Genomic DNA, 72,089 nt, shown 5'->3' with positions numbered 1-72,089 from the left:
GCAGCAAAGACAATCCTAAGCAAAAAGAACAAAGCTGGAGGCATTATGCTACCTGTCTTCAAACTATACTGCAAGGCTATAGTAACCAAAACAACGTGGTACTGGTTCCAAAACAGACATAGACCAACGGAACAGAACAGAGACCTCAGAAATAACATCACACATCTACAACCATCTGATCTTTGACAAACCTGACAAAAACAAGCAATGGGGAAAGGAATCCTTATTTAATAAGTGGTGCTGGGAAAACTGGCTAGCCATATGCAGAAAATTGAAACTGGATCCCTTCCTTACACCTTATACAATAATTAACTCAAGATGGGTTAAAAACTTAAACGTAAAACCCAAAACCATAAAAACCCTAGAAGAAAACCTAGGAAATACCATTCAGGACATAGGCATGGGCAAAGACTTTATGACTAAAACACCAAAGCAACTGCATCAAAAACCAAAATTGACAAATGTGATCTCATTAAACTAAAGAGCTTCTGCACAGCAAAATAAACTACCATCAGAGTGAACAGGCAACTTACAGAATGGGAGAATATTTTTGCAATCTACTCATCTGACAAAGGTCTAATATACAGAATCAACAAGGAACTTAAATAAATTTACAAGAAAAAATAAACCCAATCAAAAGTAGGCAACGGATATGAACAGACACTTCTCAAAAGAAGACATGTATGCGGCCAAAAAACATACAAAGAAAAAGCCCATCATCCCTGATTATTAGAGAAATGCAAATCAAAACTACAAGGAGATACCATCTCAGGCCAGTCAGAATGGCGATGATTAAAAAGTCAAGAAACAACAGATGCTTGCAAGGCTGTGGAGAAATAGAAACACTTTTACACTATTGGTGGGAATGTAAATTAGTTCAACCATTGTAAAAGACAGTGTGGCAATTCCTCGAGGACCTAGAACCAGAAATACCATTTAACCCAGCAATCCCATTACTGGGTATATACTCAAAGGATTATAATTCATTCTACTATAAAGACATATGCACACGTATGTTTATTGTAGTACTATTTACAATAGCAAAGACATGGAACCAACCCAAATGCCCACCAATGATATACTGGATAAAGACAATGTGGCACATATACACCATGGAATGCTATGCAGCTATAAAAAGGAATGAAATCATATCCTTTACAAGAAACTGGAAGCCATGGATGAAACTGGAAGCCATCATTCTCAGCAAACTAACACAGAACAGAAATCCAAACACTGCTTGTTCTCACTCATAAGTGGGAGCTGAACCATGAGAACGCGTGGACACAGGGAGGGTAACAACCCATGCCGGGGCCTTTCGGGGGTTGCGGGGCAAGGGCATGGAGAGCATTAAGAGAAATACCTAATGCACCTGGGGCTTAAAACCTAGATGATGGGTTGATAGGTGCAGCAAACCACCATCACACATGTATACCTATATAACAAACCTGCACGTTCTGCACGTGTATCCCAGAACTTAAAGTGAAATAAAAATAAATAAAATAAAATAAATAAAGCTCACAGAGTTGTTCTTTCTGTACTATTTTATATTCTCAAGTGGCTGAGGCATGCGAAAAGCCTCTAATCACAATCTTGAAAATAAAAACGTATGATTTCTTAAAGGTATAGTAAATATATTCAGCTGATAATACCAAATATTTACATTAATCCAAGTTTAAGTCAGTCCTCATTCCTACATTTGATATCACCTCTAGTAAAGAGAAAACAAAATTTCTAAAATTTTTCTGAGGTTTAGAATCCAACTAATATTCCTTTCCTTCTCTGACTGAAATGACCAATGAATAAATGACAAGGACCATTTGAAAGATATGCTTCTAAGTCTGATCAAAAAGAGAAAAAAGAAAGTCCCTGGGCATGGGCTACAGATTTGCATGGGACCTCATGAACCAAATCCAGCTTCTAGATTCCCTTTCTTCCCTGAGCTCAAGGGTGAAGATACAGAATTCTGAATTTCAGGGAAGCTATGCAGGGAGAAGAGTACCTGAGATCCTTTCAAGTCAATAGCAACAGAGGTCTTTGTTTGTTTGTTTGTTTTTCATATATAGCATTCCTCTTTTTTTCTAGCAAATATCTTGTTGGATTTATAAGTAATTGGGATTATTTTTGTTGATATTGGAATACTGGAAAAGAGTTCACACAGTCGGGTGCTGAATGGGAGAGCAAGTCTAATATGAATATTGGTACAAGATTCCTAAAATCTCATCAGGAATTAGAAGAGGGCATCTTGTTTTGTTTTTGATTTTTTAAAATAGACTCTTCTAGAAGTTGTAATTAAATACAATTAAATAATTAATGAAATAAAACATATGGATCATCAATTTTAGATTGTGAAAAGTTGTCTCCATGTAGCACATGGAAAAGTTTATCCCACTTCACAACTTTTGCTCAATGTTGTAGAGACTGATAGGTGGAAGAACACAGCACACGGTAATAGGAGTAGTAGGGATCAATATAATAGACATAGTAGCAACACTGCCTGATATCAATTAATTATATGCCTACTGTATGTATGTACATATATAAAAATACACATACACACATAAATATGTGAAAGTATCTTAAATTTTTTTCGCTAAGCAGGTATAGTTGCCACATAGAGATAAGGAAACAATTAGAGAAGATAACAAATTTTGCCAGTCTAATAACTATCAAACAGCTAAACAAATAAATATCTAAACAGCTAAATATCAAATGCATAAGGATCTAAACCCACATTTTCCTGCTCGAAAGTCACTACAAATTACACCATTCAACATTTTGCCTATTTTATTTCTTATAAAATTTCACAAAATTCTCTTTTCTACATATTATATTTTTCTAATTCTAGCTTTTCCTGAATTATTAATTCCCCTGGACTTTCCTGGAATGATTTCAAACCTTTTCACTTCCTGGCTTTATTTTAGCAGTCTTTGGGCCCTGATGGCCAGGCTGATCCTCATGAAAGTGGAAAGCTGCCATTTCTCATTAGCCCCTGCTGTTTGTTATCACAAACCATCTCCAAGGTTAAGTAGTGTAATAGTGATCCCTGAGGTCTGCCTTTGCATTTTGCCTTTGATGGAACATTTGTGAGCATGAGCCCAAGCTAGGCTTTTACTATTATCTTACTACCACAAGAAGAGTATAAGTTAATACAATCAATGATCTACTATATTTCAGGGATACATTCCACGATAATCACAATCAGAAGTCATTAGTGCTTCTAATTGGAAAATAAAGGATACTCCTGTGCCTTTACAAAGAAAATCACATTTGTTATAAATGTATTTACAGCCTTGATATAATGAGCATGTTACATTTAAGCAGTTAAGCAGCCTGTTTAACCAGGTATGACAAAATGTAGTAACCTCAGGGGATCAAAGTGATTGTCTCACAAGAAAGACAGGAAAAAGCAATAAAGCTGGGATCACCACTTGAAATGTACACAGGGGCCAAGTGGTTATCATAAAGCACAGTCTTTGCCAGGCACGGGTGCTCATTCCAGTAATCCTAGCACTTTGGTTGAACAAGGTGAGAAGATTGCTTAAGGCCGGGAGTTGAGACCAGTGTGGGCAACATAGCAAGACCCTGTCTCTACCCAAAAATAAAATTTTAAAAAATCAGCCTGGTACGGTGATGCATGCCTGCAGTCTCAGTTACTTGGGAGACTGAGGCAGGAGGATCACTTGAGCTCAGGAGTTTAAGGCTGCAGTGACCTATGATCGTGTCACTGCACTGCAGCCTGGGTGACATGGTTCTGTCTCTAAAAAAGAAAAGACGAAAGAAAAACAAACAAAAAAAACCGCTGAGTAAGATATCTTTAATAGGGAGGGGCAGTAGTCTGTATCTTCAATAGGGAGTAGTGTACTGTGGTGAACCGAAGTGCCCAAACCAGCTGTAATGTAGTCACAGCTTATAATCCAATGTGTCTAGTATTGTTAGAACCCTAAATTTTGTGGGGAGAAATAGCAATACAGATTTTAACGTTAAATCCCCCAGATGTTGAATGTTGGAAGTAGACTCAATCTATTTCAGAAAAATAGGCCAAATCTAACATTTGTGATTTTAATACCAGAGGAGTGTGTTGTAGTCATTAAAAGTGTAGAATTACTGGTTCCCTTCCAAAAACCCACACATATCTATAGAAGCATTAGCCAAGGCTAGTTGTATATCATGTTTATGTTTGAAATAAATCATAATGTATAGGTATTTCCCTCATTATAAGAATTTGTGTAACATGAGTTATAAACAAATATTTATTGTATGCATGGTAAAAATAATGAAATATATTTTAGTAATAGAAGAAATATTATACATTTTCTTAAGAGAATTTAAGTATCCAATAGTTAGAATCCAAGCATTTATATTAAAAACAGCCACACCAACATGACCTGCAGAAAACTCAGGACAAAGAAAAAGATAAAAACGCCAATATAAGACTCTCAGCCCTCTATAGCACATGTGAAACATATCATATATGAAACATTTTAAATAATGAACTGATGTATTTAAAGTAATGTTTTTATGGACATGATAAATAATCTGAAATGGTATATGCCACTTGTTTCAATGTAGTATTTGGTGTGTGCATTTTTAAGTTTTTCATTATCTGTATTTTCTATTTTTTAGTCTCATTGTAAAGATCTTAAAATCTTATGTTGCTTTTTCTATTTTTATTCTGATTGTATATATTTTGAGAGATAAAATAAATGACTAAAATTATACCATGTCCTTCCAAGTTCTGAAAATAAATACTTACCAGAAGACAAAAAACAAAGCATTTGGAAGTTTCAGAGGAATTTTTATTTTAAATAGAATGACTCGTGCAAACTGTAAGTTATGTCATATCACTAAAGACATCTCATCAACAGTAAGGCAGAATTTTACATTCGGCATGAAAGGAAACTGAATTAAAGTCAGGTACTGTATAAGCAAGACAATGTATCAGTGCTCTCACTCACCTTGCCCGAGATCACAGTGAAAATGGTAAAAGGAACTGGATAGGAAATGTCTGAAAAGCCAGATCCCCAGCCAGAGTGTGGCTATGGGGAATTTCACAATTAAAGGCTGGCAGGAAGATATCATTGGAATGGTTATGAAACATTAGGACATCTTCCTGTTTCCTCCAGGAGCAAGAGAAGCCTGGATTCTGCTATTAGCCATTATTTTGAGATTTCTGTTATGATTTTTAGGCTTGAAGGCATGGAAAAGTGGAAATGCGTTCTACATTAGTAGTAGAATTCTAATGAGCTCAGTAATTATGGGAATCATCTGGAAAGAACAGCTGTCTCACCTTTGTCTGGATTCTAAACATGCCTTATAATGAGAGGAGACCCTGAGCATAGTTTGTGCAAAATTTGGGGCCTTTATATCAGATAGATTTCAAAGCACAGAGCTAGGAATAAAGATTTTGGATGGTACATATCAAGACTCAACACTTCGGCCATTCAAGTGGACTATATGTTGAGTGTATTATGAATCTTCTGGAAAGGGCTTGAAGTAACTAGCAAGTTTTCTATAAAATCCATGGAAAGATTTATTTGTTTGCTTGCAAAAGTGATTAATTGAAGAGACCTGGACATAGAGTGTCAGAGATCAGGTGAAGAAAGTGAGCTTATTGTTAACCATCCTTAAATCAATTGTTTCTAAATCTCTGCAGGTGAGATTTGTGTAAATTTTCATAAGAAACATTATTACATTTTATATTTATCTTTTTAAAGATTTACATTGAAAATACTGTAAAATAAGATAAACAAAAAAAATGAACAAGAATTAAAAGCTAAAAGTAATAACAGTACCAAAAAAAGAAAAAAAAGTATAAAAGAAAAATAATTAACAAGGACTTCTAATGGAAATAATGAAAATAAAATACTAACACCACTGAAGAACTAGAATTAAAAATTAAAGAAAATGGACTAAAAGATCACAAAAACATTAAAAAGATTAAAAATATTTTAAAATAATGAATAACAATAAAAGTATAATCATGTGATTATATTTATTTTATGTGCTTAAGTTGATTGTTAAAAAGTTTCATGTAAGTCAACTCTAATTAATACCACTTATAAATTTTTATATACAAGAACAATGACATTGACCCTTCAGACACTGTCTTCATGCCTTACTTTTTCATGATGGTCTTGATTTGTCTCATAGATTCATAATCTCTTCTTTGCACACCTCCTCATTTCAATTGCACACTTTCAAATGTTTAAACAATTTTACTTTTATTAACATTTCATACTCTTTGGAAGTTATCCTTGAACTTCTTCCACCCTAACTCTTAGATGGCTCTAAAAAGCAGATTTCCTAACTCCTTCCCCTGTGTGTGTATATGTATGTGTATGTGTAACATTATCTTCAGTTTTATGCAAATGCACACTGACCTGTCACGTAAATACATAAGCAAGCATTGTTTCTACTTGCTGTCTTATTGCTAAACCCTTTCAAACTATTTGGTGGAAAGAAACAACTCTTTCTTTTCTGGGGAAGAAAAGTGTAGCATCAGAGAGTATCATTCTTATGTTCAGCTTCATAGTAAGAAATATTTGGAATGGGATTCTTTGTAGTAATTTTTTACTGAATATTGGATTTTTAAACAGATATTCTTATATTAATTATAACAGTTACATAAGAAATTTGATACGACACTTTTCACTAGAGGTTGATTGGTTTTGGACACTATATGAATAAGTTTTATCTATTAAACCACAATAGACATGATAAAAAATGATCATTTAGCAACAGTTCTGCAGATCTGTTCATGCCCAAAGAAGCCACAAGAAAGATTAATGAAAGAAGAATATCCAGCAGTGTTAACATTTCTGAGCTTCTGGAAGAAAACAGTGGATCAAGGGAAACATCTTCACATTAGAGGAGCAATAATATCTCATAAGGAGTCCATTGTTGAATTAAAAATTAAAAAAAAAAGTTTTTTAATGCCACCAAATCTGTGGATTAGTCTTCTCTGTTTACCATAGAGAAACTATATTGGCTTTCACATAGACAACTAGATGTTCTTGAGCTATTTATTTTTACTAAATAATTTCAGTTGATTGAATTAAAGCATTTTGTATTTTTTCAATGTGTTTATTAAATCACTATAAAGACACAAAAGATGACAATTCATCCTTATCCACCTGTCCTCTTTGATATTAGGATTGTTACATATTATTTTGTTTTAATATTTTTGTTACGTGACAGAAAAAAGCAAGATATGGGGACAAAAATCACTTCTTTTTACATTCATTAGGAACTTTTCCTCTTTATTCTTTTCTCCTAGTCTCTTTTGCTTCCCTCCTGAGGCACAAATCTCTTTGCTCGTCTGTTCTTTAATTCATTATCTATTGAATAACACCATGGGAAACAACACATTGGTCCCCACGGTGCTTTCAATAAATAATGAAGCAACCAGATGACTATGTCTCACCAACATGGGAGAGGAGTGAGGAGCTGAGAATTCATGAAAGGCATGGGATTATTTTTCGAAAGGAATTGTTTTTTTCACTTGTACAGTATAGAAGCCTTGGGTCCCATTTCCCTTCATGGGGTTCCATAAGCTTTTAGCTCTAAAGTTTTATTGAGAAACACAACTGGGGACTTCTCAGGAATCCACACTGATCTTGTCAGCTGCCTGGGTTGTGAAATTGGTGAGAGAGAAATGACAGGAGTGTTGTCAGCAGCCACAGTGTCAGCAGAAAACAAAGTGCACAGACACATGTGAATCAAAGGAGCCATGTCTGTGACCATTAGAAACTTAGATTGACTTGCTAATGTCTTACTCATGGCACTAAAACAAGAAACAGGTATTTGTAATGGTGATCGAGGTCCATTTATAACTGGTTCGGCAAGGGAGAGACTGATTGGTTGGTGAGCATTTTGACACTGGTTTATATTCTCTAATCACGTCATTCAGCTGATTAAAAAACAAGGTCATAATTTGTTCAGGTTTAATCAGAATATATTCATATAAAATACATATTCACTACATTTTACATCTCTAAGATTTCAGCAGACACTAAATAAGAATGAAGTAAATAAATTGATAAAAAATTAGATTAAAGGAAGAACTTCTGGTTTTGCAAATTCTTGTCACTATGCACAAAATCTGCTCACCATTTCATGTTGTGTTTCTCATGTTTTATTCATCAAGAGATAAAAGGAAAAACAGTGGGAAATTTTGAAAATAAGAATCTTAAGGCTAAAGAGGTTGCTAATATGTACCTTTGTTTTGAAATAGGACTGCACTCAGAACTTATGGAGGGAAAAGGTAGCTGCAGACTACTCTTCTGAAAAATAAGAAGCAATTGAAGGCACACATGTAATTTCCTTTTGCTACTTATCTTGGCATCTGACAGCTCTTAAAATCATAATTGGCTTCGTAAGAGTAACAAATATAAGATGGTAAGTTAAAAAGGCACTACTTTTCTTGTCTTGGTTTTGGTTGAATCAAAATAGCAGCCTATATATAGGTTCCCATATGAGATAATATTATGTAAACCCAAATAGAACCCTCTGGGAGCTACATTACCACCACCATCACCTTCTTTTCTTTACCCCACTAACTGGCACTTTTAATTTTCCTAGAAAGAGGTCTCAGTAAGGACAAAATTCATAAACCAGTAAGCTTTAGGTGTTAGAACCCCTTCTGGAAAAGCAATGTCCAGAAATGTTGCCCTGAAAACTCTGTGCATGTTTCTGACTAAACCACGAAGTACTCTTGTTAGAAAGATTTGATTAATCTTGGTTTCAGTATTCCTTTTCCTGAGTTGATGTGGATGGGGAGATTATGGGAAGAAGGTAGACAAAAGAGCAGTTATTCTGTTAAATTTCATCTAAAAGTCATCTTCTGAGATCACACAATGGTAAAAACGTTGGCTTTTGACAAAGTTGACTTGAGTTTGAAATCAGCTTTGCTATGAGCATTAGACAAATTACTTACATTTACTGAATTTAAATTTCCATAGTCATAAAATGGAGCTAAACCCATCCGTCTCGCATGATTCCTGTTAATATTAGGAATAATTCACATCAAGCACCTAACGCAGCTCTTGGCATCTATTAAATAGTAAATGTTCAATAAATTATAGCTAACATTGTTACTCTTTTCATCATCCCTTTAAAACATTATAAATTCACCTAATTTCCTATACCAATCTTAACTACATTTATGCCTTTCTGTTTAAATGTAAACTTTTTTTATTTTATACACATATATGTATATGTACTTTAGAAATAACTGAAAGTCTTTTTTTGTTCTTAAAATACCTGTCTCCATTACTGATATCTTGTTAAACAGCAACTTACAAGAACAGAAATAAGTTACTTCTGTTTCTTCCCCAAGCATTTATTACAGTTGTCCTATTCAACATGTAGCCATAAAAGTGATTTATGTGAGATGAAAGCTAAAAGCGATAGCTTAATTTCTCAAAATTAAACAATTCCTCAAATCTATGCAAGTTGAAATGCCCAAATGTGATGGGAGATGTAAAATGCTAACTGCAAGTAATGTTAAAGAGGCTATTCTTTTAATAAATTCAAGACTGATGCTATTCGCATTGTTAACAAAAGACTTTTCAGAACAGATGCTTCTGCACTTTACTCGTGTACAGAATCTAGATAAGGTGTGGAAGTGACGAGCCCAATTTATAGCCCTCACAGCATTCCTTCAAACAGCAGTCACCAGTGTATGAAAAGAGACCCTATAAAAAATAACAAATGCTGCAGCCATACTAATCTGTATATTCTTGCCTAAAAATAGCATTTTAAAATGCACCTCCTCTGGTTCTTGTTTGTTCATTTCGTGTATGTAACTTCAAGATTTTACATAACAGCACCATAACAACACTGCACTAGAGACAGTTTTATTCATTTCAGTAGCTTACACTGACACTCCTTTTAGAAAAACAGCCATCTTGATGGCTAACATAAAAAAAACATATTAAATATGAACATATGAGCAGCTCAGAGGAACCTCTTTGTCATATTTGTCAGGAACTGAGAATTTCATTCGGAGTTCTTGGAGCTCAGGGCAGATGGAAATGTGCAGTTCCTTAGTTTGAGAAGTCATTAATATTCAAACCTGTAATGGGCATTAAGAAAAACTGCAATCTGGGATTTGGACCACTGTACCAGAATTAGTTTAGATTCTTTGAATATTACGTTATGCAAATGTAACATATTGTTTCTTTTTAGAATTTTGAAGAAATCCATAGGAAAGAAATATCAGAAAAATAAGTTCAGATTATATACATATTAAACTAATATTTTCCTTTTACAATTTTTTTTCAATAATTAATGAGTGTATATTTCAGAGCTACTAATAGCCTGAGAGACAGGAACTGAAGAATGTCGGCAGCTCCACTGTGTTTGAGACAATCTGTCCTACTCTGCTGTATGGGAATGTTGGGGCTCAGCAAACAACACCCCAAAATGAAGGCCTCAGCAGCATCCTCAAAAACAAAAGTTGTTTTTTCTTTTTTTTTTCTCTGACCTTCTGCCCTCTTGTCTTTCTGAGTCATTCTCCCCCGAGGATAGCCATTAAACCTAGAACCCGTCTTCGCCAAGACAGGCCATAGAAATCAGAACCCCTTTTCCCAAAAGCCGGCCATAAAACCTAAAAATGTTCTATGTAAAAACTGGCCATAAAGAAATCTTACTTAACTTGTTTGTCTGTGGGTCATAAGACCCCCATTCCAGAGAGGGTCCTATCCGCAGCCAGAAAGAAAGAATGCACATTCAGAGAGGCCAAGAAGAGTCCAGGCAGGCATTGCTGGGTTTTTCCACTCGGCCTATTAGCAGGAGATCATACCCTTCTTGTGTAATCACATTTCTACGTAACTGTCCATATTTTGTTGAACCTAAGCACAAAAATGGGCAAATTTCCCCTGTATCTTTGGGTCTTCATTCTGAATCCTCCTGTGTATACACGTTAAATAAATTTGTGTGTCTTTTCTTCTAGCAATCAATCTGCCTTATGTCAGTGATTTTTCAGCAAACATTTAGGGGGCCAAGTTTCTTAGCTCCTACAGAGACTTACTTGGTAATGAGAATGTTCTCCTTTCTTGAGTTATTTTGCAGACAACTGTATGAAGCTTGGCCTAATGCCAAAGTCAACCATGCTGGGAAATGAAATAATCTATGAAAATACACAAATAGATGCACACACATCATCTTGTAGTAGTTTACAAAAACTGTCTTTGTGTGTTTTTTCTTATTTCCTATTATCTACCTTAGTAAATTCACATTTAAGTGGAATCTAGGATTTTTCCATTCTACTGTAGGAAATGCATAAGAGCAAAAGTATGAGAACTCTCCAGTGTACATATATAAGAAAAAACACTGAAGTTTACATGAAATTATCAAACTGATCATCAAGCTAACAGTAAAATTCTTTGTTTTAAAAAGCAGAGTTATTCTTTTTTTTTTTTTAGAGTTTCACTCTTGTCGCCCAGGCTGGAGTGCAGTGGCGTGATCTTGGCTCATTGCAACCTCTGCTTCTGGGGTTCAAGCGATTCTTCTACCTCAACCTCCTGAGCAGCTGGGATTACAGGTACCTGCCACCATGCCCAGCTAATTTTTGTATGTTTAGTAGAGACAGGGTTTCACCATGTTGGCCAGGCTGGTCTCGGACTCCTGACCTCACGGAGTCCACCTACCTCAGCCTCCCAAAGTGCTGGGATTACAGGCATGAGCTACTGTGCCCAGCCTAAAAAGTAGAATTTTTTAAATGGCTAAAATAATTGCAATAAAAATAGAAATGAAATTTGTATAGGTCAAGTGCTATAAAAAATTTCAAAATACAGACATCAGTTTTCATACTCACCATTACAAATTTAACCATTATTTGAAAAAATAATTACGTGAAAGCCACAGACTTAGTTTTCCAGCCTGTTGACAAAATAATATGAGTCCTATACGCTCTCTGAAAGAAAGAAACAACACTTGCCCACAGGAAGACATGAGTTGTAGGGGCCAAAATTACAGTTGACTATTTCATACAGAAAAGAGACATCATTTTTAAATGTTTTTATATTCAAGTTATAAAACAATTAAGATCTAGTGGTGAATTTCTGCTCATGTTTAGATTAACTGAAAATGCATTCCAAGTTTACATAACCATAACATAAAATGCTATACATTATTTGAGAGACAATTTGGTGGGGCTGGGAGAGAGAGGGAAAGAAGAAAGCAAAGAAAGAAAAAAAATGAAAGTTATCTATTAAGTACATGTGAATGACAAAGAAAAGCATTTTAGTTTTGGCTTCTAGAACAATTAAAGGAGGTGTTACACCTTAATTGTCGAACAGTTTGTTACTTTAGCCCTTTTCTATATATTAAAGAAAAATAGGAATAAGAAAATAAAACATTTTATTATAAATGGGAGCTAACATTAAGTACAGGTGGACATAAAGAAGGAAGTAACAGACACCGTGGTCTAGTTGAGGATGGAGAGAGAGAGGAGGGTGAGGATCAAAAACTGCCTATCGGGTACTATGCTTATTACCTGTGTAACTGAATAATCTGTACACCAATCCTCAGGGACATGCAATTTACCTATATAACAAACCTGCACATGTACCCCTGAGCCTAAAATAATTTTTTAAGTTTAAAAATAAATCAATACATAAATAGAGATACCTGGTATTTGAAAATATTTGGATCCTATTCTTCAATCAAACCTGATTGTCAATAGTTAATATTAAAAACAAGTACTCCTTTCCTATTTCCTCATAATCGTCTATTGTTTCCATGGAATAAAACTACAGATGCACAAAAACCAGGTGTACTGTCTTTGTAAATAGCCCATATATTATACAAGATTGAAATTGATTCTGACAGGTTATTTATTGTTGGCTTTACTCCAAGATTGGAAAATATTATAACATTGTGAGACGCATATATTGAGAAACGAACAGTAAGGCAAAGAATAAATAAGAAAAAATAATCAGGAATGGATTACATTTTTTAATGTAAAGGAACATGTTTTGCTAAGTATGTACAACGCCCAATAGTGGAATTTTGTTGAAATTAATTCTTTGAGCTATTTTCCGAAAATTTAAAGTTTTGTTATAACATAATTTTTTATGTTGTATTCATCTTGTCATCATTTGGATGCCGTCAAATAACTATTAACATCTTTTTTTCAGTAAATAGAATGATTTCCTGTGAATTTAAAGAAATAATTTTATTTGTTTTTCTTTAACTAAAATTTTAAAATATATACCTTGTCTATTTATTTTCACCATTAACAGTGAATGATAAGTAGCATAAATTATTTCTACTAGTTCTGACTCTGCTTCTCTGATCTATGCTATGGTTTTAACAGGTTAAGAGAACTAAATGTCTTTTAGTTTTCTGTAGCATAGTCAGTTAAGCCATCAGTAAACTTAGATTCCTGTCCTGGTTGTTGTAGAACGAGATTACTATTATAATAAAAAATCAGTAAGTATATCAGATTACGCACATCTTCTGTATGCTAGAGTTAATTTCCTCTAGTTGTAATCATGAATTCTTTTAGATTAATGTAATCATGAGTTCTTTTGTGCTTTTTTTCTTCAAAAATGTTAAGTTTCTGAAATTCAACTATGGTTTAGTCTATATTGCTTATTAATTTTCTTTGCTTAAACTCTTACATTGAATGAATACTCTAAAAAATTTGTTCATATAACTGGAAGAACATATACAGAATATTTGCATATGTACTTAAGAGAAAAATTGCTACATGAGACAGCTTGTGGGTCTTAAAATGTGTTAAATAATGTAAAACTGTTTTCTGAGATGGTTGAAGCAATTTACATTCTAATTAACAGAACATGAAGATACTAAGTGCCTACAATCTTGCCAGTAGTTACCTATCATGTGGAAATTTTGGCCATTCTGGTGGATAAATAATAGCAACATGTTGTCTTTCTAATTTTTATTTTTTTGATTACCAATAGTATGAAAAATATTTCCATGTGTTTATTGGCCTTTTGCATTGTTTCACATGTGAAGAACTTTCACTAGTCCTAGTTACCTCCCTTTTTCTCATTGACTGGTGTGGATTCCTTATATATTGTAGGTACTATTCGTCCTCTATTGTATGTGTAACAATAATCTTCTCCTTTATGTGAAGTTTCTTATAAGATTTAACATTTTTATTATCATCATTTATTGGCTAAGAGGTAATTTATTTAAATGTAATGATAAAATTTGCTATAATAAATTACCTCTTAGCGAATTTTAGTTTAGTAAATAAATGATGACAAAATTGACTATAATAAATTACCTCCTCTTCTAGACGTCATTCTTTGCCATGAGTTATTGAATATCATTTTCTATATTACATTCTAGAATATGATCAGTTTTAGATTTCACAGTTAAGTCTTTGATCTCACTAGAATTTCCATTTTTTTAAAGTGAGGTAGAGGTATAATTTAATTTTTTTTCCATATAGATACCCAGTTACATCAGCTTTTTTGTTAAAATAATATCTTTGTCCCACTGTTCTGCAGTAGCACCTCATTGTATTTTAATTGTCTATATATGTGTGGCTCTGAGTTTTCTATTGTATCCTATCAGTCCAGGTACATCCTCAAACAAAATCTATGCTGTCTTTACTACTGTAGCTATATCTTTAGCACATATATCTGATCATGTAAATACTCTTTTTTTTTTTTAAATACTAAACTGGCATTCTTTGTCCTTTGCATTTTTCTAAGAATTTTAGAACCAGCTTATCAATTTCACAAAAATGTGTTGGAATTTTTAATAGTGTTCTGTTAAATCTGAAATTAAATTCTGGAGTATCAGAGTTTTTGAAAACTAGAAATTTAAATATACAGCCATGCATCACTTAATGACAGAGACACCTTCTAAGAAATGCCTCCTTAGGCGATGTGATCACTGTGTGAACATCGTACAGTGTACTGATACAACCCTAGATAACCTAGCCTAATCAACACATAGGTTCTAGGATACAGCCCTTGGCTCCTAGGCTCCCACCCTGTACTGCATGCTACTTTACTGAACACTGTAGGCAACTGTCACTCAATGGTGTCTGTGTATCTAAACGTATCAATATAGAAAAGTTACAGTAAAAATATGATATAAAAGATAAAAATAGGGCACTTAACATAGATGGAGTATGCCGGCATGGAAGTTCCTCTTGGTGAGTCAGTGAATGAGTAGCCAGTGAATGGAAAGGCCCAGGGCATTGCTAGACACTATGTAGACTGTGAAAATATTGGACACCTAGATTATATTAATTTTTTTTAATTTTTTGTTAAATAACGAATTAACCTTAGCTTACTGTAACTTCTTTATAAACATTTTCTTTATTTTAATTTTTGACTTGTAGAAACACCTTAAAACACAAATACATTGTATGACTATAGAAAGATATTTTCATTCTTTATGTCCTAATTCTATGGCATTTTTCTATTTTTAATTTTATTTTAGTTTTTAAACGTTTTTGTTAAAAACTGAGACATAAGCACACACATTAGCCTAGGCTTACACAGGGTAAGGATCATCAATGTCACTGTGTTCTGACTTCACAATTTGTCCCTTTGTCCCTCTGAATGGTTTTCAGGGACAATAGGACTTATAGAGAGAGCTGTCATCTCCTGTAATATCAATACCTTCTTCTGAAATATCTCCTGAAAGACCTGACAGAGGCTGGTTTTTGTTTTTGTTTTTGTTTTGAGATGGAGTCTTACTATGTCACCGAGGCTGGAGTGCAGTGGTGTGATCTCGGCTCACTGTAACCTCCACCTCCCGGGTTCAAGCAATTCTCCTGCCTCAGCCTCCAGAGTAGCTGGAACTACAGGCACTCGCCACCACACCTGGCTAATTTCTGTATTTTTAGTAGAGACAGGGTTTGGTTAGGCTGGTCTTGAACTCCTGACCTCAGGTGATCCACCCACCTTGGCCTCCAAAAGTGCTGGGATTACAGGCGTGAGCCACCGCGCCCGGCCGGCTGTTTTTTTATAGTTAACTCTTTTTATTAAGCAGAAGTACTCTGTAAAATAGCAATAACAAATATACAGCTATCTAATGAATAACATAGATTTAATATGTACATGTCCAGTTATAAGCAGATCTTTTTCAACCAAACATGGATTAAAAATACAGTATTTGCAGGATGTGAAATATGCATATACACTGAAGGCCAACTTTTTATATACACAAGTTCTATAAGGCCAACTGCAGGACTTGAGTATGTGTGCGTTTTGGTATATGTGAGAAGTCCTGGAGTCATTCCTCTGCTTATACTGAGGGACAACTGTAGTACAGTAAATACTAGATGATAAGAATTTTTCAACTCCATCATAATCTTATGGGACTACTGTAATATACACAAAATGCTATTGACTGAAATGTTATATGATTCTATAAACATGCTATATCTCTCCATTTATTTTGATTCTTTAGTGTCTCTCAATACTTTGTTATTTTTATCTTTCATATTTTCTTTAAACTCATTCTTAGGTACTTTGTATATTTGCTATTAAAAAGTACATTATTAATTTAACACTAAAAATTGATATCTAAAATCTAAAGTCACCAAAATTAAAGATAATATGAAGAGTGAAAATGTTCTAGAACAAATAATGGCTTCTCTCTTTTTCTCTCTCTCAATCTAATTATTAATTTGAACTAATCTCTTCAATAGAAAAGACATTATTATATTGTTCTAATTCTTAAGCATTTCTAGTTCTCAGTGCCTGAATATTGTTTTTGGCATTTTTGGCTCAGTATGAAAAATGAACACACAGTGAACACATAAGAAATCATTATGTACTCTAAAAGTAAAAAATGGATAATTTTGATTATGATGAGGTTGATGGGCTAATTTTAATAGTCTCTGAAGGTGAGTTACAACGATAAAAATGGTCATCTTACATTATTAACAAACTTTCTTATATTGCACATTTTATTGTGTAAGTACATACATGTAACACCGATTTGCTAGAGTTGTTTGATTAATCCTGATCATCTAATTGTTTAAAATCAATTCATAATCTCCATATTTTATTCTTGATGTAAGCTACTATTAAACTCAATTATCTTTTTTAATAAAATGTATATTATCTTATTCATGAGGTAGAAATTTCAGGTAATAACCTAAAACAAAAACAAAAAAATAAAATATATGAAACAATGGTTTTCAAGATACTGGACATCAAGCAGTAAAGGATAGAGTTCACTGAGAGGCAAGAAAGAGATAGGGTTAGGCTAGGAATTCCTCCACTTACGGACTTAAAATGTTTACAGGCACTGACACAGTGAAGGGAAATCAAGGTGAAGTTCCGCTCACTCCACGAGTTGAGAAGATGGAGCTTAGGTTCCCGCATAGACTAAGGTAGGCAGTATTTACCAGGCGGAATACCAGAGAGAAGAGAACTTCACAGAGAATCTGTTATCTGCAGAGGGTATCACTTGACTATTCAGCAGTGATCAGAACATAAATGTGAGCAAATCTTTCAAGGCAAGGGAAAGAACCAAACAAATGGATTAGAGGAAACGGTACATCTATTTCTCCTGATGAAAGTATAAAGTCTAAAAATTTACAGGACATTGAATAGAGTATCTACAAGGTTGTTGCCTCAGCAGTGGTGAAGCTTTAACCTTAGATCAACTGCTCCTTTGGTTTAACAGATTTTTAAAACATTGTACTTTTTACCAGTGAATGCGTAAAAAGATCACATTGTTTCCAAGTACAAAATTGTGTCCCAGAATACAGCTCAAGAGTATTTGTAAGAATATATAAATATCCAGTACACAACGATGTAATATCTACAATGTCTGGATCAAATCAAAGATCTCCAAGAATGCAGAGAAACAAAAAAATACAATTGGACCTCTGTATACATGGTTTTCACATTTATGAATATGGAGGTTCAAATAAGGAACTTGAGCATCCATGAATTTTTATATCTGCAGAGATCCCAGAACCAATTCTTCATGAATACAGACGGCCAAATGTATGTCCTGAAGCGAGGAGAAAATAAATTGATTGACTTTGACAATAATTGAAACAAATGTTACATTTAGCAGACAAGGATATTAAAGAAGTTACTGGAGCTAAATTCAATATGTTTAAGAAGTTAGGTAGAGACACAGACAAATCTCAAGTCAAATCTTTACAGTTGAAAATTACACTATCTGAAATAAAAATTCTACTGTTTATGACTAATCACAATTAGACATTTCATCCTTTTTTTTTTTTTTTTTTGACAGTCTTGCTCTGTCGCCCAGGCTGGAACGCAGTGGCACAATCTCAGCTCACCTCCACCTCCTGGGTTCAAGTGATTCTCATGCCTCAGCCTCCCAGGTAGCTGGGATTACAGGCTAGAAAGAGGGAAAGTGTTGAAAAACTAACTGTAGAATACTACACTCACTACCTGGGTGATGGGATAATTTGTATCCCAAACCTCACCATCATGCAATATATTCATTTAACAAATCTGCATATGTACCCCGTGAATCTAAGATCTAAAATTATTTAAAAACTAAACAAAATAAAATAAACATATTATTGACCTATGTTGATATAAATAAATGACTGAATAAATAAATGAGGGAGAAGAAACAATTTTTCACAGAGAAATTCCAAATAACAAATATAGAAGGAATGAGAAAAAAATCACCTTTAGAATAGTAATGAAACAATTACTGAGGCAAGATGAACTTAAGAATACTAAAATTATTGGGCTAAAGTTTAGGTACAAAGGATAATTGTAAAGCTTAAAATAACTTGTCCAAAATACGTGTTAAATTACTTTCGTGGTTTTACGATATGTCTACAAAATCTGTGATACTGCTTTCTCTGGGAGAAGCTTAATTTCTTTTCATGATTTTGGGGTGGAAATGGTGACTTGCTTCTAAATAATGGAGTTTGGAAGGAAAGAATAGTAACCTCAGGGTGGAGAAACCCAAGACATAGTACCTTCACCATGTGATCAACATTACTGTCACCAGCAATGTCAGGTGGACATTATGTATCACTTGATATGATGTGATAAAGGGGACATGCCACCTTGTTTTATTTTTTTCCTAATATCCATAACTTCAAGCTAATCATGGGGAAACACCTGGAAAAAAAAAAAAAAGAGAAAGACATTTTGTAAAATACCTGATTACTACTCTCAGAGTGTCTAAGTCAGAAAAACAGAATGGTGATGACATTGTCATGCACTGAAGCAGAATAATGAACCTATGTAAATTACTAGTATATGCAGCTAGGTAATCTGCATAGATCCTGGAAGGCTAGAGAAAGCCTGTAGTTTAGTTAAGAGTATTGTGCCAATAGTAATTTATTTTTTGACAAATGCACAATAGTTATATGAGATATAACACGATGGAATGCTCCCTAAAGATGTAGGTAAACTCTGTGTACTACTGTAATTCTCATGCAAATGTAAAATTATATCAAAATAAATGTTTAAAAATTGTATGATGCTCATCAATTGACTCAAAACTTACTCTAAAGACATAGTAGCTGAGACAATGTGGTACTGGAGAAGTATAGATACAGATCAATGGAACAGAACTGAAAGTACTGAAGAGAACCACACATATATGGTCAACTGATTTCTGAAAAAATGCAAAGGCAATTCTATGTAGCAACGATAATATTTTCAACACATGGTGCAAGAAAAATTAAGCATCCTTACAAAAAACAGAACCTTAATCTATACTTTCTTCCTTATACAAAAATGAACTCAAAATGGCTCATGACCACAAATATAAAATCTGAAAATAATTCTATAAGAAACAGGAGAAAATTGTTACAGCCATGATTTGAGCAAATTCCATACTACAACTCCAAAAACACATCCCATGTAAAAATAAATAAATTGTACTTAATCAAAATTAAAGACACTGATAAGAGAACAAAAGACATCCCATGCTATGAGAAAAATATTTGCAAGTTACTGGATAAAAGGGCTCGGATCCAGAATATATACAGTCTTTGCAAAACTCAGTAAGTATGTAATCAACCCATTAAATATAGGCAAAAGGTTTGAACAGATAATTCTCCCAAGAAGAAATACGAAGGGTAATAAACACATGAACAGATGCTCAACATCATTAGTCATCAGCTAAGTGTAAATTATTACATCACTATGTACTACCAGACAACTAATTAAATGACTTAAAACACACACACACACACACAGAGAAAATACCAAGTGCTTCTGAGAGGTGACAGCCTGCTGGCAGTCCTCACAGGCTTCGCTCGCTCTCAGTGCCTCCTCTGCCTGGGCTCCCACTTTGGCGGCACTTGAGGAGCCCCTTTCTGGGCTGGCCAAGGCGGGAGCCGGCTCCCTCAGCTTGCAGGGAGCTGTGGAGGGAGAGGCGCCAGCGGGAACCGGGGCTGTGCACCGGCGCTTGCGGGCCGACTGGAGTTCTAGGTGGGCGTGGGCTTGGCGGGCCCCGCACTCAGAGCAGCCTGCAGGCCCTGCCGGCCCCGGGCAGTGAGGGGCTTAGCACCCTCGCCAGCGGCTGCGGAGGGTGTACTGGGTCCCCCGGCAGTGCCAGCCCACCGGCGCTGCGCTCGATTTCTCACCGGACCTTAGATGCCTTCCCCCGGGGCAGGGCTCGGAACCTGCAGCCGCCATGCCTGAGCCTCCCACCCCCTCCATGGGCTCCTGTGCGGCCCCGAGCCTCCCCGACGAGCGCCACCCCCTGCTCCACGGCGCGCAGTCCCATCGACCACCCAAGGGCTGAGGAGTGCGATCGAACGGCGCGGGACCAGCAGGCAGCTCCACCTGCAGCCCCGGTGCAGGATCCACTGGGTGAAGCCAGCTGGGCTCCTGAGTCTGGTGGAGACGTGGAGAACCTTTATGTCTAGCTCAGGGATGGTAAACGCACCAATCAGCACCCTGTCAGAACAGACCACTCGGCTCTACCAATCAGCAGGATGTGGGTGGGGCCAGATAAGAGAATAAAAGCAGGCTGCCCGAGCCAGCAGTGGCAACCCGCTCAGGTCCCCTTCCACGCTGTGAGAGCTTTGTTCTTTCACTCTTTGCAATAAATCTTGCTGCTGCTCACTCTTTGGGTCCACACTGCTTTTATGAGCTGTAACACTCACCGCGAAGGTCTACAGCTTCACTCCTGAGCCAGCGAGACCACGAACCCACCAGAAGGAAGAAACTCCGAACACATCCGAACTTCAGAGGGAACAAACTCCGGACAGGCCGCTTTTAGAACTGTAACACCGCGAGAGTCCGCGGCTTCATTCTTGAAGTCAGTGAGACCAAGAACCCACCAATTCCGGACACACTTCGTTGTTTGTGAGGCTGCAGAGCAATAGGCACTCTCACACATTGATGCTGGAAGTATAAAAAGTACAGTTGCTTTAGAACAGAGGGAGACAGCCAAGTATAACGCGGTCCCGGAAGAATCTCCAATCAGCTGTGCACTGGGAGAACAGGGTGGAGCCGCACATATTTGCAAATGGGAGGAGCCTGGCCCGGCCTGTTGCTGTGGTAACCTGGGATTCAATAGGTAAGATGGGGGCCTGTTAACAGTAACCCCTCTCACTTTACTGTGCTGTTCTTCCTTTTTCCTTTGCTTCAAATAAATTCCCTTCCCCTTTACCCTTCAAAGTGTCTGAGAGCCTAATCTTTCCTGGTCGTGTGATAAGAACTTGATTTTTAGCTGAACTAAGGAGAAAGTCTTGCAACAAGAGTTTGGCACATTTATATAAACGTAAACATATACTTACCATATGACACAGCATTCTAACTGCCAAGTATATATTCAAGTAAATTAAAATTTTGTTTACGAAAGCCTGTATGCAAACATGTATACTAAGCCTGTATGCAAACATGTATACTTTGTTCATATTTGCTAAAAACTAGAAACAGCCCAAATATGCTTCATTTATTGAATTAATAAATTGTGGTGCATCCTTACAATAGTGGAATAGCTATATCATAATGCTACTCCTCAATAAAAATAAATTATTGATCTATGCAATAACATGAATGAATCTCAGATGGATTATGCTGAGTAAAAGAAGTCACAATTAAAAAGTTATCTATGATTACGGTTATACAGCATTCTAAAAGAGACAAAACTCCAGTGACAGAAAGTGGAGTGCAGCGGAAGTTGCTTGGGACTGGGCATGAATGGAAGTGTTGACTGCAAAGCAGGATTGTGGAGTTTGGGGAATGATTGTGATAGACATGACTGCAAGCATTTGCCAAAACTTGCAGAAATCTTCACTAAAAAGAGTGAGTTGTACCAAATATAAATTATACCTTAATATAAAAAAAGGAAGAGCATTGATCCCTTTTCTAGTTTTGTTTACAAAAATCTAGGATTTCAGCATTTACTTTAGCTACAAAGTGATATTTTAAGTAGAGCTTTTTGATGAAAAACATTTAATCCCCATGAAATTGTATTTAAATACTTTTTTTGCCCTGCATACTTCCTGCAGTGAATAAAGACAAGGAATCATTATTTCCTGAAATAATTTTATCTTAAGGATGCTCATGTATAATAAATTTATAATAAATAAATGTTAATGTTAATAAGTGAACTTTAACACATAATTTTAGTGTAAAATTTGTCCTATAATGATGTTTGAAATTGAAACTAGAACTTTGAAATTGAACTTTATTAATGAGAACTGAGTATCAAACTGTACTACTCCAAAAGTTTATCAGACAAAAGTTGAAATGAGTTAGAAGTTGACATACAAAAAATGGTAAACATTGATAATGATATATTGGTTATGTTTTCTTTGCATAATGGGGAAATTACTCTACCGTTGTTTAATAATTTAAGTGTAAGATATTCCTGAAGATGTTAATGATATAAAATAATGTAAATGCAGGTGATAAAACCACTGTTAGTGATATAGTAATAATGGGTGTTCTATTAACTGCTCCCCTTCAACAGCATTTTTCAGTGAGCAAGAGATTCAAGGGCATTTATTCAATTAAAGTTGGATTACTTAGACAGAAAACCGTATTAGTGGACCAGATGACAATACCTTAGTGTTTTAAAAGGCTTTTAAAACAACTGTTGTAGTGTTATTTTATCCCTAAGTACCCTATTCCATCATTGTCAAGAGATGGCCAGCTCCAGATTAAATACAGCAGCAATAATAAAGCTCTGTTTCCAATATCCTCAAATATTTGTAATCAATGTGTATTGCACATATGTGTACAGATACAATGTAGTTTGGACCTACATATGTGAGAAGTTTTATTACATATATGCATTAAAAATAAGAACTTCTAGTATTTACGGTTTATATTTATCCCACTATTTCACTTACCACTTTAGCAAAATACAGTATCTGCATAAATAGTGATAAAAGAAAAACTGCAGCCAAATTAAATGTAAAGGAGTTTAATTGAGCAATGAATGATTCATGAATTGGACAGTCCCCAGAATCACAGCAGAGTCACAGAGACTGCAGGAGTGTCTCGTGGTAAGAACATATTTGTAGACAAAATATGTAAAGTGATGTACAGACATCAAAAGTGAGGTACAGAAACAGCAAGATAGGTTACAGCTGGGCATGTGCCTTATTTGAATGCAGTCTGAACACTCAGAAGTCTATGAGTGGTTGAAGTATGGCTGCTGGGATTGGCCAACACTCAGGTATTGTTACAAGTTCATGCTATTAAGTTAGGGTTTTGGTTTTTGTTTTGTTTTTTTTGAGACAGAGTTTTGCTTTTGTTGCCCAGGCTGTAGTGCAACACCACAGTCTCGGCTCACTGCAACATCCACCTCCCAAGTTCAAATGATTCTCCTTCCTCAGGCTCCTGAGTAGCTGGGATTACAGGTGCCCTCCGCCACGCCTGGCTAATTTTTGTATTTTTAGTAAAGACAGGGTTTCACCATGTTGGACGGGCTGGTCTCGACCTCCTGACCTCAGGTGATCCTCCTGCCTTGGCCTCCCAAAGTGCTGGGATTACAGGAATGAGCCACCATGCTCTGCCAGGTTTTCAATTTGTCTGACTATTAAGCTAGGTTACAGTTCATCCACAAGGACTCAAATATGGGAGTACAGAGTCCTTCTCAGGCCATACTTAGTTTGCTTTAACAATTTTCCCCTTTTGGTCATTTTCTCAATTTTGAGAGAATGACCGTATCCTTTAGTATCATTATCATAAATGTACTTACATGGTTTTGAAACTCACTGGGAAACAGAACAGTGGGTTTTGCAAGGAGGGAAAAGGGACTAAGTAGAGGGTACCTCCTTAAGCTGGGACATCCTGTTTACAGGAGAAAAAACAAAACCTGGTCTGTTCCAGGATCTCTGTGTTTTCTTGAAGCCTTAGTTTGATGATGTCACATTTAGCATGAGTGACTCCATTTTAGTTTGGTTTGATTTGTTGGGGCCTAGTGCATAAGCTCAGTTCAAAATAATGGCCTCCCATAATTTGGTTTTAAAAGATACCCCTCTTTTTGCCAGGTTCTCGCTTAGGTGAGAGTGTCACCAAAACTTAGGGCCTTAGCACCACTCTCAGTTACCATCATTTTGGGTTTCCAGTCTCAGCACGTCAGTCATAGGTTATGGTGTCCTCTTGGTGGCACATTTCTTTCAGCTTTTGTCATTCCAGTTGAAGAAAAACCGTTTGACATTCTGGAAATGGATGCATGCAAACATTTAAAACTTTTGAGAGAATACAGCACACCAGGGAGACTATTATTATGACTGTCAGGATGATAATACCAAAAGGTGGGAGTATGCTCCTTACCTAGGGTCCTCATAAACCAAACCACATAAAATTAACTAGATTAAAGAATGAGCTAGAAAAAGAGCCTACTCTTTTGAGTAAGTGGTCTTTTCATTAATCCCCTACAACTGATTTTTTATAATCTACATTTAGTATATTTCTCCAGAGGCCACAAGCGCAGCAGCTGCACAGGTACTTTTCTGTTTAGCCAATTCTATTATTTAGCATAATTTCACAAGAGAATTTAAAGTGTACTGTGTAACGATAGCCTTTAAAGTAGAATTTGCTGTAGAGCCTATTATGAGGGAGACATTTCTAGTTATTTCCCCTTTTATTCTAAACCATGGAAAAGGACCTAACAAATGATGTCTTTCTAGAAGAGTGAAGGCCTTCTGGCAATGTTCTCTTTAATCTATGATGTGGGTTAAGAAGAGTTTTGACTGATTATGAGGCAGCATATGTACCACTAAAGTTTCCCACCTACATTGGGTTTTCATCTTTCATCTATTAAAGTATAAGTTTATTCATGTATAAGGCTGGCTGCAAAATTCTTCACAAAAGTATACCCTATAACTGCTTATAATAGATCTCCTTTTCATTTCTATTGTTCATAGAGGCATAAACAAAGAAAAATATTCAAAGATAAGAGTCTCGTGATAGTAGACATTTTGAGCCATGATCTTGGGAAAAGCTGTTCCCCTCAAGGATGCCATCTTCTTCTGGGGAGAAACTATCCTGGTTAGTTTTACTTTAAGGGTACCAATGGCTGTACAGTTCCAGGAATGTGGCGGGACCTTTCTCAGTTGTGAGATTAGGAACCCAAGGTTCAAAGCTCCAAAGTTTTGCTGTAGTGTGGATGGTGAGGACAGTCTTTCTCTGATGTTCTCAGAAGATCCAATCTTTAGGTCCTAGATTGTGAAGAAACTGTCCTCTGTGAACCATAAAAGGCTTTCTTTACCTGGTAAAAATACACTGTGGCATAATAATCTACTGTTACAACATCAGCCCCCTTGCATGGGAATGCTTTATACAACCAGAAAATATGCATTGAAAATAACTGAATGAAATCCCTTTATAATTGGCCCATCAGGAAGCAAAATGTACCTGAAGCTTTGATTGTCTTTCCAGGAATATGGAACCAAACATTGGTTTTAAACTATTTACACAATTTGTAAGTCACCATATCAATATATTCGATTTGGATTGTTTTATCTTTTCCATGACGTCATGGAATGCAGAACCTTTAATAACAAAAGCTTTTAGGACTCAGGAAGGACAAGGAAGCTGTCTTGGGTCTTTGAGTCCATGCTTAACATCGGCCTTATGTCCTCTTGAATACCAGCTGTTTCTCCGATTTAGCTGCATAGCACAGATAACTAATGGGCTGTCATAGGTAATTTGACTTAGACCATGTAGTTCATTCAAATTGTGTATTTAAGCAATTTTAGTATTGGCTGATTTAGCATGATAATCTAGAGCTTGATTTTTAAAGGTTTAAATACCAAAGGTTTAAAACATTGGATATTATAAAATAGAATCTTAGGTTACCATAAGTCATTTACTTAGCCAAAATGATCATTCAAAAATTTTTAAAGGAAAAAATATTATGCTGATAGAGGAGACTTATCTTTCCAAACAAGAGCCAGGGAAGACAGCGTGAGGCCAACTGATTGTCTCCTTTCTTTCCTTTCCTCCCATTTTCTTTTGTAGTTTACTTAAAAGGTAAACAAAAACCTTTCATTATATTTTACTATTACATAAAAATCGTTTTGAAAAGAGAAAAACATTTTATGTTTTCATTACTATACTTTAAATATTAAAGCTAGTTTTTAATAACATTTTATAAATCTATTCAGTTTTAATTAGTTTGACCAAAAGGTAATATTTTTATAAACCTTTTATAACCATTTACAATATTTCTTCAAGAAAATTCTGTTGTGCTTTTATTCCAATGTCCAATTTATGGAAAAAAAACTGAATAATGTCATTTTAAGTTTTGTCAATATGTTCACACATAAAATATCTTACACTTAATTTTTATAAACCTTCTACAACTTACTCAAACCTCTAGCTTTATTTAATTTGAAACAATCCTTTAACCCTCTAACCTAAGGCAAAAATTTACATTCTCATACCTTCTTATAATCTCTTACAAAAACAGATTTTATTCTTCTTACACATCTTGTATGTAAACTTATTTTTTCAGTAGTCTCAATTACATATGACAATGTGAACTCTCAGAGACTTTTACTTTTGGTGAAAACCTTGGTAAGGAAGGGATTCTAATTAAGTACTAGGTGTGGAGTCTACCCTAGGACACACCAGGCAGAAGTGCAGATAAGGGCTACCTCTCCTGCACAGCTAGGGGGCATGACCAACTAGTCCACATCTCCCAGGCCTAATCTAGAATCTAATATCTCCAAGGTAGGTAAATTGAACAAGTTTCAACAGCCTAAGAAGCAGTTTATAACCTTAAAGCATTTAGTAAACTTAGTATCTTACCTGCATAATTAAGACCAAATGTCTATTTTACCAATAATTTCTATTTTATTATTATTATTTTTAATTATACTTTAAGTTCTTGGGTACATGTGCATAACGTGCAGGTTTGTTACATATGTATACATGTGCCATGTTGGTGTGCTACACCCATTAACTCGTCATTTACATTAGGTGTATCTCCTAATGCTATCCCTCCCCTCTCCCCCCACCCCCACAACAGTCCCCGGTGTGTGATGTTCCCGTTCCTGTGTCCGAGTGTTCTCATTGTTCAATTTCTACCTATGAGTGAGAACATGCAGTGTTTGCTTTTTGTCCTGGAGATAGTTTGCTCAGAATGATGGTTTCCAGCTTCATCCATGTCCCTACAAAGGACATGAACTCATCATTTTTTATGGCTGCATAGTATTCCATGGTGTATATACGGCACGTTTTCTTAATCCAGTCTATCGTTGTTGGTCATTTGGGTTGGTTCCAAGTCTTTGCTATTGTGAATAGTGCCGCAATAAACATATGTGTGCGTGTGTCTTTATAGCAGCATGATTTGTAGTCCTTTGGGTATATACCCAGTAGTGGGATGGCTGGGTCAATTGGTATTTCTAGTTCTAGATCCCTGAGGAATCGCCACACTGACTTCACAGTGGTTGAACTAGTTTACAGTCCCACCAACAGTGTAAAAGTGTTCCTATTTCTCCACATCCTCTCCAGCACCTGTTGTTTCCTGACTTTTTAATGATGGCCATTCTAACTGGTGTGAGATGGTATCTCATTGTGGTTTTGAGTTGCATTTCTCTGATGGCCAGTGATGATGAGCATTTTTTCATGTGTTTTTTGGCTGCATAAATGTCTTCTTTTGAGAAGTGTCTGTTCATGTCCTTTGCCCACTTTTTGATGGGGTTGTTTATTTTTTTCTTGTAAATTTGTTTGAGTTCATTGTAGATTCTGGATATTAGCCCTTTGTCAGATTAGTAGGTTGCGAAAATTTTCTCCCATTCTGTAGGTTGCCTGTTCACTCTGATGGTAGTTTCTTTTGCTATGCAGAAGCTCTTTAGTTTAATTAGATCCCATTTGTCAATTTTGGCTTTTGTTGCCATTACTTTTGGTGTTTTAGACATGAAGTCCTTGCCCACGCCTATGTCCTGAATGGTATTGCCTAGGTTTTCTTCTAGGGTTTTTATGGTTTTATGTCTAACATGTAAGTCTTTAATCCATCTTGAATTAATTTTTGTATAAGGTGTAAGGATGGGATCCAGTTTCAGCTTTCTACATATGGCTAGCCAGTTTTCCCAGCACCATTTATTAAATAGGGAATCCTTTTCCCATTGTTTGTTTTTGTCAGGTTTGTCAAAGATCAGATGGTTGTAGATGTGTGGTATTATTTCTGAGGGCTCTGTTCTGCTCCATTGGTCTATATCTCTGTTTTGGTACCAGTACCATGCTGTTTTGGTTACTATAGCTTTGTAGTATAGTTTGAAGTGAGGTAGCGTGACGCCTCCAGCTTTGTTCTTTTGGCTTAGGCCTGTCTTAGCAATGTGGGCTCTTTTTTGATTCCATATGAACTTTAAAGTAGTTTTTTCCAATTCTGTGAAGAAATTCATTGGTAGCTTGATGGGGATGCCATTGAATCTGTAAATTACCTTGGGCAGTATGGCCGTTTTAATGATATTGATTCTTCCTATCCATGAGCATGGAATGTTCTTCCATTTGTTTGTGTCCTCTTTTATTTCATTGAGCAGTGGTTTGCGGTTCTCCTTGAAGAAGTCCTTCGCATCCCTTGTAAGTTGGATTCCTAGGTATTTTATGCTCTTTGAAGCAACTGTGAATGGGAATTCACTCATGATTTGGCTCTCTGTTTGTCTGTTATTGGTGTATAAAAATGCTTGTGATTTTTGCACTTTGGTTTTGTATCCTGAGACTTTGCTGAAGTTGCTTATCAGCTTAAGGCGATTTTGGGCTGAGATGCTGGGGTGTTCTAAATAGACAATCATGTCATCTGCAAACAGGGACAATTTGACTTCCTCTTTTCCTAATTGAATACCCTTTATTTCTTTCTCTTGCCTGATTGCCCTCGCCAGAACTTCCAACACTATGTTGAATAGGAGTGGTGAGAGAGGGCATCCCTGTCTTGTGCCAGTTTTCAAAGGGAATGCTTCCAGTTTTTGCTCATTCAGTATGATAATGGCTGTGGGTTTTTCATAAATAGCTCTTATTATTTTGAGATACATCCCATCAATACCTAATTTATTGAGAGTTTTTAGCATGAAGGGTTGTTGAATTTTGTCAAAGGCCTTTTCTGCATCTATTGAGATAATCATGTGGTTTTTGTCTTTGGTTCTGTTTATATGCTGGATTACGTTTATTGATTTGCATATGTTGAACCAGCCTTGCATCCCAGGGATGAAGCCCACTTGATCATGGTGGATAAGTGTTTTGATGTGCTGCTGGATTCAGTTTGCCAGTATTTTATTGAGGATTTTTGCATCGATGTTCATCAGGGATATTGGTCTAAAATTCTCTTTTTTTGTTGTGTGTCTGCCAGGCTTTGGTATGAGGATGATGCTGGCCTCATAAAATGAGTTAGGGAGGATTCCCTCTTTTTCTATTGATTGGAATAGTTTCAGAAGGAATGGTACCAGTTCCTCCTTGTACCTCTGGTAGAATTCGGCTGTGAATCCATCTAGTCCTGGACTTTTTTGGTTGGTAGGCTATTAATTATTTCCTCAATTTCAGAGCCTGTTATTGGTCTATTCAGGGATTCAACTTCTTCCAGGTTTAGTCTTGGGAGGGTGTATGTGTCCAAGAATTTATCCATTTCTTCTAGATTTTTCTAGTTTACATCCACAGAGGTGTTTATAGTATTCTTTGATGGTAGTTTGAATTTTTGTGGGATCGGTGGTGATATCCCCTTTATCATTTTTTACTGAGTCTGTTTCATTCTTCTCTCTTTTCTTCTTTGTCTTGCTAGTGCCCTATCAATTTTGTTGATCTTTTCAAAAAACCAGCTCCTGGATTCATTGATTTTTTGAAGGGTTTTTTCATGTCTCTATCTCCTTCAGTTCTGCTCTGATCTTAGTTTTAAGCAAGAGCAACCACATTCAAAAGCTAGCAGAAGGCAAGAAATAACTATCTTTATCCCCAAGATTACTTAAGTCACATGAGCTAAAAGGCAAGAACTCTTTTTATTTTGCTTTCAAAATATGTAAGTGCTTATTTTTGTCTAAGCCAATAAGTTAGAGCTCTTTTATATAAACATTATTCACAACAATATATAATTACACAGACAGATGGAAGATTACTACAGTAGTTGAAAGATTTTTCGTTTGTCTAAGTTTCTCACCTGGTTATTTGCTTTATGGTGGAGTCCTTGGAAAAACAGGGCCAGGAAAGGGGTTTCTGGTGCCTCCTGTTTTTCCCATGGAGTCCAGGCTGTTCAAGCCTGAATGTCCAGTTTTAATTAAGCTTGCTTTTAACCGTAGCACTCTTTAATAAAGTCCTTTTAAAATTTCTTATTACCCGATTTTAGCCAGGCCAAATGGCCAATAGTTCTGGCTTTTGAATTTTACCAAAGTAACCTCCCAGGTGCTCAGAGAAAGGAAAATTTAAGATAGTCCGTGGAGTTAAAGACAACAGGTCTGGTGGATATGAAACCAGAAAGGACTTGCTTCCTAAGCAGGGAATCCCACGCAGACCACCACTGCGAAATGGAAAGAACCTATCTACTGAGCTGTAGCACATGACAGTCTCCATCACACTTCCCTGAAGGAGTCTAGAGTAGTTAATTTTGAGCTTGTAAAGGTTTTTAACTACTCAAGATGATTTTTAGAGCTAACTATGACATCAACCCTAAAATTCTTGTTCCCTGGAAGGTGGAGACCAAAAATACTGTCATGTGGTTACAAGGTCAAGCTCCCAAGAACATAAAACATGTTAGAGACCGCATCTAGTTTTTTGGCTTGTTTCAGAGACCTGCAGGAAAGTTTGTTACTGACCAGCTTGCTGGGCCGTCTTGAGTGCAAGCTTATGGGGTCCTAAGCCCATGTTTTATCCTAAGGTACCCCTCGAAACAGAAAAACAAATTCATAGCATGTGAGTTTAAGGACTAGCCTCACAATTCTTTTTCTCATTAATAAAAAATTTACAGAAGAGATAAACAGTGATTTTTACCATTCATTCGACCATTTGCACAGAAAGAGAGAAGCCAGAAATCTGACTGGTAAGAAATTTTTACCCTTTTGCCCACATGCCAGGCTTCTGGGTTCCCTTTCTCTGAGCTGCCCTAGCGACTCAGCTTGCGGCACCATTGCACTGGGGGCCAAGACGCATCATAAAGGAAACTTTTCCAGAGCAAAATACATGTGATAAAAGATAGACATTAGCCACTCTGCTTAGCACCCAATATCAAACTGGTAAGACTCAAATTTCCCTTCAGATGGGCCCCGATGTCTTTAATCCAACCTCCAACTAGGGGTTTCAACACAGGGTCTCTGAGTAATAGAAAAGACAAGAAAGGGAAAGGAGAAAGAGAAAAGCATTGCCTGTGCAAGGTGGGGCAGGCGAAATGATCAGGGAGGCCAGAGAAAGATCCACCCATTTAGTGACACTGAAAAGCTCAGGTGGCTGCTTCTCGGTAGCAAAGGGATTTTTTCCAGCAGTCTCATCACCTCTAGTTTCCCCTTTTAGGGAGGAAAAAGCTCCCCATGTCCCACGATCCTGTACATGCCTAATCTTGTCACCCACAGCCGTCAGCAAAGAGTGCAAGGCAGATTATTCCAAAGAGAACAGCAGTTGACATCCTGTTGTGCAAAACCTGTTCTTAGCCAGAAGGGACTTTACCGACAGCCCTCACTTTTAAACGTACTTCAATGCATTGTTGTTCATTTGGAAAGTTCCACTGTTAAGTTACCTTTAGTAAGATTTTGCAGTTTCTATAAGACTTTGCTGCCTCCCAGGCCTAAAGTATAAGCCAGAAGGAACTCAGTTTTCGCAAAATTAAGGATCCCATCTGCCTAAAATATTGGTTAGGTTCTCTTGATTAACTTGTCCAATGATTTTTCTTATCTAAGCGTGCAAGAAAAATGAAACAAAGGGGTAGAACACAAAAATCCCTCTGAATTTTCAAAAGCCAAATTTTATAACCCCTGTAATATTACTGCTTACTACCAGTTCCTTTCTGACCCAGTCAGATGTAAGAGGCCTCTAGCTGGATCTGTGCCAGTTAATTCCCAGATCAAATGCATTCCTAGACCCAATCTAGTTTCTTTCTCGACTCCAAACCCAGTTCGGATCAGAAATTTGCTCAAAGAAACTCAGAGAGCTCGAAAAAGAAATCCGTGGAGCTTCGAAATCCAAGAAGGAGCTCACCCACTATTCCAGCCGCTCTGAGAGATCAATGGACACAAGTGGGTCCTGCAGGTAGTTTGTGTGTTCACTCAGTGATCCTGGGGGTTGCTAGAAGCTCCATTTTGGATCCCACTCCTGACATCATCTGATAAAACAAAATCTTCAGCCGAATTTAATTTAAAGGAGTTTAATTCAGCAATGAATGTCTCCAGATCCCTCATGGTCAGAACAAGTTTACAGACAAAAAAGATAAGTGATGTACAGGAATCGGAAGTGAGGTACAGAAACAGAGATGGGTTACAGCTAAGCATGTGCCTTGTTTGAATGTGGTTTGAACACTCAGTGGTCTATGAGTGGTTGCAAGTGTGGACACTGAAGTATGGACAACACTCAGCTATTGCTACCCATGCATCCATGCATACTATTAAGTTTTCAATATTTATTTATTTTTTTATTCTGAGGCAGAGTTTTGCTTATCACCAAGGGTGGAGTGCAAATAGCACAATCTTGGCTCACTGCAACCTGCACCTCCTGGGTTCAAGCGATTCTCCTGCCTTAGCCTCCTAAGTAGCTGGGATTACAGGCGTCCACCACCACCACAACCAGGCTCTACTTATCAGGCTTTTTGTACTTTTAGTAGAGATGGGGTTTCACCATGTTGGACAGGCTGGTCTCGAACTCCTGAACTCAGATGATCCACCCATCTCAGCCTCCCAAAGTGCTCGGATTACAGGCATGAGGCACTGCGCCCAGCCAAGTTTTCAATTTTGTCTGACTATTAAGCTAGGTTACAGTTCATTCACAAGGACTCAAATATAGAAGTACGGAGTCCTTCTCAGGCCATATTTGGTTTGCTTTAACAATAGTCATAATAGTCTTTTTCTAACTTAGTGCAAATAGTTATATATTTTGTTATAGAAATATTAATATTCATATAAACAGGTTGCTATTTCTATAATAGACTGTTGTAGATTATTGAGAATATTACATAATTTGTAAATATATAGACGTTACCACTCTAAAAATAAAGCAAACGGTAAATTCTAAAACATATGTAACCCAGAATATTTTATATATGCATTTTAGAACTATAATTTCCCGTATATCATGAGTTAGATAGTCCATCCTGGGGTTGTTTTTATTTTCTTCTAATCTCTGAAAGATTATTTATGTGAAAGAGCTTTTTATTCTCCAAAGATATTGTGAAGCATTACCTGTAAACATTTTGGGGGATTCATGTCACATTAATAATTAAATGTCATTCAATACTATAGATCTATAAATTCCCTGGTTCATTTTCTAGAAACATTTATAATAATTTATAAACACTAGTATAAAAGTATTTATCTGATCTTTTTTTTTTTAACTTCAATACATAATTCTCTTCGTATTTTTTCCTTTTTCTCTTTCTCAGTCTCTTTCCCAATTTCTCTTTCTTTACTTTTCCCTCCCTTCCTTATCTCTCTCTATCTTTATAGGTATTTTTGTCTCATTTTTTTTTTTTTTTGAGACAGGATATTGCTCTGTCACAGGCTGGAGTACAGTGGCGCAATCACAGCTCACTACAGCCTCTACTTCTCAGGCTCAAGTGATCCTCCCACCTCAGCCTCCCAAACAGTTGGGACTAGAGGTGTGTGCCACCATGCTTTGCTAATTTTTGTAGTTTCTTTTAGAGACAGGGTTTCGCTATGTTGCACAGGCTGGATCTCGAATTCCTGGGCTCAAGCTATCATCCCTCTTCAGCTTCCTGAAGTGCAAGGATTACAGGCATGAGCCATCGCATCAGGACTCTATCTAATTTCTATATTACCTATAGTTAGAGGAAACTCTTCTCTTGGACTTACTGGGTCAGGCTCTTCTAATCAGACATATGTTTTCCCTTTTAATTGTCTTCCATATATTTTCATCTTTTTTGAGTATACTCATTCTCTCATTTCACAGTTTCAGGTATTTTAAATAATTTTCCCTTAAACAATGTCTACTATTCTTCATATTCATTTTAACATCTACATTTTCTAACAATTCTAATTGCCGTTTTTTCCAAATGTATTTTTTTGTCTTAATATACAGTAGTTCCTCAAATAATGTCATTTCATTCAATGTCATTTTGTTATAACACTGCCTAGAAAGAAATCTATTTCTGGCTGGGGCCACTGACTGTGTGGAATTTGTAGCTCTCCCCATGTCTGCCTGGGTTTTCTTTAGGTACACCAGTTTCCTTTGTGAAAAGAAATAAAATTTAAAAGCTGCTGGAACTCCAAAAGACATTTTAAGCCTTGAGAGAAATAGGACTGTAATCTGAGCCTCATATGATTCCAAGTTCTGTTCTCAGATTATAGATTAACTTGCTTTCTTCTTTTACAATTACTGGAGAGAATGAAATAATGTCAGGGACAAAAACCTCCTGCCTTCTTAATTAGCGACCCTTATTATCGATGAACTTCCCCTTTTTCTGTCCTGCTTTGCTTAGACGAGATGACAGAAAACCCATGATTATTACATCCTCTTTAGAAAGTGCTAAATGTACCCTTCCCAAAAGGAAACACTGCCTGTAACCAAACAACTGCTATAATTATGTGCCAGCCTTGTATAATACAAATAATGTAATCCTGCTGAAAGCTCCTCTGTCTCTGCCTGTGGATAACGTCTTAATGTGCCTACTTTGGAATGCTCACTCCATTCTTTTGGCATTGGTGTTTCCAGGTGGTCTAGCCTCATAGTTTGTGCTTGAACAAATTCTCTTTAAATTAGATTCTGATCCTTTTGATTATCTTAGGTTGACCCCTCCTGCATCCTAAAGATGTGCAAGTTTAGTGAACCAGTGTTTAAATTTCCCCGTCTGAGAAAGTGTAGGCATATGAGTGTGTTTACCCTGTGGTGGGATGATGCCATGTCCTGGCTGGTTCCTATCTTGTTCCCTGCACTGGAAGGAGAGGTTCCAGCCACCCACCTCTTTTTTTTTTTTTTTTTTGAGATAGAGTCTCGCTCTGTTGCCCAGGCTGGAGAGCAGTGGCGCGATCTCGGCTCACTGCAAGCTCCACCTCCCGGGTTCACGCCATTCTCCTGCCTCAGCCTCTCCGAGTAGCTGGGACTACAGGCACCTGCCACCACACCCGGCTATTTTGTTTTTGTTGTTGTTGTTGTTGTTGTTGTTGTTGTTGTTTGTATTTTTAGTAGAGATGGGGTTTCACCGTGTTAGCCAGGATGGTCTCCATCTCCTGACCTCGTGATCAGCCTGCCTCGGCCCCCCAAGGTGCTGGGATTACAGGCGTGAGCCACCATGCCCAGCCCACCCACCTCCCTTGACTGGAATATATGGGTTAGAAAATAAATGAAAAATTATTGTAAAATAAAAATTTTTAATAAGTCTACAATAATCATATAAATGCATGACAATAAAAGACACAATTGCATGGTGACAGGAGGAACTCCTAACACTTTCTGACATCACCACTGTAACTCACTAAATCACCAAAAATAAGGTAAATAATTATTTTACTTGTTTTTATTAATCTTTCTTAAATTTAAGTATGGCTTACATTTATTTCAATGTTTAATATTAGAAGTGTTTTGAGTCTATTTAGAAGTTTGGTTATGTTTTTGTGACAACACATCTACTTTAGGAACTTACTCTTGTTTATATTAATAAGCCTATGGTAAAATTGGTTTCATTATACACTGTTTTGCTCAAAGTCACAGTTTCCATGAACTTACTGATGAGGTTAAGTGATGATTTATTGTACTGTTCATTTTTTTAAAATCACAGATACTATCATTGTCAATTGTTTACAAACCACTTATACAGTATTACTATTTATGAACAGATATTTCTATTGCAAAAAACAATGACCTATTTCTTTCTGTCCCGTGGCACAATAGAGTATTTTAATTTTCTGTTCCCTAATCCATTAATAATTCTCTTAGTGCCTGCAGTGTTTAGGGCATCCTTCTTTTACAGAGTGGTAAAACTGCAGACAGCAAATGTTAAATTCACTTTAACATGCAGCTCTGCTTTCAACAAGCCCATGTTACACTGATTCTGGGTGTCAGTTCAGTGTGATGACATAAAAATAAATATCCTCTCAACAAAAGTATTTGAGCATGGAGTATTTAGGATTTTACTTACTAACAACAGTAGATTTGTAGGCTTGTAGAACATAGTTAACAACTCTTCAAAGATGTTCATCCACTTTTTGGCTTGTTTTGGTGAATGAGCTCCTTACTAATCTGGTCCTTTGCATCTATAAAGTCATTATGAGACTATCCATGTCTAAAATATCCATCATTATTGACACATTAGATGTCGTCATAAGTTTAACCCCTCTTTCTCATGGCAAATGGTTTTAAAGCATAGAGCTAACTTGAACTTGTGAAATCAAAGTTGGATCCTATGAATGTTCTCTTTTAATGGGCTCTTTGCAGTATCTTTCAGATATACATGAACCAGTGAGCAAAGATTTAAAGCTTCTCTTCATTTCATATGCTCATTAGTCTTTGAAGGTTCTCAATTTATGAAAACTTCTTAATTTGAGCTGCATTTTGAGTAGGCTTAAAGTCATATCATCTGCTTACTTTTGGGCATTTAAACCATAGTTCCCCACTATTAGATCTTATATGCTAATCTTTTCCTACACTATCCTCAGCCAGTACTGCATTTGTCTGTACATAAAGCACTCACATCAAATTCTCTCCTTTTTGTGCATATAAAGATTTACTTTTTTTTTTTTTTTTTTTTTGCTTTCTAACTGCAGCCATGTTTTCTTACATAAACTGACTAATAGATTGAGCCTCTATGTATTGTCTTTGCTTAACTCGGAAGCCAAGATCTATGTTTATATTTTATAGTGTTAGCATTTCATGTCAGCCTGGAATGCCATCTTGCCAAGCAGTCACCTACATAGCCTACTATATAATAAATTTTCATTTTATCTGTTTTTTTGAAGAAGAAAAGAAATTTTCTTGAAATCAGTGCATTTTGTTCATATTCATCTATTTTCTACTGTACGTACACATGATTTGGGCTGCTTTTCCACTACATCGCTACCACTCCCTATTCCATCTCTTGTAGATAATTTTTAAAGACTGGATACAAAACAGAGTTTCTACCTCACCATTTCTTTGGTAAAACTAGAAATAAACATGTGAATCCTTTGCATTTTAGTAATATTTTTAGTTATTATAACAGAAAAAAACAGGAATAGCAAAGAAATGAACAGGAGAAAAAATGAAAAAACTTAATGTACCCCAATTTTTTTTTTACAGTCATAGTATCTGACCTCTATTTTCTCATTTCCCTCTATGATTTCACTATTGCATGTGCTTATATAGGTAGCATTTATATTAGTAATCTCCCAATCCGCATTTATTCTATTAAGTTTCCACTCCCAAATCCATAAATCCATCATTTGATTTATTTATAAAAGGTGTTTATTCCTTGTCTCACATGTGTCATTTGTAGTTTTAGAAATTTGAAACTAAATGCAAAGTTCGGTCATATATTGGAAATTATTTTCTCTTGACATTTCTTTAAAAGTTTTTATAAAGGAAGACAGAAAGATGAACCAATCTACATCTACATAAAGCTTGCCTGTGCTAACAGAAACTTGAAAAAAAAAAAAAAAAAGAAAGAAAAGAAAATTGCCAGTAAGGTGATAGGTAGGCATTTCAAAAGACATGATCACTTGTTGGACTAAGCTGAAGCCAGTATCAGAGATTTTTAGCAAAGATAAGTAAACCTATTATAAAACCCTTCCAAAATTCTGACCCACAGTGTAATGATTTGCGTGGCCCCCTATCCTGAAATTCCTGCAATTTCAGAAGTTCTCAACAGTTAGTGATAACTTATGGCTGGTAACAAGGTTTTGATCAATAGTGTTATTATAGCCAAGAGGCACTTAAAGAGTACTAGGTCACGCTTGGGTAATGACATCAGTATATTCCTGGTCCTACTGTTACTTCATCATTACCGATTTTTTTTTTTTTTTTTTTTGCTCCTTTTGTTCAGGTCCATGAATTATATTGCATTCAAAAAAACTGTCTAGATTTCTGTTTACCTCCCCCTATGACTTCGACATGGCCCAGTCAGGTTGCAAACCCTTGATCCCCTATCTTTTTGAGGATCATTGGTTTGCCATGCCTCACTTAGTTTCCAATTTTAATCTCCACCGTTGTTTCCTTTCTAGCTACAGCAGATTTCCTGACAAAGCTGACTGATTGGGTTTCAATGTATTGTTCTTGCTTAAGTCTGAGCCATGATCTCTTTATGTTTCTAAACTGGGAAGCTGTCACCTATAACCAGGCATCAGAATGATTACATTAACAGTAATGACAATAACTAAAATATATTATGTATTTGATATGTACCCGTCACTGTGCCAAGTACTGCAACATGCTTTACCTCATTTAATCCTCATAAACATACTGTTTATATTATTATGCTCATTTTATATAAGGAAGCTGAGTTTCACAGAGTAAGTAGTTTAAATTGGGTCACACAGTAAATAATGCCAGAAAAATATGACCTGAATCCAGCTGGATGGAACTCCAGATCTCAACCACAGTTACCATACTATCTATTTCTACCTGCTTTTAAACATTTTTTTTCTGATTGGATTTTTAAGATAAGTGATTTATTTAAACCCCTAGTCATTAATCCTGACTAACTTCTTCACAATCTTAGTTTCCACAGTGTGGGGGTGTATCAAATGGCTTATTTAACAGCTAGATCTACCCTCGGTCTTTTTGTCAGTTTTAATGACTATTAGGAAAAAATGAAATAACTGAATCAGAATTATTATCTTAATTTTTTTAATGTGTCTCTTTGTCTAGCTATTCTTTCTGGGGAAAAAATCTAGCAAATCTATGATTTAGGCTCAATGCCATATTTTAAAAATTATAAGATCTTTGTACCAAGAATAGACTCCTCAATGGTCCGTGCCGTTCCTAAAATTATAAGCAGCTCAAATCTAAAACTATGTTCTCAATCTTAACTCCCAGTCTAGTTCCTAGTTCTTGTGAATAGTCTTCATGCATATTCTCCCATTCTCCCTTCTCCTCTCCTTTCTCCTAATTGATCCGGAACCATGCCCCACTGGCCTGCCCTCTCAAATCAAAATATCTTTAAGGAGTTGCTTTCATCATTATGTCAGTGGTAGCTCTACCAATCTGCACACTGCCAGATGGCTAAGAAATACTTTTAGATCATCTAATCATGTGCTTTTCAGATTCCTGATGACTGATTTATAACAAGATTATGTTTCATAAATTGATTGGGTTAGATAAGGGACTATTAAAATTTCATTATTTCTTTCAACTGCTGTTATGACTATGACTACATTTAGAATTAAGTGATTTGTTTTAATGTAGGTATATATGAAGCCAGGATAAGGAAAAGAAAGGGAAAGTAATTATTTCCTTTTAAAAAGTGGAATGATGCTAATATGGCCAAAATATGATTGACTTTGTCTGGCATCAGTTTACTTGTATTGTATCCGTCAGCAAGAACATAGGTGAAGGAGGTCAGTAGTCATTACTTCTTGATAAGACTTACATTCAAGTTTCCAATTTCAGATTGTATTCCTAAAAATATTCCTATGATTTAAATTTGCAAACGGAGTGGTTTTTAGCTCAGAGTTTATGTGATAAAACGACCAACTTAAGCATCAAAACTGGCATCAAAATTGAAGAACACATTTTATTTCCAAAATAGAAGATATTGTTTTACTACAATACATTCTAAATTTTGGTGGTAAGAGTCTAGAAGGATCACAAATATTTAAAATGATAAAAAGTAGACTATTCAAGAATGTAACTAACAGAAAATCACAGAATATTATTTTATTTTATTATTATTATTTTTTTTTTGAGACAGAGTCTCACTCTGTTGCCCAGGCTGGAGTGCAGCAGTGTGATCTCGGCTCACTGCAAGCTCTGCCTCCCAGGTTCATGGCATTCTCCTGCCTCAGCCTCCCGAGTAGCTGGGACTACAGGTGCCCGGCACCACGCCCAGCTAATTTTTTGTATTTTTAGTAAGGACAGGGTTTCACCGTATTAGCCTGGATGGTCTCGATCTCCTGACCTCGTGATCCACCTGCCTCAGCCTCCCAAAGTGCTGGGATTACAGGTATGAGCCACTGTGCCTGGCCGAGAATATTAATTTTATATAATACCAATGTGAATTACAGATCATTCAATAAGAAATCTTTGTTACAATTTGATAACAGGATTATTTAAAGTTGTCAACTGTCTCTGTCTCTGAGTGACCTGTAAAAATTTAAATATCTGAACATTTTTCTATAGTTTTATGTAATAACTGTAAGCCAAGTTTGAAAAGAAATCACAGAATATATTTTACAATCCAGTTCCCATCTGGTGTCTCACAGCTTGAGTTTTGTCTCAAGGTGATTTTTAAAATTGTATGTCACATAGCGATGTCAGTGAGCAATGATGCATAACCATGTGTGGACTAATTTATGCCACAAGCACTCATTTGAGGAAGGAAGAGAGAAATGAAACTTGGTCACGTTTACTTGTTACAGAATCAAGTACTGTATTGATATCAAATGTTCATAGAGTTCATAGAGTCAAAATTAAAAAAGAAAACTCAACACTGAATGGGGATATATAGTCACAAAAATTGTATACTAGAAGTCTTTATTTTAGAAACTTTTAGGAATGTATTATAACATGGAAAAATTGAAAAAAATTGCTAAATCAGCTACAAAATTGAGAAATGTTGGTTTTCTCATGATCCTTTTTAAAATCGCTAATGTTTTTCTTCATTATTTAACTCTCACACACAAACACACATATATGTATACACATATATGTGTGTGTGTGTATACAATGATACATTCATTGAATCATTTCATTATCTTTATTTTCAGAAATAAATATAAGAATCATCACAGAAGCAACATGGTGGAATAGGAAGCCCTGGACCTTCCTTCCCCATCTGTCCCCCTACAAATGTATTGATTCAGCAACAATCACTGACAAATTCCCTTCGTCAAAAATCAGGAACTAATAAAAAGAGTCAGGTCTGGTGGTCAAGGAACAACCCACTTCAACTCTGCACTAGCTGAATGCTCACTAAGTCCTGGACATTGGGTATAACCTGAACTACCACCTCACACTCTCATTCTAGCTGTGATAAAGATTTTTCACCTAACCTGAAAATGGAAAATAAGCAAGGCAAATGCCCTGTCTATTGGCAAACTCCTGGTCAGATAACTCTTTTCTCTCTACAACATAGTTAAAGAAAAATAAAACCCTAATAATTCATTGTTGAAAACTAATTGAAAGGCATGGAAAATAGTTTCCTATTGTTTCAAAGAAAGTCTTAACTGGGAAAAGGTTCTTAGCTAAAAACAGGAAAACTGTTCAAAATCTCTTTGACATTCTTGACAAGGAGGCAATACTCATATTCATGAAAGATAATAAAGGGCATAAGAAAAGGTGAGCTGATATTTAAGTATGAATGTGTATGACACATATACCAAAGAAAAAATGGGTTAACAAAATTAAATCCTAACTACGGAACTCACCTTTTAGTGAAGTATGTTACTGGCATAGAAAAAAGGTTGAGGGATTCTTCTCAAAATTCAAAATACAGTAATGGAAATATGCAAAGGATAAGAAAGTAAAAGATATGGGGGACATGAGAGAACTTTAAAATTAAACAACTTCATCTAAAAATAACAGATCAGGAAAAAAAAACAGTAGAGAATCAAAAGTAAAATTCCTAAAATATCCAAATGCATAGACCTGAATCTGTGTATTGCTCTAGGAAAAAAAAAATGATGAGAAAAAAAGCAGGATGACCTTCTTTTATCTGTAACTTTATAAATCAATATGAGAAGAAACTTGGTGCATACCAGTTGTTAACCCAAAAATGCTCCAGTTATCCACTGAAAACTGTTTTATTTACTTTCACATAATTAACATGACTTGTATTTCCAGGTATGTTGTTTGTAGCTTACCAATGACCCTTTTGAGAATAACTCAGATGGAAAATACACAAATATATATTTTTATTGACTTTGGAGAGCTGAAGAATCAACCTGAAATAGAGGAGACAAGAGAACTGTGAAGGGATGACATGACAGGCTATTGCCTTCTTCCCTCTGGACACTTTCTGATTCTGGTCCCTAGGCAAGAGTTCAAGAATCTGGGTTTTGCCTGAGAAAAGCTTACTTTTGAGAAGCAGAAAAGAAATAGAGATTTAAATTCATTCAGAAGGCTAAAGAGACTTGAGAAACAAAAACAAAAAGCAATAAAAAGAGAACCCTCCAGTGAATGTCCCACTTTCAGGAAAATCAAATTGAACAACTATCCACAGAAGAAAACACATTCATTAAGAACTAAAAATTAGATAGGCAATCACAGTACTTGGTTTTAATATCATATCAAGAAAAGAGGCACTGAAGATGGTAGGAAAGACAGTCTTGGATTGCAGAAACTACCCCTTCCCCATCCCTCAGAAGCAACTTTATGGTGCAACAAGGGTTCCAATAAGCTCCACCACCATAGCATAAAGCACTCTGGGGTCATGCACTTGAAGGCAATTTAGGCCACAGGATTGCAATTCCTGGTCAAATCCTGGTGCTGTGCTGGTCTTAGAGCCAGTGGACTTGCAGTGCACAAGACCTAGTGAGACACCAGTTAGAACAGTCATGGGAATGCTGGCATCACCCTTCTCCCAACCCCAAGCAGCACAGCTCACAGCTATGGGAGAGTTTCTTTCTTCTGCTTGAGAAGAGAAGAGGGGAGAATAAACAAGGTTTGTCTTGCAACTTGGATACCAGCTCAGCCACAGTAGAATAGGGCACCGGGCAGAATTCTGTGGCCCACATTCCATGCCCTAGCTAGCGTGTCAATTCTAGACACACCCTAGGCCAAAAGGGAACCTGTTGCCTTGAGGGGAAAGACCTACTCCTAGCAGGATTCATTACATGCTGACTCAAGAATCCATGGGCCTTGAATATACACTAGCAGTACCCAGGCAGCACTCACAGTGGGCCTTGGGTAAGGCCCAGGGCCGTGGTGACTTCAAGTGTGACTCAGCTCGTCCCTAGCTGTGATGACGATGAAGATAGTTTCCTCCTGCTTAAGGAAAGGAGAGAGAAGAGTAAAGGGGACTTTGTCTTGCAGCTTAGGCACCAGCTTGGCCACAGTGGAGTAGAGCACTTAGCAGTATCCTGGGGTCCCTGATTCTGTGCCTTGGCTCCTGAATGGCATTTCTGGACCTGCTCTGAGCCAGAGGGGAGCTCACTGCCCTGATGAGGGATACCGAGGCCTAGCAGCATTTACCACAAGCTGACGGAAGAGCCTTTTAGGCTTGAGCGAATATCAGTAATAGCCAGACAGTACTCGCCATGGGCCTGGGGCAGTGGTGGCCATGGGGAAAGACTAACTCCGCATGAAGAAAGGAGAAAGGAGAGGGAAGAGTGGGAAGAACTTTTTCTAGAGGCTTAGATGCCTCAATTCCCTTTGAATACTCCAAAAGCCTTCCCAAGAAGGATAGGTACAAACAAGCCCAGACCGAGAAAACTACAATAAATACCTAACTCTTCAAGACCTAGACATCAAAGAACACCTCCAAGCATCAAGGAAAATATGAACTCACCAAACAAACTAAGTAAGGTACCAGAGACCAATCCCAGAGTGACAGATATATGTGATTATTCAGACAGAGAATTCAAAATAGTTGTTTTGAGGGAGCTCAACAAATTTTAACGATAGCACAGAGAAGGAATTCAGAAACCTATCAGATAAATTTAACAAAGAGATTAAAATAATTTTTAAAAAGCAGAAATTGTCGAGCTCAAAAATGCAACTAGTATACTGAAGATTGCTATGGAGTCTCTTAACAGCAGAATTGATCAAGCAGAAGAAAAAATGAGTGAGCTTGAAGACAGGATATTTGAAAACACACAGTCAGAGAAGGCAAAGGAAAAAAGAATGAAGTATGCCACCAAGAAAATAGCGTGCTTCAAAGATCAGTGATCTTTGACAAACCTGACAAAAACAAACAATGGGGAAAGGATTCCGTATTTAATAAATGGTGCTGGGAAAACTGTCTAGCCATATGTTGGAAGCTGAAACTGGATCCCTTCCTTATACCTTATACAAAAATTAATTCAAGATGGATTAAAGACTTAAATGTTAGACCTAAAACCATAAAAACCCTAGAAGAAAACCTAGGCAATACCATTCAGGACATAGGCATGGGCAAGGACTTCATGACTAAAACACCAAAAGCAATGGCAACAAAAGCCAAAATAGACAAATGGGATCTAGTTAAACTAAAGAGCTTCTGCACAGCAAAAGAAACTACCATCAGACTGAACAGGCAACCTACAGAATGGGAGAAAATTTTTACAATCTACTCATCTGACAAAGCACTAATATCCAGAATCTACAAAGAACTCAAACCAATTTGAAAAAAAAATAAAAAATCAAACAACCCCATCAAAAAGAAGACATTTATGCAGCCAATAGACATATGAAAAAATGCTCATCATCACTGGCCATCAGAGAAATGCAAATCAAAACCACAATGAGATACCATCTCACACCAGTTAGAATGGCCATCATTAAAAAGTCAGGAAACAATAGGTGCTAGAGAGGATGTGGAGAAATAGGAACACTTTTACACTGTTGGTGGGACTGCAAACTAGTTCAACCATTGTGGAAGACAGTGTGGTGATTCCTCAAGGATCTATAACTAGAAATAACATTTGACCCAGCCATCCCATTACAGGGTATATACCCAAAGTCTTATAAATCATGCTACTATAAAGACACATGCACACATATGCTTACTGTGGCACTATTCACAATAGCAAAGACTTGGAACCAACACAAATGCCCATCAATGATAGACTGGATTAAGAAAATGTGGCACATATACACCATGGAATACTATGCAGCCATAAAAAATGATGAGTTCATGTCCTTTGTAGGGACATGGATAAAGCTGGAAACCATCATTCTGAGCAAACTATCTCCAAGACAAAAAACCAAACACCGCATGTTCTCACTCATAGGTGGGAATTGAACAATGAGAGCACTTGGGCACAAGGTGTGGAACATCACACACTGGGGCCTGTGATGGGGTCAGGAGAGGGGGGAGGGACAGCATTAGGAGATATACCTAATGTAAATGACGAGTTAATGGGTGCAGCACACCAACATGGCACATGTATACATATGTAACAAACCTGCATGTTGTGCACATGTACCCTAAAACATAAAGTATAATAATAAAAAAACTGAATGATCTCTACAATGAAAACTGTGAAATACTAATGTAAACTATTGAAGAGGACATACAAAAAATAGAAAGATATTCCATGTTCACAGATTTTAAGAATCAATATTGTTAAAATATTCATACTACCCAAAGCAATCTACAAATTTAATGCAATCCTTATCAAAATACCAGTGACATTAATTATGGAAATTAAAAAATCAATCCTAAAATTTATTTGGAACCACAAAAAACCCATAATAGGCAAAACCATCTCAAGCAAAAAGAACAAAACTCAATGAATCAGACTAGCTGACTTCAAATTATACTACAGAGCTATAATAATCTAAACAACATGGTACTGTCATAAAAACAGAAACATAGTCCAGTGGAATGGAATGTAGAACCCAGAAATAAATCCATCCATCTACAGTGAACTCATTTTTGACAAAGATACCAAGAACATACACTGGGAAAAGCATAGTGTCTTCAATAATGGTGTTTGAAAAACTAGATATTCATATGCAGAATACAACTAGACCCCATCTGTCATCATAACAAAAATAAAATCAAAATGGATTAAAGACTTAAATCTAAGCCTTCAAAATATGAAACTACTAAGAGAAAACATTGGGAAAATTCTCCAGGATTTTGGGTGGGCAAAAAATTCTTGAGTAATACTCCAAAAGTACAGGTAACCAGAGCAAAAATGGACACATGGGATCACTTTAAGTTAAAAATCTTCTGCACAGCCAAGGAACCAAACAACTGAAGGAAGAGACAACCCACAGAATGGAAGAAAATATTTGCAAACTATCCATCTGACAAGAGATTAACAACCAGAATATGTAAGAAGCTCAAACAATTCAAGAGAAAAAAAATTAATAATATGATTTTTAAAAGGGCAAAAGATCAGAATAGACATTTCTCAAAAGAAGACATACAAATGGCAAACAGGTATATAAAAACATACTCAATATCACTGATCATCAGAGAAATTCAAATCAAAGCTACAATGGAATATTTCACTTCAGTTAAATGTCTTTTATCCAAAAGACGGGCAATAATGAATTCTGGTGTGGTGCAAAGGGAAGCTTCCTACAGTGTTGGTGGGAATGTTAATTAGCACAGCCACTAAGATGTTCCTCAAAAAACTAAATATAGAACTATCATATGAACCAGAAATCCCACTGTGAGGTATATAGCCAAAAGAAAGCAAATAAGTATATTAAACAGGTATCTCCATTCCCAGATTTATTGCAAAACTATTCACAAAAGCCATAATTTGGAAGCAATGTGTCTGTCAACTGACGAATAGATAAAGAATATACACAATAGAGTACTATTCAGCCATACAAAATAGTGAGATATGGTATTTTGCAACAACACAGATGGCCTGAAAGAATATTATGTTAGTGAAATAAGCAAGGTACAGAAGTGAGATACATTTTTCACACATTTGTGGAAGCTACGAAATTAAAACAATTAAACTCACAGGGATAGAGAATAGGATGATGATTACCAGAGGCTGGCACGGATAGTGGGTGGGAGGGAAATGTTTAATGGATATAAAAACATAGATAGAATGAATGAGCACAACAAGCTGGCTACAGTCAAAAATAATTTACTACACTCTTTAAAATAACTAAAACAATATAATTGTAATGTCTGTAACACAAAGAAATGATCAATGCTTGAGGTGATGGATATCCCATTTACCCTGATGTAATTATTACATATGATACGCCCGTTTTAAAATATCTCATGTACGCCATAAATACATACACCTAACATAAAAATGAAAAAAAAAAAAAGTTAGCCAAATGAGAAGGGAAGAATGAGAGCTGAGCCTATAAGTAAGCCTTTTTCCCCTACAGACATTTGCCAAAATGTAAAGTTGCATTTACAATGAAGTAAATAACTAAATAGCCTCTCAAAGATAAGCAGAGAATTTAGCTGTTTCATCAGCCCAAGAAGAAAGAAATTGCAATTGAGACCTTCCATGTGAGGAGGCCCTGGTGAAACAGACCAGGCTCTTAGATGAAAGTCTTGCTAGGTTTGGCCTTACATGAAGGTAAATCAGGCAAGATGATTGTGGATAACTACAATGAGCAGTAAGGTTGGGGCAGTACTTACCATTGTTGATGTCCCTTGGGTTGAAATTGATGTACAGTCTACTAAAATTTTATTTCAGTTGTAAGTGACAAATAAACCTTTATAGAGGTGTTTGTTTCATTTTGTTTTGGTTTTCTAAGCTGAGTACTTGAATCTACAAGAAGGTTACTTCTCAGAATTTTCAGAAATTACTGAAATGGGCTCTGAACTGAAATTAATTCCTTGAAACCCAAAATGCCATTTTGGTGTGCCACTGCAAGTAGAGGCTAGTGGGTTTAGTTTATTAATGATGTTCTGGTTGGTCTCTCTCATGGTAGGTTCAGTGGGTTTCTAAATACATTCTGTAGTTATTTATCTCAGTTCCAGACTGCACAGTTGAAATAGAGACATTCAACAAACAGTAGAATTTCCTTACAAGTTTCCTGACCTGTGGAGTAAGAACTATTATGGTAAGACTTGAAAGAGAAAAGAAATTAGAACTGCTTCTCCCTATTAAAATAATAATTCAAAACCGATGCTACATCCCTGGAAAGATGGCGAAGTTGTGTGTTACCATCGCAGACTTAAAGGAGAAAGGGGTAGTGATTCTTACTACTGTGTCCCATTTTACTTGTCTGTTTGTCTGTGAAGGACACAGATGGATATTGGAGAATGATAGTGGATTACTGTAAATTTAATCATATTTTAACTCCATTTTCAGCTCCTTTTCCTGATTTTTTTACTGGAGCAAATCAACACAGCCTTGATACGTGATATGCAACTAATATTCAAGCTAACACACACACGTACACACACACATTATAATCTGCTAGTAGAGACAAACAGGATAAGTTTGCCTTCTCCTGAAAAAGATAACATGCAATATATGTCCGTATACGTTTACTATCTTACCTAAGAGCTATATAAATTCACATGTAGCCTTATAATAATAATAATTTACTTTTCAGGAGTGAATTTTGGATATCATTCTGGTTTGCTTCATTGATATCATTGTTCTGAATGAGCAAGGTAAACAAAAAGTAGTGAATGATGATGCACCTTCCTATGACATATGCTGGGGCCAGGGTGAGGACCAAAGTGAGGTGAGTCAGGGACTCTCCTTGGGAGCTAAGGTGCACCAAAAAAAAACTCTGGATCAATAATATTTTCAAGTAATATTTAAAGAAATCAATTAGATTTTTTAAATTCATGAGAAAAATATTAAAATTATAAAAATAACAATTTAAATAAATTATTAAAACAATTTAAATATTTAAATTATTAAAACCATGTAAATATTATTTAATTATTAAAACAATTTAAATAATATTTAAATTATTAAAACAACTTAAATAATAAAATTTTAAATAATAATTTAAAGTATAATAAGAATGAGTAATACTTACTTTTCCCATTTGACTAAGGCTCCAATACGGTATAGAGTGGCACTATTATTAATCCTGAACAGTAAAACAGAGCCAACCAAAATTATTGCAGATGAAGCGCTTTATTATAGGAATCTGAGTTTGCACAGATGTGGGAGAGATTTGAGGAATAAAGATCTGGAAGGCTACAACAAGGTTATAAAAAAGGTCATTACTCCTTTAGTCTGATGCACTGGAGTAACTTGAAAAGCTACTATGGGTTGGGGAAAAATGTTTAGCTACCAAACTGACATCATGAGTTGGGAGCTTATAGACAGTTTTGTATAGTTCATAACTATATATATATAACTGGTGGAAAAGCCTGTGATATGTAACTGATGGAACAGCCTGTGAAGTCACCGTGTGTAGATGAAGCCACTGTATCTGGCAGTCTGACAGCTGTGTTCTCTTTAGAATTTACAGCCTTTGCGTCACTTCTGTTTTCCAAATCCTGCGCTAGTTCCTCCCATTGGTAAACTCTAACCTGGATCCATAGAGGAAAGAATATGATAATGAAGTGTTTCCAGTCTTGCATGTGGTGGTTATGCCGAATAGACAACAGACAATTCATCCATTTGTCATCTCAGCAGCCATACAAAGCTTTTTAAATTTATCTGAATATAGGTAAAGAGTGTATCATGCTTCTGTCTAAGCTGGCATAACTATCCTTTATACAACATTCTAGGGTTACATACACAAAATAAATGTTTATAGAAAACCAAAATAGGGGCCAAGATGGGTAATTAGAAGCAGCTGCAGTCAGAGGATCTCACTGAGAAGAATGAAAACGGCAAGTGAATCCTGCACTGGCAACTGAGGTATCCAAGTTCTTTCACTGGGACTGACTAGATAGTTGGCATGACCCATTGAGAGCAAGGAAAAGCAGGATGGTGTGACGGCCCACCTGGATCCACATGGGGCAAGGGGAGCCCCCATCCCCAGCCAAGGGAGGTGGTGAGTGATCATGCTACCCTGCCTGAGAAACCACACTTTTTCCACAGATCTGTGAAACCAGTGGATCAGGTGATCCCCCTCATGAGCCCGTGCCACCAGGCCCTTGGGTACCGAGTACAGAGCTGTGCAGATTCTCAGCAGCCACTCAGCTGGAAACTGAGTACCTAAGGCTACCAAGTAAGTGGGGAGGGGGCGGCTGCCATCCCTGTGGCTGCCTGCTGCCTAAGTTGACTGAGCTTCCTGGGGGAGGAGCAGCAGCCATCGGTGAAGCTCCTGTCTGCCTTTTTTCCCCTGCCAGTGTTGAGCAAACTGGATAGTTTGGACCCAGGAGGAATTTCCCACAGCACAGCACAGCAGCTATGGCAGATTGTGGCCAGACAGCCTCTTTAGGCCAGACCTGCACCCATCCCTCCTCACTGGTGGGACCGCCCTGCAGGAGTTTCAGCAACTATAGCCAGGGGTTTAGGGAAAGAACTCTGATCTTCCTAAGACTGAGCCCTTAAGGGGAGGGGTGGCCACGTTCTCCATAAATCAGTAGACTTAGTCTTTCCCTTGCTGGCTCTGAAGAATCCAGGCAATCTGGATGAGTGGGATTTCACCCTGTGCGGGGCACCCTCTCCGCCAAGGGGCAGCCAGAGTGCTTCGTTAACCAGGACCCAGATCCAGTGCCTCCTGATTGGGAGAGACCTCCCAACAGGGGTCACTAGACACCTAATACAGGATCGTTCCTGCTGGCATCAGATTGGTGCATCTCTGGGATGGAGATCCCAGGGGAAGGAGCAGGAAGCCATCTGCTGCTGTTCTGCAGTCTCCACTGGTGACACCTCCAGGTGCCGGAAGAACCCAGGCAAATAGGGTCTGGAGTGGAACCCCAGCAAATCGCAGCAGTCTTACAGAAGAAGAGCCTGACTGTTAAAAGAAAAACAAACAAAAAGCAGAAAAGGCCTTTGATAAAATTCAACATTCCTTCATGTTAAAAACTCTCAATAAACTTGGTATTGATGGAACATACGTCAAAATAATAAGAGCCATTTATGACAAACCCACTATGTCATACTGAATGGGCAAAAGCTAGAAGCATTCCCTTTGAAAGCTGGCACAAGAAAATGATGCCCTCTCTCACCACTCCTATTCAACATAATTTTGGAAGTTCTGGCCAGGGCAATCAGGCAAGAGAAAGAAAGAAAGGGTATTCAGATAGGAAGAAAGAAAGTCAAACTCTCTGTTTGCATACAGCATGATCCTATATTTAGAAAACCCCATCGTCTCAGCCCAAAGGCTTCTTAAGCTGATAAGCAACTTCAGCAAAGTATTACTACTATTGCTTTTGAGAATATATTACTTACTTATTTTTTGAGAATCATTATTTTTAAGAGCTTTTCGAAGAACGGAATGCGGCTAATCCTGTCTAACTCTCTCTGCCTTTGTGTTAGGTTCCCTAAGTTTTTAGTGTAATGAAAATGCACTGAAAAGATGGTGGATTTTAACCCATCGATTTTCTCTTCTTACCCTGTGTCCTTGGTTTGTTATATCTATATTATCATTATAGGATACTTTTGACAGATATTTTGATTGTTCGTTTGACACGGTTTAGTTACATCTTCTACATTCTCCTAAATTCTTCACTTAAAATTATTCAGTCAAATACATTCATTTTTATATTTTTATTTTGAGGCATATGTGTGTGTGTGGGGTGTATATATGTGTGTGTGTATATATATGTGTGTATATATATACAGACACATACACACAGATATATGCACACATACAAATATATATATATACTATATAGTTACACCTTATATATTATATATGTAGATATGTACCAAATATATAGATACCATATATATTATAGAGAGAGATATATACCAAATATATAGATACCATATATATATTATGGTGGGGGCTTTTAGTAGAAGTACCTCAACTGTTTGTTTCATCAAATAGGTTTTTATATCTGTATACTGTCTTATATTTGCATTATATACTATCATAGCTTTATAGTTACTTTGTTTTTCCTATGAATTATTTTTCTGAGACCATATACAAATATTTAATTTGTCTTTCAACTTGAGGATCAATTGGCTATTAATGATTTCTGAAAAAAATTAGTTTGTATTTTCCTTCCTTACTACCATACAGCAGAATATTTACAACAATGTAAGAAACTTCCTCCAATTAAGTGTTTGTTGTCAGCTAGTCTTAAAAAGTCTAGCTTTTCATCAAAAGACAACACTCTTTTCTTCTTAAACCATTTCTGAAAATAGCTGTAATCTTTTAACCATCTGCCATCACTACATAACAAATACTACTCACTAGTCATAGACCAGCTATTTTCCTTCTGTTGTATTTATAATTAAAATTTATTTATTTATATTATTAAAATTTCTGAATGCACACAACTATTCGCTCTTTTGTTTCTGTATTTGGCAATACACTAGGGTAAACTACTTCCTACTAATTTCAGAGAGTTAATCATATGAAATAATGGAATAACAAGCAATATGTATATAATATGTCTGCAGGATATATGTAATGTTAAATATGGTTATGAAAACATGACAGCATAAGTAATAACAGACGAAGTCTAAGGCAAACCTGGCAAGTCATTGTTCTTTGGCAGGAACAAACATCTGAAAAAATTAATTACTTGTAGAAGGTTTGGATTGAATGGGATAACGAACTTCCTTTCCTTCTAATAAAAATCAACTTGCCAGCAACATCAATTGAATGTTTAGTACTGGGAGAACATTTCAGTGCTGACAAACTTCATAAACATTCTAGCAAGAGATGTTACTATTATAGTTGTCCAGACAATTTGTACTCAGTCCACAAGAAATAAATTGCCATTTATGCACAGAGGTAAATAGAATGGGGAAATGTACATTAGTACGATGAAAGGTAAATGTAAAAATTTAAGCATGAAATATAAAGGAAGTTCAAATTTTTAGCTAAAGGTTCTGCTCAGACCACACACACACACACACACACACACACACACACACACACACACACAGAGTGAGTAGTAACCTAAAGATTAACAAAGTAGTTGTTAAGGTGTAAGGAATCTCAAAAAAAATTAAACAAAGTTAAAGGTTTTCTAACTCATTTATATTTATGAAAATTTTGGAAATCAATGCTTTAAGATTCTGTTTTTTATTTCCTCAGCATCATCAACACCATTATTTTTTTTTTAAGGAATTGAGTTAATACATCAATGGAATTATGTTTTCACAGTCATCTCCACTAACTTGTTGTACTTTTCTGCTCAGCTTGTTTCTTCTAGTACTTTTCCTCTAGTGCCTGTCTTCTTTATTCTGGGTATATTCATGGCCGAAAAGTCAGTTTCTTAGGCATGTTTTCCAGTTGAGTTGTTTTCCCCTTTGACAAATGGTTTTGAATTAACTCTTCTCACCTTTTTCAGCTCTCTTTTTAAATTACCTACCAAAATGGGCCAATAGATTAACTTTTTAGTTGCAGTTACAAGCTCTTACCTATTTTTCTAGATGTATGTTCTCTCAAATTCTAGGGGACCTTCCAAGGTCCCTCAAGTCGTCCCTTTTTTTCCCATAAATTTCAGCTTTCTGCTGCCCTCTCCTGGCCTTCTGTGGCATGTAAACATTTAATCATACTGCTGAAAGTCTAAATCTAGAGTTTTACTTCGAGGGAAGTAAAGTAATGATTCTGAAAATTTAGTATCAAAATCTCCTGGGAGGATTGTAAGTAAGTTACAAAGCCCCTCACTAGGGGATGATTATTCTGTATATCTGAGGCAGAGATCATGAACCTTCAGTTTTAATAGACAGTGTTATCGTGATTCATGTGAACTATAAACCACATTTCAAGAAACCCTGAAATAGGAAAATCTGACTCAAGGTACTGGTCATAAGCTCTTTGATTGAAAAAGTAAGTCTTGAAACAATGATATTAATTAAGAAAAAAGTGTTTTGCATGCCTTTCAATTTAAATGTTTTAATTTTTATGTAAACAGCAAAACAAAAAAACAGTATTTTGGAGTTATCTAACTGATATCCAAAATTAGACCAAATTTAAAGAAATATAAATACCTAGATACAAGTAGATACAATGGCCTCTAACTTATTGGCTAACTCTTCTTATTCTTAGAATTATCTGCTCTGGCCCAATTTTGTTGTTGGTTAGTCATTAGGACAAGTCAGATCTTTCTTGTCATAATCGAATAATTCCAGTAAATTCTACTGATCCTATTTGCAAGTATCAGGTCAATAGTCTTTAAATATGGATTTTTTTAATCTAAAAAATATAAAACTTGCTTAAGTGTGCAGAATTAGATACAATATTAACTTTATTTCTCACTGATGTCTATAGCATTTATTTGCCAAAGTCTCTAAATGTATGATTCATAAGCTTAGCCCGTAAGAGAATTACCTGATAACTTTAAGAATATACCTATACTTGGGTCTCACTCCCAGAAATTCTGATTTAATTGATCTGGGTACATTCCAAGTATCAGGATTTTTGAAACCCCCTGCCCCAGGTGAGTTTAATGTCCTCAAACTCTTTTTCACTTAGACTTCTGGCCAGAGCAATGGTTGTTGTTCATCTGTTTTCTTATACTCTCGGGAGCCTGCTTTGCCTCATCTCCAGTTACCATCATTTTTATCCTTTAATTATTGATAGAATATGTAATTTCTAAAACACATAAAATTGGCTGGAGGATATTCACAGTTATGGTACATCTGCTAGGCTCAGTATTGAGGGGCAAGGTTTTAAAGTCTTCAGTTATTTCATCTTAAATAAGTAGAAGCCTGACATTTTCCAGAGTACTGCAGGACAAGGGACCCTTGAGTCCTTGATCTTTTTTTCTCAAAACCAGTTGGAAAAATTAAAAAGCTAGGTAGCATACTTTTTTCTGTATCTATGGCTTCTGCTAGTAACATATAGTTATCTTACTCTCTTAATTCTTATTCTGGGATTCAAATCTATACCTGTGTCGGTCCTAACTTGCATGGCATAGGTAATTTATATCCATTCTCTATAAAAGCTTGATAAAAATATAGCATCATCTTCTGAAAGAAATTGGAATTCTAAAAGTAGTTATATAGCTAAAGATTTGACAGCATTATCAATGGGACGTAAAGTGGCTTCGGGTCACATATAAACAGATGTTTTCTGAGTTTGGCCTCATCAGTATGAATTTGTCTAAAATATGGATTTAACATTTTACAATAAATTAGAACTCTAAATAGTCATCAATCTCTAAGGCTAGAATGAAGGTATACTTAATAAAGTAAATAACTGAGTACATTAAAGGTGCCCATTGTCCTTAGATATTATTAAGCTGCAATGTAAGCAGTGTGAAGGACAACGCTTGCCTAAAGCTACAACATGGAAGTATTTTAGCTACTTTAAAATGCTGCATTCATTCTTTATGTAATTCAGATTGTAAAGGAGAGAAGAAAATTAAGGCAGTCCTGCAGGTTTGCATTTAAGTCTTTAATGTGCATTTTTAATTGAAAGATAAATTTAAGTAGGAATTTGGACTGCCTTTTAAATAAGGTCAAAAATCTGGCTGAGAGAAAGGCCCTTATCATAAATCCTGTGCTCAATTTTTTCCAGAGAAGAGTGAACACAAATATAATGAGATAAAGAAATTGTTATACTGTTAGTAGTTTGTGCACCTTCTCTCTTAAGGAGAAAAAGGGAAAAGTTCTCAAAAAGCATTTGTCTTGAGACATTTGGAAAAGTGGAAAAGTGCGTATGTTCCCTCCAGAAAACAAGGGAGCATATGCAGAGGAAAGTGAAGCAGATGAAAACTGAATAAAGAAAAGTCATGGAAAGTGGTTATTTCCAGAAAACGAATACAATAAATTATAGGTGTGTATTAGTCTGTTTTCACACTACTGATAAAGACATACCTGAGACAGGGCAATTTACAAAAGAAAGAGGTTTAATTGGACTTACAGTTCCACGTGGTTGGGGAAGCTTCACAATCATGGTGCAAGGCAAGGAGGAGCAAGTCCGGTCTTACAAGAATGGCAGCAAAGAGAGAAGGAGAGTCAAGTGAAAAGGGGTTTCCCTTATCAAACCATCTGATCTCTGGAGACTCGTTCACAATCACGAGAACAGCAAACGAAAGAAACGCCCCCATAATTCAATCATTCAACACTGGGTTCCTCCCATGACACACGGGAACTGTGGGAGTTGCAATTCAAATGAGATTTGGGTGGGGGCACAGCTAAACCATATCAAGGTGCAAGGAATCCTTTGTGGAAAACGTTGAAGCACCTGCTTATTTGTTCCAGCTTGATGGAGAACAGGGTGGAGACAGAGGATAACATAGGCATGTTAACTACAAGCTAATCTTCAGCAGTTACAAGGAGCCCTCCTGATTCTCAAAGATCACAAATCAAGTCTAACTAGGTTTCTGAATCTGCAGGGGTGCCAGCTTACAACTGGTTTACTAACGAATTAACATAAAACCTCTACATTTAATAAAAGTCATTCGCTTTTGTTTTCTTATCCAGAACTGTCACTGGTACAAGACATAATCACTAAAAGAAATAGTTTCCCCACTCCATGTCCTAAAGAAGTCTATTCCTAAAATGGTCTTAACTCCCTTACAGATGAGTAGGGCTTGGAAAAGAGAACTTGTTAAGCATTGACATTGTCATCTGCAGTTGCTGCACCAATTCTCAAAGCCTCTAGCATGAACTAGTGAGAACAAAATGAATAAGGGGTTTGAAATAGGGTGTATAAACATGTTACTACATGTGACTACATACAATCTTGATATAAATGACTGTCTATTTTAGCTCCACTTTACAATCAGTACGTTGAGAAAACCCTTCTCTTTCCCGGTACGTTTTATCCCTGTCCTCTTCGTGTCTAATTTTCATAAAAGAGTTACCTGTATTTATTGTGCCCATTTACCCTCTTTGCACTCTTTCTTCAATCCATTACAGTTATTCACTTTTTACTATATCTTTAAAATAGATTTTAACAAGGTGATCAGTGACTATTATGCGGCTAACTCAAATGGGATTTTTAAATTTATAAAACTTTTATCTTTTTTGAATTTGCTTTTCTATCTGTCTCTAACACAACTCTCAATTGATCTTTTTCTGCCTTCTCTAACATCTTTACCAATTTATTTTCACTTATCTGATATTTAGATTCAGAATCCTAGCTCACGGTTCAGCAAACCATGGCCCATGGGTCAAGTCCAATTTGCTTCCTAATATCTGCTAATAAAAATTTATTGGAACACAATAATGCTCATTCATTTATATATTGTCTATGGCCAATTTTTCACTACAATGTGTAGTAGCGATGGAGACCATTTGACCTACAAAGCCTGAAGTATTTACTATCTGGCCATTTATAGAAAAAAATGTTGACTCCACTTACAGTATTAAATATTAGGCCAGTTTCTCATTTTTCTGATAGTTTGTGATATAAATTTCATCAACTCCTCTGCCTTCAATTTGTATCTATAAAGAGATGACTTTCAAATTTATTTACTAAGTCTAGATGACAATTCAGGGTTTTAAATCTATATATCCACTTGCACTTTCACTAGTTCTAATGAGATGTCTCACAGATATTTCAAAGCCCGATTCACATTTTATAATTTTGAATTTAAATTCACACACAGACACACACACACACTTTCACACACAAAACTGCCCTCATTAGCTCCTTTCCTCAGTGAATGGCGCCACCATTGATCCAAGTCCTAAAATCCGAAGTCTGCCATTCACAGCATCTCCCTTTCTCTACACTTCACCAAAGGTAAGCAGTAGCAAGTCCAAGCAATTCTACATTTTAATGTATCTCATACGTGTCTAATTGTATCTCTAAATTAACTCAATTTTCGTTATCTCTCATCAGGACAAATGCAATAACCCCTTCCCTGGTCTCCCTGCATCCATTTGTATTTCTACTCTATCTTCTTTGTATTTAAAAAAAAGAGGGGTGAGAAGTGTCTTTTTTCAAAATGCAAAAAGTGTTAACTGTTCTCTGTGAGAGGTGGTTGTAGTTAACATATTTATGTTATGCTGACCCACATGCATTTCAATTTGCTCTCTCTCTTTCTGACTCTTTACTTTTTGCTTCTATTTTAAAGGAATACATATAGTTTATGTAGCTTAGATAGTTAGGCAATCTCTAAAATATTTATGCACTGATAATCAGATCTTTTAAACTCCTACCTAATGATACATACCTGTATACAAAGTTGTAAGTTCTGTGTATAGCTTACATCTCATTCCTGGCAGAATGCTTTATTTATAAAGCAGAAATACTGCTGCAAGCTATAAATTTCCCAAATTAAATCTTTCTGAATTAACCTTAGCAAGTCTGCTCTTTTAAACCTGCATTTCTACAGTAAGCTAGTGTATGTCAAATGTGAATGTAAAGGACATAAAGCCCCCCCGCCACCCCGGCCACACGCACACACACACAGCATTTCGCACAGTATTGGGCCAAGCTTTTAAGTAGACTGAATCTGGTACTCAGTCCAGCCACCCCCTCATCCCTGCCTGGGTCCTGGCATGTCACTTTATCTGTGTCAGCCTGATCTTGAACTCCCACATCATTATCAGAAAATGGCTGGTTTCAAGTCACACACTGAGTTCTATGTAAATTCCCCCGGTAATGACACAAAATAATATTCCATTCTATGTCTAGTGCAAGTAAGTAATTGATCATTTATAGAATGAATTTGAATGTTTATTCTTTGTGACCTACTATGCAGGTCCATCAAACACTCGCTCCCTTCTGTCTCCAAATTTATCCTAGTTCCCGCTAATCCCTGGGAGAGAAGTGCTGCAATATTCAAATGACATAAGCCTTTTCCTATGCCTTCAGCAATCAGTTCACTTGCCTCTCCAATCGCCTGACTTAAAATACATGCCTGGTGTTTGGAAAATCAATAGCAGCTACTGGAAGTGGGCTGGGATCAATTAAGCCAGCCATATCAATCAGTGGCTCTAAGCCTCTTTATTAGTTTAATTAATTAATTATTCATTAATTCACTTAAAATTTGTATGTCAAGTTCTACTATGTACCAAAATCCTTGCTAAAATTGAGGAATGCGGCAGTAAAAATGAAAGTGAAAAGAGATAAAACATCCCTAATTTCATAGAGGAAAGGTACAGATAAGCAAACATACATAACTGCAACATGGAGTATGCGAATTGGAATGATTGTTTTGAGGAAACAAAAGACAATAAGAAGAGGGGCGAGGAGCGTGTATTCTTAAATGGTTGATTAACACATTTCTCATTAATAAGTTTATATTTGAATAGGGATATGAAGAACAAAGGGGACAAGTTATGTTATTAGAGAAAAACATCCTGGTCAGCAGAGCACAGGCAAGCTGTGGACATTTTAGGGTGTGCGGGAATACCAAGGAGGTTGGTAAGTCTAGAGCAGACTGAGTTGAGCAAAAAGGAGAGTAATGAAAGCCATCACCAGAAAGGAAATAAGGAAAGAGATTTTATAGAGCCTTACAGGGTGTTGAGGGGACTTTAGCTCTTCTTTTGAGTGAGGCGATAAGTTATGGGGATTCTAAGCAGAAGAGTGACACAATATGACATGTTTTTAAAAGGGTCACTCTAAAGTCAGTGTAGAGAAGAGAATATAGAAGGATAAGGGTGGAACCAAAAGAACAGTAAAGATGTTTTGCAAATTTCCATTGAGAGATGATAGTGGCTTATACTATGTTACAGTGGTGGAAATGATGTGAAGTCTTCAGATGAATGCCTTTTGAATGCTGGGTCGATGAGATTTGCAACCAGAACGGATATTCAGTAGGAAATACAAAGGAGTGAAAGATGTTTTTGGTATGAGCAAATTGGAAAAATAAATTTAGCACTGAATTTATTGTGGGAAGTACAAGCTTTAGGAACAGGAAAGAGTTTTGTTTTGGACATGTTAATTTTGAGACAGCTATAAATCTTCAGTAGAGATGCTGTGTGTACTTTTGGATATGAAAGTGTACGCTTCACGTCACAGCATCTATATGGAGATATAAATCAGAGAGTCATTAGAGTACAGTTGGTATTAAAAGCCATCTAACTAAGTGAAATTGCTGCGGGACTTCGTATGGATAAAGATGATAAAGGTCTGAAGACTGGGCTCTAACCATGAAAATATTAAGAGTTTGGGGAAATAAGAAGGAACCAGCAAAAGAGGTCGACAAAGGAGCAACCAATCTAAGGGGAAACCAGACAAACATGGAGCCTCAGAATACAAGTGAAGAACATGTATCAAAGAGAAAAGAGCAATCCTTTCTTTTAAATCCTCCAATAGGTCAAGCAAGATAGCAGTTCCAATCACCGTTGGATATACCAAATGATTAGTGATGAAGAGTATTTTTCTTTTTCTTTCTTTTCTTTTCTTTTTTTTTTTTTTGGGAGAGAGTCTCACTGTCTCCCAGGCTGGCGTGCAGTGGTGAGATCTCGGCTCACTGCAAGCTCCGCCTCCTGGGTTCATGTCATTCTCCTGCCTCAGCCTCCCGAGTAGCTGGGACTACAGGCGCCCGCCACCACGCCCGGCTAATTTTTTTGTATTTTTAGTAGAGACGGGGTTTCACCATGTTAGCCAGGATGGTCTCGATCTCCTGACCTCGTGATCCGCCCGCCTTGGCCTCCCAAAGTGCTGAGATTACAGGCGTGAGCCACCGCGCCTGGCCAATGAAGAGTATTTTTCATAGAGCAGTGGGGAAAAAATGTCTAATTTAAATAGTTTGTGAGAAAGAATGTCCAGGCATGACTTTGGAGGAGTTTTTTCTGTACAGTGGTGGAGAATAATAGGTCAGTAGTTGGGGAATATATGGGGTATTAGGAGATAATTTTTTCCTTAAAAATACTGAACAATATGTAATTACTGATTGAAATGCTATTGTGGAGACTGAATAAATGATAATGTCGAAATTAGAATAAAGAATTCCCTTTCAGTAGGTAAGAGGGAACTAGTTGAAATATTGTCAGAAGAAATGGCAGAGTATAAGGATATGAGAGAAGATACATGGGTGGTATGTGTTAATATATTAGGGGAGACTATACAAGTTCCCTTCTCAGTGAAATAGGAAGAAAAATGGTCAGCTGAGCATAAAATAGGAAGAATCTGTAAACAGCTTACGTAGAGAGCATATGACATGAAATGGTTTTCTTACAAAACAGGAAAGTAAGATAGTAACATTATCTCATGGCACTAAAGACCTCCTGGTCATTAGTATTAGGTTTCTTCCAAGGTTGAAATTTTGCCATATGCGTATGAAAAAGGAAGAAAAGGGCAAGGAAGTTGTTATTGTGCAAAGAAGTGACTAAAATGATGGACCGTGGAAACTGAGCTGTGCACAAGGGGGAAATTTTATTTTTTCTCATCATTTTACATCAAGAGTTAAAATTAACCAATTTATTTATTTAGCAATGCCATGGTGCTTATGCACTAGTAAGCTAGAAACTAGTAAGTTTCTAGTAGACAAAGCAAATTTAACAAAATACTCAAACAAATAATTTAAAATTACTCTTGTAATAAGTATAACAAAGGGTAAGTGCATGATATAATAGGGAGATTTGAACATTTTAGATGATCAGATAGTTCTTCGTTAGGGGATGCAGCACTCAATTTGTCATCTGAAGAATAAGGAGAGGTAGCCTCTGGCATATGAAAGAGTTTATGCAAATACATTGAGTGGGGAGGGAGTGTGGCATAGACCAAGGAATGAGCAAAAAGCTGGAGCTGTGAGAGTGAGAAAGATCAAGGTTCAGAATGAAGCTTAAGAGGAAGGAAGAAGGCAGACAATAAAAGGCCTTACAGTTAGAGTGAGCATAAAATTTATTGTCAAATTTTGTGCCCTTATGAATGAAAGGGCTGCTACTGAAAATTATGCCACTAAGATAACAGATATAAACTGAAACTGCCTTGGCAATGTAGTATGTACAGCCATTTTATTCAAAAAGCATTTTAAGGACTTAAATTTATCTACAAGTCACAGTGAATTATTGAACATTTTTGTGCAGGAAAGTGAGATAATCAGACAAATTTTGAAATAATCACTCTGACCACAGGGTAGAGATTAAAATGGATAAAATTCAGATTGACTCTTTAAAGAGTAATTTAAAGAGGCCATACAGAAAATAATAGAAAGATAAAAAGAAATTGAGAGAAAGGATTAATTCAAGATATATTTATCAGGTGAAATTTACCCAACTTTGCGACGTTTTGGTAATGGAAGGTGCTAAGACAGACTTGTGTATTTGAGGCTTTAATAACTGAATGGGTGGCAAAAACATATTCTGAAGTAGGGAATACTGAAAGAGAATAATATTAGAAGAAATATCATGGACTCACTTTTGAATATTTTCAGTTTGGAATACTCTTTTTTATTTTTCTTTAACAGTTGACTATAGGCACAGTGTTCTACAGCAGACCTCTACAACCTACTCATTTTACATAACTAAGAAATCACGCTTGTTAAACAGGAACCACTTGTTTTACCCTACGTTCACTCTCTGACAACCATCACTCTACTCTCTGTCTCCATGAATTTTCTTATTGCTTATTTACCTCATGCTGTGGTTGAATGTTTCCCCCAAAACTCATGCGCTGGAAACTTAATTCCCAATGCAACAGAGTCAAAAGGTGGAATCTGTTAAGAGGTGATTAGGTCATGAAGGCTCAACTCTCATGAATAAATTAATGCTATTATTGTGGGAGTAGGTTTCTTATAAAAGAATATTTGGCCCTCTCTTGTCTCTCTCTCACCTCACCCTCTGTTTGTCCTTCAGCCGTGGGATGACACAGCAAGAAGGTCCTCACAAGATGCCAGTGCCATGCTCTTGGACTTCCTAGGCTCTAGAAGAGTGAGCCAATAAATTTGTGTTCATTAAGAATTACCAAGCTCAGGTATTTTGTTATACCACAAGACAGACTAAAACGCAACGTATAACTGGATTCATAAAGTATTTTCCTTCTATGACTGGCTTGTTTCACTTAGCATAATGCCTTCCATATTTACCCATATGGCAGGGTTTTCTTCCTTTTTATAGTTGAATAATATTTATTGTGCGTTTATTCCACATTGTCTTTATCCTGTCATCGGTTGATGGACATTTAGGTTTTTTCCAAATCTTGACTATTATAAATAAAACTGTGATGAATATGAGGTTGCAGACATATCCCATTTTTTTTATGTGTACCCAGAAGTGGAATTACTAGATCACACAGTAGTTTCCCCTTTCAGTTTTCGAAGAAACTCCTTGTTTTTTATAGCAGCTGTGCTAACTTACATTCCTACCAAGTGTTCCATTTTCTCCATATCCTTGCCAAAATTTATTATATTTTATTTTTATGGCAATAGCCTTCCTAACAGGTATGAGTTGATATTTCATTGTGATTTTGATTTACCTTTCCCTGAGGATTAGTGATGTTAAAGATCTTTTCATATAACTCTTGGCTGTTCTTATGTCTTCTTTGGAGAAATGATCCATTCTAAATTGGCAAATGTTATAATTAATGTATTTGTATAAACTCTTTAGTTTTTTCAAAAATATCAAGTTAGACATTTACCTAATATCTAAGATTTTTTGTGTTATATTTTTCTAAGTAAAGCTGCACAAAATCTTGAAATTTCAATTTCAAAATTCAAATTCAATTTCAAAATTGAAACGATAATAATTTTATCATTATCTATTTTATACCATATTAATATTGATTCATTTTAATATTTAATACTTTAATGAATATTTATTGGCATTTATCTTCATTTTGTAATTCTTCCAGATTAAGTATAGTAAATTTTCTGATAATTTAAATGTCTAAAAGTGTCTTTATTTTGACCTCACATTTAATAATAGAGTGAGTACCTAATTTTATTTTTAAACCTAGTTTTGTTCATAACTTTGACAATATCTTACAACATATATTTTCTCTTTGGAAGCATTTAAGATATTCTCATCACAACTTACGTGTTCTGATATTTCTCCAGAGACTGTACTGATCTTTTTAATGCTACTTATAACTTAGGAGGATTCTTCTAGTTTGAGGATGTGACCTTATTTAGTTTTGAACACTTTCCCTAGATTGTTTCCTTGAAGTTTACTTTATGTTCATTTCCTGTTTTGTCTTTCTGAAAGTTCTATTTGCTAGTGTTGTCATTTCTAGAATTATCTCTCGGGCTCTTGACTTTTCTTCCATGTTTTCTATTTACTTTTCTCATTGTTGGCACTTGGAAAGAATTTTTCCTGTTGACTTAACTGCTAATTAATTTCCTCTTCACTCGTGCCAATTGTGCTAGTGAGCTCTTTATTTTGCTGCTGCTGCTGCTGCTGCTGTTGTCGCTGTTTAATTAGAGAAAATGTGAATCATGAGACAGACATGATTAAGCCACTGGAAGAAATTATGAGACCCCTATAATCCAATTCAGGAGAAGAACACAGAGAATTTCCCAGGATAACAGCAGAAAAATTTCCCAGGATAATAGGTGCACAACATACCCAAGAGAAAGTAATTCAGATAGAAGAATTGAGATTCCCACAGGAAATGCTTCCAAGAGGGAAAAAAATGAAGATTTATTGTTATGGATTAAATTGTGTACCCTCCCTGCTCTCAAAGAAAAATATGCTGAAGTCCTAACCCTCAGCACCTCAAAATGTGACCTTATTTAGAAATAGAGTTGTTGAGTATGTAGTTAAGTTGAAGTCATACTGAAGTAGGGTGGGCCCTTAATCCAATATGACAAGTGTCATTATACAAAGAAAAGAGACACAGACACAGGATTGGCAGGTTTGGGGGAGAATGCCCTGTGATGAAGGAGGTAAAGTTTGAAGTGCTGCAGCTGCAAGCCAAGGAATGAATACAAACCCCTAGAAGCTAGGAGGAAGCAAGGAAGGATTCTCCCCTGCCGTTTTTTTTTTTTTTTTAAACTTTTGTTGTAAGTTCAGGGGTACATGTACAGGATGTGCAGGTTTTTGCATAGTTAAACTTGTGTCATGGAGATTTGTTGTACAGATTATTTCATCACTCAGGTATTAAGCCTAGTACACATTAGTTATTTTTCCTGATCCTCTCCCTCCTTCCACCCTTCACCCTCCAATACGCCCCAGTGTGTGTTGTTCCCCTCTGTATGTCCATGTGCTTTCCTCATTTAGCTCCCACTTATAAGTGAGAACATGCAATATTTGGTTTTCTGTTCCTTTGTTAGTTTGCTAAAGATAATTACCTCCAGCTCCATCCATGTCCCTGCAAAGGATATGATCTCATTTTTTATGGCTGCATAGTATTCCATGGTATATATGTACCATATTGTCTTTGTCCAGTTTATAATGAGTATTTATGTTGATTCCATGATTTTGCTGAGTATTTGGGTTGACTCCATGTCTTTGCTGTTGTGAATAGTGCTGAAATGAACATACATGTACGTGTGTTTTTATAATAGAACTGTTTATATTTCCCACTAATGGGCTTGCTGGGTCAGATGGTATTTCTGTCTTTAGGTCTTAGGAATCGCCACACTGTCTTCCCCAATGGTTGAACTAATTTACACTCTCACCAACAGTGTATAAGCGTTCCTTTTTCTCCACAACCTCATTAGCAACTGTTATTTTTTGACTTTTCAATAATAGCCGTTCTAACTGGCATGAGACAGTATCTCATTGTGTTTTTGACTTGCATTTCTCTAATAATCAATGATGTTGAGCTTTTTCGACATGCTTGTTGGCCACATGTATGTCTTCTTTTGAGAAGTGTCTGTTCATGTCCTTTGTCCACTTTTTAATGGGGTTGTTTGCTTTTTCTTTTAAATTTGTTTAAGTTGCTTATATTAGATCTGGGTATTGACCTTAGTTTGCAATTTTTCTTCCCATTCTGTAGGTCGTCTGCTCATTCTGTTGATAGTTTCCTTTGCAGTGCAGAAGCTCTGTAGTTTGATTAGATACCATTTGTCAGTTTTTGCTTTTGCTGCAATTGCTTTTGGCATCTTCGTCACAAAATTCTTGCGTATGCCTATGTCCTGAATGGTATTGCCTAGGTTGTCTTCCAGGGTTTTTACAGTTTGGGGTTTTATATTTAAGTCTTTAATCCATCTTGAGTTAGTTTGTGTATATGGTGTAAGGAAGGGGTCCAATTTCAATTTTCTGCATATGGCTAGCCAGTTTTCCCAGCACCATTTATTGAATGGTGAATCTTTTTCCCATTGCTTATTTTTGTCAGGTTTTTTGAAGATCAGATAGTTGTAGGTGTGTGGCCTTATTTCTGGGCTCTCTAATCTGTTACATTGATCTATGTGTCTGTTTTTGTACCAGTACCACGCTGTTTTGGTTACTGTAGCCCTCCCTACAGGTTTGAGAGGGAGTATGGCCCTGAGGAACGAATGCTTGCTTTTGAATTTCTGGCCTCCAGAACTGTGAGACAATACATTTCTGTTATTTTAAGCCACCTAGTTTGAGGAAACATTGTTATGGCTGACCTAAAAAATTAATGCATCCATCAATTTTCAGTGGGTGCAAAGACATTGACTAAATTATAAAACAAGACAATTATTAGCTAAACCAAAAAGTATTAAAGAGACATAATTGCAGCACACTAAAGTGTTCATCTGTGAGTAATATTTGAGCAAACATAATAGTACAGGCATTCAATATTGACTTTACTAAAATTTAATATAACTGTAGCCGTATAATGGGAAAATAACAGCAGAAAGAATGACATCAAAGATCTAGATACTTACCATCACAGAAAGTCAATATTCTTTTCCAAAATTGATGAATCAAAAGATAACAGTATATGTTATTCAGATATATGGAAATATGAAAATAAAAAGCTGAGTCTATGCTGCAGATGCGAGGTGAGCCTTTGGAATAGTGAAAAGACATCACTAGAACATTCTTGACTTTTTTGTTTTAAATATTTTATTTCCATTAATTTAGAAACTGCTGTTCATATATTGCTTGATAAAAGTAAAGCAAAGATATAAAAATTTACTGCCTATGCAATAAAAAATAAACATACAAAGAACGTTTAGACTCTCAGAAATTAAAAAGATGACAGTATCCTTAACAGAATAAAAGATACGAGATAAAATCACAAAACTCTCCAAAAAGTTAAAATAATATTTGAAAATACAAAATTCAATAATTAAAAACACATACAATTATTTTTTAAAGTTCATCATATCAATTCCAGAAAAATATGAAACAGATAAAAGGTACAGAAATAAATAACTAAAGATACCATAGAAGTCAAAATATGCAAAGACTTCTTTTGAACCCTTTATCTTTTCAGATCAGTCTCCTGAAAGCCTTCATCCTCTCACATGCAACTCTATAATCCAATCCCACTGGGTTTACTTGTTTGTTTGTTTGTTTGTTTTCATTTCTAAAACTCTCTATGCTGTTTTTCACATCTGGGCGTTCTCTTATGCCCTTTTTTATACATGGAATTTAATCTTTGATTTTGCTTATATCTCAGTTTTGATGCCTCTTCTTTCTGGAAACTTTCACTGGTGCCTTCCTACTTTTCTTCTGGGTAAGGGTTCCTCTTGGCACTCTTATACCTCTCTCTAATACCCATATTTGAGCCCTTATTAAGCTCCCAATATTATATACATATGTATTTCAACATTTTCATTTTCATCATGTTAGTCCCAAACCTATAGATTCTTTGTGTTATACAAATAAAGAGTAAACTGCATTATTAGAGAAACTTGAATGTATATGTGATTTCTGTCTAATGTTTATTGTTTAAAGGTAGACTATATTATTATAAAATAGCACCAGCCAGATAATAGTATTGTTAGACATTTATAGGTCTTTTTTACGGAACTGCCACAGGCTATTTTTTCTATGCCATTCCTTAATTTTCAAATCAGTAGTCCAAGACCATTTGTTTGAAAATTATTCAGACATTCTATTTTCTAAATTTAAAACTATAATACTCATGTACAATTACTGAAAAAAAATTAGAAGTGATAATATCACATATAGCTGAATCACATTCAGTATTGTTCTTCAATCCACAGAAAAAAATAACATTTTAAATTTCTGTTATAGCCTATATCTAATGCATTTTTATTAATTATTCAAAGACTATGCCAAATAACCTAAGAAATACATTCAAGAATCATCATCATTATTTTCCTATTGTCTGTAGTGATTAATATCATATACTTATATGTTTATTAATTTCTTTGAACAAAAGTAATGTAACAAAAATAATATTTTAGTTTTGCATTTCTGCGAAAGCTTTGTAAGTCTGGTAAATCAGATTTAAATTCAGTGCAAATTCTTAGAATGTCTGCTTGCCAGCTGGGAAAAGAACCCCTGGGGATTCTGCAGGCATACTGAAGGATAGCTATAATGATAAAGTGCTCTGAAGATCTCCAAAAATATTCTTGGATGAAAATAAAAAGAAAAAGACAACCAAATGATACCTGTTTTCAAAAAAAAAAAAAGAAAAAACACAGAGCATTGAGATTGCATTTACATCCAAGCAAGTAAAATGTACCCCAATTGTTTGTTATTCTTTTGCATAACTAATTCAATAGTTGAAAAACAACTCAAAAGTCTGAAGACCCAGAACTCCTTGTTTATCAGAGTTCTCTTTGTTTGTTTGTTTTGTTTTTTCGAGACAGAGTTTCACTCTGTGGCCCAGGCTGGAGTGCAGTGTCTCGATCTTAGCTCACTGCAAGCTCCGCCTCCCGGGTTCACGCCATTCTCCTGCCTCAGCCTCCCGAGTAGCTGGGACTACAGGCGCCCGCCACCACGCCCGGCTAATTTTTTGTATTTTTAGTGGAGACGGGGTTTCACCGTGTTAGCCAGGATGGTCTCGATCTCCTGACCTCGTGATCCACCCGCCTCGGCCTCCCAAAGTGCTGGGATTACAGGCATGAGCCACGGCGCCCGGCCTATCAGAGATTTTTAATCACTATCTTTATTTCCCTTACCAGTCTGCCAATTTTTTGCACAAGACTCAAATGTATCCTTAACATGGATAGCATTTTAAGAAAAAATACTTCAAAGAATGAATATATTTTTGATGAATTAATTTAAAGTATATTGTTTTTTTAAATTTTAATTATGAATACATAATAGTTGTGCATATTTATGGGATATATGTGGTATTTTGATACAAGTATATAATGTGTAACAATCAAATCAGAGTATTTGGGGTATCCACTACCTTATGCATTCATCAATTGTATTGTGTGATAGGGACATTCCAATTCCATTCTTTTAGTTATTTTGAAATATATAATAAATTATTGTTAACTATAGTCACCTATTGTGCTACCAAATACTAGATCTTATTCCTTCTATCTTAACTGTATTTCTTTTTTAACCATTAACCATCTCCTCTTTATCTCCCTCTCCTCATTACTGTTCCAGGTTTTGGCAACCATCATTTTACTGTCTATCTCCACGAGTCCATTTTTTTTTTGTTAGCTCTCACATATGAATGAGAACATGCAAAATTTGCCCTTCTGTGCCTGGCTTGTTTCACTTAACATAATGTTCTTCAGTTTCATCCATGTTGTTGCATATTCCAAGATTTCATTTTTTTTATGGCTGAATGGTAATTAATTGTGTATATGTACCACATTTTGTTTTTTTCATTTTTCTTTTTTCATTATTAGTATTTTCGGTGGCACAGGTGATTTTATTCACGTGGATGAGTTTTTTAGTAGTGAATTCTGTGATTTTACTGCCCTTGTCACCTGAGTAGTGTACACTGTACCCAATATGTTGTCTTTGATACCTCACCCCCTTCTCAACCTCCCCTCAACTGAGTCCCCAAAGTCCATTATATCATTCTGTAGGTTTTGCATCCTTGTAGCTTAGCTCCCACTTATAAGTGAGAACATGACAGTATTTGGTTTTCCATTCGTGAGTTACTTCACTTAGAATAATGTCCTCCAGTTCCGTCTGTGTTGTTGCAAATGACAGGATTTCATTCTTCTATGGCCAAGTAATATTTCACTGTGTCTATGTACCACATTTTTCTTCAATTTTTATTTTAGATTCAGGGTTTACATTTGCAGTTTTGTTACCTGGGTGTATTGCATGATACTGAAGTTTGAGAATCAATGAGTACCGTCACCCACATACTGAGCATAGTACTCAATAGTTGATTTTTCAACCCTTGCCCCTTTTCCTTCCTCCCCCATCTAGTAGTCCCTAGTTTCCATTGTTGCTGTCTTTATGTCTCTGAGTACCCAATGTTTAACTCCCACTTACAAGTGAGAACATGTGTGTACCATATTTTTTTAAATTCATTCATCTGTTATTGGACACTTAGGTTGCTTTCATATCTTGATTATTGTAAATAGTGCTGCAATACACATGAAGGTGCAGATATATATTCAATATACTGATTTTCTTTATTTTGGCTATATACCCAGCAGTGGGATTACTGGATCAAGTTGTACTTCTGTTTTTAGTTCACTGAGGAAGCGCCATGCTGTTCTTCATAGTGGTTATACTAATTTACATTCCCACCAACAGTGTATGAGGGTTCCCTTTTCTCCACATCCTCACCAGCATTTGTTTTTGCTTATCTTTTGGATAAAAGCCATTTTAACTGGGGTGAGATGATACCTCATTGTAGCTTTTATTTGAATTTCTCTGATGACTAGTAGTGTTGAGTATTTCTTACATACTTGTTAGCCATTTGTATGCCTTATTTTGAGAAATATCTATTCAGATATTTTGCCCATTTATAAAGTGGATTATTTGGGTTTTTCTTCCTTATTGAGTTGTTTGAGCTTCTTATATATTGTGGTCATTAATCTCTTGACAGATGGGTAGTTTGCAAATATTTTCTCCCATTCTGTAAGTTGTCTCATTCTTTTGTTGATTGTTGTGTTTGCCAAAAAGCAGAAACTTTTTAACTTGATGTGATCCCATTTTGCCATTTTTGCTTTGGTTCCCTGTTTCTGAGGTCCTACTTAAGAAATACGTTGCCCAACCCAATGTTCTGGAGAGTTTCTGCACTTAGTTCTTTCAGTTATTTCACAGTTTAAACTCTTAGATTTCAGTTTTTAATCCATTTTGGTTGGATTTTTGTATATGGTGAGAGATAGGAGTCTAGTTTCATTGTTCTGCATATGGAAATCCAGTTTTCCCAGCACTCTTTATTGAAAAGACTGTCTTTTGGCATGTTCTTGGTGCCTTTGTCAAAAATGAGTTCACTAGAGATGGATGGATTTATTTCCGAGTTCTCTATTCTGTTCCATAGGTCTACGTGTCTGCTTTTATGCCTATACCATACTGTTTGTGTTACTGTAACTTTGTAGTATAATTTGAAGTCAGGTAATGTGATGCCTCCGGTTTTTTTGCTCAGGATTACTTTGGCTATTCTGTCTCTTTTGTGGTTCCACATAAATTTTATGATTACTTTTTCCATTTCTGTGATGAATTTCTTTGTTATTTTGTTGGGACTGCATTGAATCTGTAGAATTTTTTGAATAGTGTGTACATTTTTTTCAGATAGTGTACATATTTTAACAATATTAATTCTTTCAGTTCATGAACATAGAATGTCTTAACCATTTCGTCTCTTCCATTTCTTTCCTGAGTATTTTAGAGTTTTCATTGTAGAGATTTTCCCTTCTTTGGAAAAGTTTATTTTTAGGAATTTCATTTTATTTTCAGCTACTGTAAATGGGATTACTTTCTCAGTTTTGTTTTCAGATTGTAAACTGTTGGCATGTGTAAATGCAACTTTTTTTGTATGTTGATTTTGTGTTCCTCAACTTTACTGAATTTCTGTCAGAAGATGCAAGAGTTTATTCATACTAGTCATAAAATTAGTTTTCTATAAATTTATGGGTAAATGTTAATGAACTAAATTTAC

General features: G+C 36.1%; 1 long non-coding RNA gene across 1 annotated transcript; it reads left to right on the top strand.

The window, feature by feature from the left end:
* Positions 1 to 25,984: 25,984 nt before the first annotated feature.
* Positions 25,985 to 41,602, top strand: LOC131381596 (uncharacterized). The gene is made up of 3 exons (XR_009210441.1): positions 25,985 to 26,079; positions 35,948 to 36,007; positions 41,411 to 41,602. It is a non-coding gene; the product is annotated as an uncharacterized LOC131381596 (long non-coding RNA).
* The last annotated feature ends 30,487 nt before the right edge of the window (positions 41,603 to 72,089 follow it).

The sequence above is a fragment of the Hylobates moloch genome, unplaced genomic scaffold, assembly GCF_009828535.3.
Source record: "Hylobates moloch isolate HMO894 unplaced genomic scaffold, HMol_V3 SCAFFOLD_16, whole genome shotgun sequence".
Classification (NCBI taxonomy): domain Eukaryota; kingdom Metazoa; phylum Chordata; class Mammalia; order Primates; family Hylobatidae; genus Hylobates; species Hylobates moloch.
This window is presented reverse-complemented; position numbering and strand designations above follow the sequence as displayed.